Source organism: Heptranchias perlo, chromosome 13, assembly GCF_035084215.1.
Source record: "Heptranchias perlo isolate sHepPer1 chromosome 13, sHepPer1.hap1, whole genome shotgun sequence".
In the NCBI taxonomy this organism is placed as follows: Eukaryota; Metazoa; Chordata; class Chondrichthyes; order Hexanchiformes; family Hexanchidae; genus Heptranchias; species Heptranchias perlo.
Window position 1 is genome coordinate 22,684,993 of NC_090337.1, and position 72,089 is coordinate 22,757,081.

The 72,089-nt window shown below is 44.0% G+C and overlaps 1 protein-coding gene across 1 annotated transcript; it reads left to right on the plus strand.

The window, feature by feature from the left end:
• Positions 1-23,168: 23,168 nt before the first annotated feature.
• On the plus strand, positions 23,169-47,591 carry LOC137331378 (uncharacterized). The gene is made up of 5 exons (XM_067995141.1): positions 23,169-23,433; positions 33,339-33,689; positions 39,501-39,668; positions 42,856-42,896; positions 46,434-47,591. The coding sequence occupies exons 1-5, from the start codon at positions 23,364-23,366 to the stop codon at positions 46,614-46,616; spliced, it is 813 nt and encodes a 270-aa protein (XP_067851242.1). The 5' UTR covers positions 23,169-23,363; the 3' UTR covers positions 46,617-47,591.
• The last annotated feature ends 24,498 nt before the right edge of the window (positions 47,592-72,089 follow it).

The following is a 72,089-nucleotide window of genomic DNA, read 5'->3' on the forward strand; positions in this document are numbered from 1 at the left end:
TCCAATTAGTCCCATTTCCGTCCTCTTTCCCCTTAGCCCTGTAAACTTTTTTCCTTCAAGTATTTATGCAATTCCCTTTTGAAAGTTACTATTGAATCTACTTCCACCATCCTTTCAGGCAGTGCGTTCCAGGTCATTACAACTCGCTACGTAAAAAAATGTTTCCTCATGTCGCCTCTGGCTCTTTTGCCGATCTGTGTCCTCTAGTTACCTACTCTTCTGCCACTGTAAACAGTTTCACCTAATTTACTCTGTCAAAATCATTCATGATTTTGAACACCTCTATCAAATTTCTCCTTAACCTTCTCTGTTCTAAGGAGAACAACTCCAGCTTCTCCAGTCTCTCCACATAAGTGAAGTTCCTCATCCCTGGCACCATTCTAGTAAATCTCTTCTGCACCCTCTCTAAGGCTTTGACATCCTTCCTAAAAGGTCGTGCCCAGAATTGAACACCGAGCTGAGGCCTAACCAGGAAACATTATGCAGACTCTTCCACAATATTCTGCTTTGAAACAAAATGGGCAACGGTTTTCCTATTTGGTGAAGAAAGGAGAAGCTGTGGAAGCTAAACCTGCCAGACCTGTAATAGTTTATGATCTTTCTGTACAGGACTACAATCCTCCTCTCCTTACTCTTAATAAGCAAAGTCGCTTGTCTTAGTACTTCAATGCGATGCAGTGCAAGCTCAGTATATACAGTTTATTATTAAAGAGTTAGTTTCACTTATCAGCATTTAATAAAGCTTCAGCATAACTTCCTTGCTTTTGTACTCTATGCCTCAATTAATAAAGCCCAGTGTCTCATATGCTTTTTTAACAGCCTTCTCCTCTAATCCTGCCACCTTCAAAGATTTGTGTATTTGCACCCCAGGTCTCTCTGTTCCTGCACCCCATTTAAAATGGTACCATTTAGTTTATATTGCCTCTCCTCATTCTTCCTACCAAAATCTATCACTTCACACTTCTCTGCATTAAATTTCATCTGCCATGTATCTGCCCATTTCACCAGTATGTCTATGTCCTCCTGAAGTCTGTTACTATCCTCCACATTGTTTACTACATTTCCAAGTTTCGTGTCATCTATAAACTTGAAATTATACCCTCTATACCCAGGTCCAGGTCATTAATATATATCAAAAAGAGCAGTGGTCCTAATACTGACCCCTTTGGAACACCACTGTATACTTCTCGCTAGTCTGAAAAACAACCATTCACCACTACTCTCCGCCTTCTGTACCCTAGCCAATTTTGTATCCATGCTGCCTCTGTCTCTTTAACCCCATGGGCTTTAATTTTGCTAATAAGTCTATTATGTCGTACTTTATCAAATGCCTTTTGAAAGTCCATATACACAACATCCGCACTACCCTCATCAATCCTCCCTGTTACTTCATCAAAGAACTCAATCGTTAGCCAAACACGATTTTCCTTTAACAAATCTGTGCTGACTTTTATTTATGAGCCCATACTTTTCCAAGTGCCAATTAAATTTGTCCTGGATTATTGGGAGCTAAATTGGGCCGTGTAGCACCCATTGTTTCGGTGCTACACGGCCTCTCCATCATCCAAAATGGTGTCTTACATGTGCATGCAGGTTTCCACCATGACGTGTGCCAGACGCCATCTTGGTATAGGAGTTAGCACAGGCGCAGATAACAAATGCTGGAATCATGTAAAGTAGGGAGAAAATGGCTTCAATCAGTGTGCAAGGCTGACTTAAAGTGATAGACACCATTTTGGGACTTAACGCTCAGCTCAACACACAGTCTTAACCCCGACCATCTGAAGGGACCATGCAAGATTTGCAGGTTAGTGGCTGGATTATTGATTCCGGCTGCCGAGACATTTGTAACTGTTTTTGGAGGTCTCCTAGACTTGAATACTAGGACGCGGGGACATAGCCTAACATCTAGAGCCAGGACGTGCAGGAGTGAAGTTAGGAAATGCTTCTACATGCAAGGGTGGGAGACGTTTTGAACGCTGTTCTGCAGACAGCAGTTGATGCTAGCTCACTTGTGAATGTTAAATCTGAGATTGATGGATTTCTGTGAACCAAGGGTATTAAGGGATATAGGCCTTAGGCGGGTATATGGAGTTAGGTCACAGGTCCACCATGATCTCACTGAATGGTGGAACAGGCTCGAGGGGCTAAATGCCACTGCTACTTGCTGCCTCCTGATATGCGCCACCTTCTCCTGCAAGAAAGTGGGACGTGTGACTGGGTGATGTGCCTGTCATGGTTGAATAGCTGCCAGTGTGTGTGGCCTGTGAGTTGTGGGTGGGCGGCTTGCAACAGTGGCAATGTGTAAGGGTGAGAGGAAGCATCTGGTTGGAAGATTTGAGTACTGATGGAAAGAGTGAGTTTGGTGGTATTTGGGGGATGGGGGGATGTAGTGCATGGTGCAATAGGAGATGCCACTTGACAGTTGACCTCACTCACCTTGACCACTCGTGTCAAAGTACTGAATTCCTTCCTGCACTGCATTCATGTTCATGATGCTGTGCGCCTGGCATTGACTTCGTCCCCCACTGCCTCCCACTGCCTTTTGGATATATGTCTGGAGGGCCTCTTGTCTCCCCCCACCCCCGCGGATATAGGATGTCCCTCCTTCTGTCCATCTCTTGCACCAAGGACTCTAGTGCATCAGCAGAGAACCTTGGTGTACGCACTCTCGCAGGCCCGGTACTAATTCAGATCGGCAGATTGGTGAGGTCTGGATTGCAGATTATAGGATGTGGGATTTAGTAGTGCGCAACCTTTATTCAATGTTTTAACATAACTCATCAGTGTGTAAACATAGGGATGGGACCTGCATCTGTGTTTTACGTGTGCGATATCTGATCTCCGTTCAGACTCCATGCAGGCTGTTATTTTCAGCAAATAACAGGTACCAGCTACCTTTAAGAGATTTCTAAGAAGCATCCTCCCTTTAAGAGATCGAGCTCCCCCTGGTGGTGGAAAGTGCAAATTGCATTGATTCCACGTGCAAGGCCTGCAATGGAACGCCGATTGCAGGTGAGTCCTCGGGCCGGCCGAAACTTGTGTCCAGCCTGCGCAGGGGTCATTGAGCATGGAGTAATAGCACATCACGCTACCTACGCCCAAAAAGAGCCCCTATCCAATTTTTCCTCCAGTGTCTCTAAAATTTTCCACACCTCTGACGTTAGGCTGTAATTGCCGAGTTTATCCCTCTCCCCTTTTTTGAACAGGGGTGTAACATTTGCAATCCTCCAGTCCTCCAGCATCATCCCCATATCTAAAGAGGATTGGAAGATTGTGGCCAGAGCTGCTGCAATTTCCACCTTTACTTCCCTCAGTAACCTAGGATGCATCCCATCCAGACCGGGTGACTTTTCTACTTTGAGTACTGCCAATCTTTTAAGTACTTCCTCTTTATCTATTTTTCTCCTATCCAATATCGCTATTGCCTCCTCTTCCTTTACTGCTACAATGGTACTTTCCTCTACTCTAGTAAAGACGGATGCAAAGTATTCATTTAGTGCCTCAGCCATGCCCTCTGCCTCCACAAGAAGATCTTTTGTGTCCCTAATCAGTCCCATCCTTATCTGCCAATGCTACATGCTTCCTATAGTTATTCCACTGATTAATAAACTTCTCACTATATGAACAATCCACTTCATTTTAGACCCTTCTGTAGGCAAGTGAAGGGAATCTTTAGTCCCCAATTAGTTTTTATGCCAATGTAAACATAATTAGCATTTTTAGCAGCAGGAATGAGGATTTATGTAAATCAATCAGTACATATTTTTTCATAAAAAGAAAAATAGAAAATGCTGGAAATACACAGCATAATATCCAAATGGAGAAATGATGTGGAGATGCCGGTGATGGACTGGGATGGACAAATGTAAGGAGTCTTACAACACCAGGTTATAGTCCAACAGCTTTATTTGAAATCACAAGCTTTCGGAGCTTTCCTCCTTCGTCAGGTGACCTGACGAAGGAGGAAAGCTCCGAAAGCTTGTGATTTCAAATAAAGCTGTTGGACTATAACCTGGTGTTGTAAGACTCCTTATATATGGAGAAAAGATAGGCTGTTGATGTTTTGGTTTTGTAACCCTTCATCAGAACTGGAGACTGAACGATAAACAGCCATTTTAGTGAGTTTGGAAAAAATTGAGAGATAAAAGCAGAGGATGAGGGAAAAATAACTTTATTAGTTATTTTTGAACTGCTAGTGTTGGCAGTGACAACAGCACATTTGAGACAGGACATCAGCTTTAGGGGTTTAAGTATCTAAATAAATGCAAGTTATTATTAAAACTAGGTCTAAGATGATATTACGACAATGCAACAATCATAATTTATCTTCAGATATACCTGTTCAAGAAGAGATGATGGTCAAGAAACCTATTAAATGAATGTTTTTTTGAACCAAGATGTGCTGATTTCGAACCCTTTACTCGTATACCTACTGCCACATGTTCAACCATTTACCTCAGGTACTATAGGACAGGATAGCCATTTGGGGTGGTGTGGAGCAGAACATGCACCACATCATCTAAAGTGCACACTGTTTTTGCAGCATTTTGTGCTGTGAGACATGCCAAACAATTTCGAAAATATCAACTTCCTTCATGGTGCAAACTTTGTACTGCCCAACAACCAAACGTCCCCTTTTGAGTACGTGGCTTTCAAAAAAATTCTCCATGCAGCACCGAGCTTTCATAGCTATGTTTCAAAGTACTCTTCCTTTTTTATATATATTGAACCCAATTAAAAGCACGTTGAATTATTTCCATTCAGGTACCGTTACTCCAGGATCCTAAAAACTGCCACGGCTGAATCTGAATATGCATCAGTGCAAACAGACCACCAGGGATACTGCGAACTAAACCTGAATGTGATATAAGGGAACATAGGGGGGAAAATTGGATACAGCCTGTTTTTGGGCGGGGGCAGCACGATCCGCTATTACCCCGCGCGCAGTGGTCCCTGCGCAGTCAGGATGAGATTTTCGTCAGGCCTTAGGACTCACCTGCAATCTGCGTTGGAAATCAGCGTTGAACGAGCATTCCATGCAATTCGCACTTTCCACCAGCAGGGGGAGCTCCAATCTCTTAAAGGCAGGCTGTCTGTTAGAAATCTCTTAAAGGTAGCTGATACCTGTTATTTACTGAAAAAACAGCCTGCTGTCCGCACGGAGCCTGAACGAAGATCAGACATTGCACACGTAAAGCACAGATGCAGGTCCCATCCCTATGTTCACATACTGATGAGTTATGATAAAACATTGAATAAAGGTTGTGCACCACAAAATCCCACATCCATCAATCTGCATGCCAGACCTCACCAATCTGCCGATCTGAGAGTCCATACAGCAAGGTTCTCTGCTGATGCACCAGAGGCCTTGGTGCAAGAGGTGGACAGAAGGAGGGGCATCCTACATCCACGGGGGGTGGGGGGGGAGCAAGAGGTCCTCCAGACATATACCCAAAAGGCAGTGGGAGGCAGTAGGGGATGAAGTCAATGCCAGGCGCATAGCATCATGAACATGAATGCAGTACAGGAAGAAGTTCAATGCTTTGACACGAGTGGTCAAGGTGAGTGAGGTCAACTGTCAAGTGGCGTCTCCTACCAACTGCACCACAAGCCGCATCCACTCCTCCACGCACTAAACCCCCCCAACACCCACCTACCAACAAACTCTTTCCATCAGAACTCAACACTTCAAATCAGATGCTTCCTCTCACCCTCACACATTGCTACTGTTGCAAGCCACCGAACCACAACTCACAGGCCACACACACTGGCAGCTATTCATAAATGACAGGCACATTGCCCAGACCCACATCCCGCTTTCTTGCAGGAGAAGGTAGCACATATCAGTAGGAAGCAAGTGGCAGCGGCATTTAGCCCCTCGAGCATGTCCCGCCATTCAATGAGATCATGGTGGAGCTGTGACCTAATTCCATATTTCTGCCTTAACCCCATATCCCTTAATACCCTTGGTTCACAGAAATCTATCAATCTCAGATTTAGAATTCACAAGTGAGCTAGCATCAACTGCCATTTGCAGAAGAGCATTCCAAACTTCTCCCAACCTTTTCATGTAGAAGCATTTCCTAACTTCACTCCTGCACGTCCTGGCTCTAAATATTAGGCAATGTCCCTGCGTCCTCATATTCAAGTGTAGGAGACCTCCAAAAACAGTTGTAAATGTGTGGGCAGCCAGAAGTAATAATCCAGCCACTAACCTGTAAATCCTGCATCGTCCCTTTAAATAGCGGTGGTAGGGGGTCCGCCAGGCACTCTAAGACACGTTCAGATGGTCGGGGTTAAGACTGTGCGTTGAGTTGCGCATTAAGTCCCAAAATCGTGTGTATCACTTTAAGTCAGCGTTGTACACTGATTGAAGCCATTTTCTCCCTACTTTACACGATTCCAGAGTTCGTTATCTGCGCCTGCGTTAACTCCTATACCAAGATGGAAACGTGCGTGCGCATCCAAGATGCCATCTTGCATGTCAGAGAGGACGTGTAGCGCCGAAATAACGGGCGTTACACGGCCCAATTTAGCGCCCATTCTGTCAATGTGGTCATGTGATTATAGTACAGAAGAGACATTTTATTTGGATCTAACCTCTTTGTTGATGAAAGGGTTAAAGTAAAACTGCTTCACACCACACAACTTCCCACTGTTATATCAGTTTGTTTCACAGATAAGCTGACAGGTGAGTCAGGTAGTCCTGGACCTAAACAGTTGATGTGTATGAGTCAGAATCCCATCAGATTTTCCTCATGTGTGGGGATTCCCCACGCAAGTGAACTATTTCATTTTTACTGATTGTTTTTTCCTCTTCTTGCTATTGTGTACGGACATTTCCGATTTCTTCTATTAATAGGCTCTTCGATTTGCTGCTGCGTGTACAAGTACATTTGTGCATTTCTAGAAATGATGCTTCATCAAACAAAGTTTATGGGCACGATTTTAAAAGTGAAAAGCGGGTGGGTTGGGGCTGGGGGGGCATTCAAAATTACCACCATTTCAGACCCGCCCCCAAACCGCCTCCAACCCGCCCATTTCCGGTTTTCACCTGGACGGGACGAGGGGCGAACGACCAATCCGCTCCCAGGAGGCAGGTCGGGCCTTAAAACCTTTCAAGGAGGCTTCGGGCCTCCATTTTCCCACAGTTTCTGATTTCAACCCCGGGGGGCTGGGATTCCAGGGCCTTCTCTTTCACACTCCATGAAAGAAGGCAGTGATCAAGAAGGTAGGTGCAGTGATCAAGAAGGTAGGTGCCTTTCTGGCAAAGCTTGTAGGCCCGGAGGAGCAGCAGTGCTCCCCCCAGGCCCAACAAGCCTACCTGCAGTGACCCCCCCCACCAAGCACATCCCCGCTCCCGATCTCCGCCCCCCCTCCAACGATTGCAGACCCCCGACCCCGATCCCCCCACAATGATCGCAGACCCCTGCCCCCGACCCCCGATCCTCTCCCCATCAACGATCACGGACCCCCGCCCCCGATCTCTGCCACCCAACGATTGCGGACCCCATGACCCCGATCCCCATTCCCCCCCCCCCAATAATCGCGGATCCCCATGATGACCCCCGATCACTCTCCCCATGACTGACTCCCCCGTGACCCCCGTGCCAACCCATGCCCCATGCCCCCCATGCCCCTCCCATCCATACGAACAAAGACTTGCCGAAAACCTACCCGAACACGTCCTCTCCCTGGCTGGTCTCTCGTCCGACTGGGACCTGTCAATCAGGCTGGTCTCAGTCAGACGGCAAACCAACAACAAAAAAAATAAAAGACGTCCTTACGTCAAAATTGTACGGATATCTGGGAAACCCGTACTTCCAGGTTTCCTGTCCGCAATTTGACCCCCGCCCCCTTCCCAGCTCGGAGTCAAAATCATGCCCTTTAGTCTTTTTTTCTGTGTTTGTCAGGTAAGTCCTTGCCTGAAGTCAGAAGATTCAGAGTGAGACCTATTTTAAACCACTTAAATAATTTAAATGTTGCTTGTGCATGCCAGTAGTGCAGCCTTATTTTTTGCTCCCAAATGATGCGGAAAGTTAAAAACATAAAATTACAAAGGGATATTGATAGATTAGGTGAATGGGCAAAACTGTGGCAAATGGAATTCAATGTAGACAAATGTGAGGTCATCCACTTTGGATCAAAAAAGGATAGAACAGGGTACTTTCTAAACGGTAAAAAGTTAAAAACTGTGGATGTCCAAAGGGACTTAGGGGTTCAGGTACATAGATCATTGAAGTGTCATGAACAGGTGCAGAAAATAATCAAGAAGGCTAATGGAATGCTGGCCTTTATATCTGGAGAACTAGAGTAAAAGGGGACAGAAGTTATGCTGCAGCTATACAAAACCCTGGTTAGACCGCACCTGGAGTACTGTGAGCAGTTCTGGGCACCGCACCTTCGGAAGGACATATTGGCCTTGGAGGGAGTGCAGCGTAGGTTTACTAGAATGATACCCGGATTTCAAGGGTTAAGTTACGAGGAGAGATTACACAAATTGGGGTTGTATTCTCTGGAGTTTATAAGATATTAAGGGGAACAGATAGGGCGGATAGAGAGAAACTATTTAACTATTTCCGCTGGTTGGGGATTCTAAGAGTATCTAAAAATTAGAGCCAGACCTTTCAGGAGCGAGATTAGAAAACATTTCTACAAACAAAGGGTGGTAGAAGTTTGGAACTCTCTTCCGCAAACGGCAATTGATACTAGCACAATTGCTAAATTTAAATGTGAGATAGATAGCTTTTTGGCAACCAAAGATATGGGCCAAAGGCAGGTATATGGAGCTAGATCACAGATCAGCAATGATCTTATCAAATGGCGGAGCAGGCACGAGGGGCTGAATGGCCTACTCCTGTTCCTATGTTCCATGTTCCTAAAGTTGAGGCTGGCTGTTCCAACCTGTGCCACTTCCATTGAAAGAAAATTAGGGCTTACATTTACTGATATTGATGCTAGGAGTGACAGCGTAATATAATTTATATCACGTTGTTCAATCAATGAGATGAAACCCACCTTGAAAAAATTCAATTCCTATTTTCATTCCTAATATGGGCATCCCAGAAAACACTGGAAAAAAGGAACAAAACCAGATGCACCGGCCCTTGTAAGAATGGTGGTGAAAAGTTCCTGTAGTTACTTTTCTGTAAATGTCTATGACTGCACATGGTAGCAGTTGAAGACAGTTCATCTTCCTCAACATACAGAAAGAATAAGTTCAGCTTTATGCAGAGTTTATAAATTCTTTTAAAAAGAAACTAGATGGTTGCTTGAAAAAATGTAATATTAAGAAGTCTGGGGACTGAGAAGGATAAAACTAGATGGGTCATGGACCAAAACACCGGGGCAGACTTGATGGGTTGAATGACCTGTTTCTGTGCTGTCGCTTTCAAGAATTCTATAATTCACTAAGTCCACCTCTCTTTTACTTGCATTTATTTTTGCTTTATTTTACAAACTAACATCCATTATTATATTTATTCCTGTTATACCTATCTCCAAACAGACAACATGTCAAGAATCCATTAGCATAACATTTATCTAACAAACAGACCCGACATCATAATGCACTGAGATATACTTCACTTAGCCATATGGACTGCCAATGGTACAAGGGAGATCAGCACTAAAAGTTTTCTCTTCGTTTTGTCCTGCGCCAGTGTGAGTGTAAGTGCTGCCAGTGTGAAGGCCACATTTTACCATGCCTTTGCAAAAATCTTTTCTTAATGTGACAGCACATCAGGTCATCTCTTAGCTTTTGATAAACAAAGAAAAGAAAGGCCTGTCCGATCAGCTCTCCTCAATTAGAAGAAACCAAAACATCGATTTAACCGTGCCCGCCCAGCGGAAACCGAGCAGACGGGCGGTTAAAATCGCCCTTGGGACTTATCCACCAAGATCCTGCAGTCTTCCCATGGGTTCCGATTTTAACATGCTCTTCTGAGCAGGTGAGAGGGATACCTAGCAGAAGCGAATGGGGTTCTTCCTTAAATATGTAGATGGGGTTTCAATGATGTCATCGGGGCCAAGATGAGATTTTAACCAGAGGCCTGCGCAAAGAAGCCATTGTGGCTTCCTGGCCAGGCCAACCTAGCAGGAAGAGGAGCCAGAGGCAGAAGAGGCCCAAAAAGTAAGTAGTTTTCCTTTTTTCAAAAAAACTTTCCTTTGGGGCTAGGAGGAGCAGGAGTGGCACTGCGGTGATGGATGCAGTATCAAGTTGACATGAGAGAGAATGACTAATTGATTCAGAGCTAGACTGAATCTCTACAGATTCAGAATTCAACTGGAAAGTGTGGGCAAATTTGGAAAACTTGTACAGGAGCTTAAAAGCGAAAGTATCGCTCACTCTCTTTCTCATAGTCTATCTCACTCCCTTTTATTTCATAGATGTTCGGAATCTTTTTCTAATATTTATTAAAGTCAGCAAGGTAATCTGCACAGGTTCAGTCAGGCAGTAACAAGTGTGTACTTTAAGATCTAGTGACAGTTAGAAATATGTTAAAGTCCTTGAGCAGAGGATTGCTGGCCATGTGAGGAAGGCTTTCTGGTACCGGTCTAGTAACATGCGCTAAGGTTTGTTACATGTTTCAGAATTGTAATTAAAGGAGACTTAACTGGTGTGAGAATGAGGAGAAACCCGTAATCTCCAGTAAGTATAATGCTGAGAAAACTTATCTTAAAGTGGAAGATCTTTGACAAAAAAAAAATTAAAGCAGGATGCTAACTACTACAGAGAAATATACTGGGGAACAGAGCGACATTTTCTTTTACATCTTTTATCTGAATTTGAATCAGAGGTATGTGGATGGCCCGACCAGAGAGGGGGCAAAACTTGACCTCCTCTTGGGAAATAAGGAAGGGCAGGTGACAGAAGTGTTAGTGAGGGATCACTTTGGGACCAGTGATCATAATTCCATTAGTTTTAAGATAGCTATGGAGAATGATAGGTCAGGCCCAAAAGTTAAAATTCTAAATTGGGGAAAGGCCAATTTTGATGGTATTAGACAGGAACTTTCAGAAGTTGATTGGGAGAGTCCGTTGGCAGGCAAAGGGACGTCTGGTAATTGGGAGGCTTTCAAAAGTGTGTTAACCAGGGTTCAGGGTAAGCACATTCCTTATAAAGTGAAGGGCAAGGCTGGTAGAAGTAGGGAACCTTGGATGACTCGGGAGATTGAGGCCCGAGTCAAAAAGAAGAAGGAGGCATATGACATGCATAGACAGCTGGGATCAAGTGGATCCCTTGAAGAGTATAGAGATTGCCGGAGTAGAGTTAAGAGAGAAATCAGGAGGGCAAAAAGGGGACATGAGATTGCTTTGGCAGATAAGGCAAAGGAGAATCCAAAGAGCTTCTACAAATACATAAAGGGCAAAAGAGTAACTAGGGAGAGAGTAGGGCCTCTTAAGGATCAACAAGGTCATCTACGTGCGGAACCACAAGAGATGGGTGAGATCCTAAATGAATATTTCACATTGGTATTTACGGTTGAGAAAGGCATGGATGTTAGGGAACTTGGGGAAATAAATAGTGATGTCTTGAGGAGTGCACATATTACAGAGAGGGAGGTGCTGGAAGTCTTAACGCGCATCAAGGTAGATAAATCTCCGGGACCTGATGAAATGTATCCCAGGACGTTATGGGAGGTTAGGGAGGAAATTGCGGGTCCCCTAGCAGAGATATTTGAATCATCGACAGCTACAGGTGAGGTGCCTGAAGATTGGAGGGTAGCAAATGTTGTGCCTTTGTTTAAGAAGGGCGGCAGGGAAAAGCCTGGGAACTACAGACCGGTGAGCCTGACATCTGTAGTGGGTAAGTTGTTAGAGGGTATTCTGAGAGACAGGATCTACAGGCATTTGGAGAGGCAGGGACTGATTAGGAACAGTCAGCATGGTTTTGTGAGAGGAAAATCATGTCTCACGAATTTGATTGAGTTTTTTGAAGGGGTAACCAAGAAGATAGATGAGGGCTGTGCAGTAGACGTGGTCTACATGGACTTTAGCAAAGCCTTTGACAAGGTACCGCATGGTAGGTTGTTACATAAGGTTAAATCTCACGGGATCCAAGGTGAGGTAGCCAATTGGATACAAAATTGGATTGACGACAGAAGACAGAGGGTGGTTGTAGAGGGTTGTTTTTCAAACTGGAGGCCTGTGACCAGCGGTGTGCCTCAGGGATCGGTGCTGGGTCCGCTGTTATTTGTTATTTATATTAATGATTTGGATGAGAATTTAGGAGGCATGGTTAGTAAGTTTGCAGATGACACCAAGATTGGTGGCATTGTGGACAATGACGAAGGTTATCTAGGATTGAAACAGGATCTTGATAAATTGGGCCAGTGGGCCGATGAATGGCAGATGGAGTTTAATTTAGATAAATGTGAGGTGATGCATTTTGGTAGATCAAATCGGGCCAGGACCTACTCCGTTAATGGTAGGGCGTTGGGGAGAGTTATAGAACAAAGAGATCTAGGAGTACAGGTTCATAGCTCCTTGAAAGTGGAGTCACAGGTGGATAGGGTGGTGAATTCAGCATGCTTGGTTTCATTGGTCAGAACATTGAATACAGGAGTTGGGATGTCTTGTTGAAGTTGTACAAGACATTAGTAAGGCCACACTTGGAATACTGTGTACAGTTCTGGTCACCCTATTATAGAAAGGATATTATTAAACTAGAAAGAGTGCAGAAAAGATTTACTAGGATGCTACCGGGACTTGATGGTTTGACTTATAGGGAGAGGTTGGATAGACTGAGACTTTTTTCCCTGGAGAGGAGGAGGTTAAGGGGTGATCTTATAGAAGTCTATAAAATAATGAGGGGCATAGATAAGGTAGATAGTCAAAATTTGTTCCCAAAGGTAGGGGAGTCTATAACGAGGGGGCATAGATTTAAGGTGAGAGGGGAGAGATACAAAAGGGTCCAGAGGGGCAATTTTTTCACTCAAAGGGTGGTGAGTGTCTTGAACAAGCTGCCAGAGGCAGTAGTAGAGGCGGGTACAATTTTGTCTTTTAAAAAGCATTTGGACAGTTACATGGGTAAGATGGGTATAGAGGGATATGGGCCAAGTGCAGGCAATTGGGACTAGCTTAGTGGTATAAACTGGGTGACATGGACATGTTGGGCCGAAGGGCCTGTTTCCATGTTGTAAACTTCTATGATTCTATGAATCCTGCCCAGATAGGATGAAAGTTTCCTCTCTCTACTGGCTGTGAAGAATCTGAGCAAAATAAGTTCAAGGCAGACTGCGGTTGGTTCTTAGTGGATTTGAGTCCACAATATAAAGCTGTGCCTTATGTGGCCCAAATTGCAGACTGGTACTCTCACCCAGAGAGTTCACAAGAATGCCTGATGTGAGAAATGAAGTAAGTCACAATGGTACAGGAGGGGATGTTCTTCTCAAGGTACACATTGGTGAAGCAGAGGAGAGAGAGCTTTACTCTACGTACTCTGTTACATACCTGACCTAGGATTGCTTCAAGCAGAGGTTTGACATTTTAACTAAATCAGTATAAAATTCACAAAAAAAACACACCAAGAGAAAGTAATTAGATAGCATATTATTAACAAAACGCCTGTTACTTTCTATATAATAAAACTATATTAAACATCATTTGTACTGGAATTATAATTTTAAATGTTTTCCCCACTCCCTCCTATGATAGCCTACAATCCTACGCAACAATACTGTACAGAATAAGCAAGATGGTGAATAATTTTCCTACCTACCAGTTACTGTTATAACTGCTGTGAACAAACTTTGCTGTGGGCGTTAGACTGTGAACCCGTTCTTTCGATTTGCATTTATTTTCCCATAGGCCCATATTGTTTTGTTAAAATAATTGTGATAGCTTACCACAGAATTTTGGTGGTACAGTAATTTCAGTGTAACATTATATTCAACAGCACATAATTCCCATGCTAATCATCTAAAATGTTCATGCTTTATCTCACATGACAGTACGATAGTTAACATAGACTTGAATAAGCTTGTTCAGATGATACTTTCTGTGGGCAATAAGTATTTGTATGAATAAATATAGCTTGGAAATGTTTCCATCTCCGCTTCTGTCCTTAGTTTTCATTTCTGATTTGACCCCTTACACTTACCGAAAACCCGCTAAATGAGGTCTGCTTGCGTCCCTTAAACTAGTGATCAAAAGAAAAGAAAACCAAACGTCGCAAGTGTCTTTGGTGGTAAGCATCTGCTTCATGTTTTAGCTGTTCTGTACACAGGGAAACAATGTTGATTCACTCCACTAAAAAATGCATAAACCGAGTAAAGAAGTTACTTCAATCCTGTAGGCATTTTGCTTAAACCTACATCAAAATTTGTGTTGCTGATTTTTTTTTTACAGATTTAGACATTGTACTTTGCAATCCTATTCCTGTTATTAAAAGAATAATGTGAATTAAAGAAGTGTAGTACTTAGGATATATGGGATCAGAGAAGACCATTGCAGTATTCAAAAAGTTCTAGACTATATCACACCATCTCTTAAACCTCTCAATCATTTTGTTTGGCTACAATGTTCCACCTACCACTTGAATTTGCTGAGACTGAGGTAGATTTTCAACTTGCCACCAACGGTACAACTGGTGGTGAAGATTGGCCGTTTATTATAGAAACTGCCCGATTTTGATATGAATCAATGGAAATGAAAATCGGGCAATTTCTATAATGGGTGGACAATCTGCAAAGACGGTTTCACGCCTGGCTGGCAAGTTGAAAATCTATCCCAGTGTCTCCCTGTTCCACACATTCACCATCCTACTGTATGAAGTGTTTACAATTCTGAATGCGTGCCCCCTGGTTACAGAGTTTGTGATCAAGCAATTTGTTATCAACTATACCCCTTAGAATTTTTTAAACTTTAATGAAGTCTTGCCTGAACCTTCTTTTCTTCAGTGTAATTTCCTTCGTCTCTCCTCATTGCTTAGAGAGTAAATTTTGGAGGCTCCACACTAACGACCTGCACACAACCAGTGCATGTCAGAGAATCATAGACACGCTGCCCGTGATTTTCTGTCCATTGATTTCATGGGCTCGATATTAGGAGGGAGGCGGGTTGGCAGCGGGGGGTCGACTGGGCGTGTGGGTAACGCGCCCAGTGAATTCAGGGTGCTCCGCATGCGATCGCAGCCTGATTGAAGGCACTTACCTCGGCTTCCGGGTTTCGCGCTGGAAAGCTGCGCAGTGGGCGGACTGCGCACCCGCATCATAGGCTGTCAGCTGGAGGAGCCCTATTTAAAGGGGCAGTCCTCCACTGACTGACGCTGCAGAAAGGAGCCAAAATTACAGCAATGGAGCAGCCCAGGGGGAAGGCTGCTCCCAAGTTTAATGATGCCTCGCTCCAGGTCCTACTGGATGGGGTGAGGAGGAGGAGGCGGAGAGAGATCTTCTCCCCGGCGGACGGAGAAAGCAGCCTGCCTCTGCCACCATGAAGGCCTGGCTCGAAGTGGCAGACGGGGTCACCAGCACCACCAACATATCTTGCACTTGCCTACAGTGCAGGAGACGCTTCAATGACCTAAGTAGGTCAGCCGAAATGAGTACACTTACTCATTCCCCTACTCTCTGTCTGCTACATCACTGCCCCCACCCCACATCTCCTTCTGCACTGCCAACACTACTCTATCACATCACTCCTCACACCCACTCAAAGCTCATCCTCATCTTACCTGCACTTACTCACCTCGTCAGTACTCATCCCACCACTGCCACTCAACCCAATCCTCATACAATCTCATGGCTCTATCTCATACTCACCCTCTCATGCATCTCTTTCACGATCAGCCTCACCCAACCTGCCACTACCTGTGCTGCAGCCACAGGGCATGCATCACATATGTGCAGTAGGAAGCGTAAGGCAAACATGTCGTGAGCATGAAAGGGATGCATAAGGGTGTTTGAGGGTTTGTCATGGTTTTTACTTATATTTGATTTTTGATCAACTCACATTACATATTATATTGTCACCACTACTGCCACGTCTTTGCAAATCTTGTCTGGTTTGTGCAATAATGCCCTTTCCTGAGGATCACCATGAGGACCCACAACCGATGCCACCCATTGTGTCACTGCAGAGTGGGTGTGGGTGTATTTGCAGGGCTCTTTTGTGCAGATGACTGAGAGTCATCGGCGATGTCCCCGGTGGCAGAGAAGTTGTTGAGGGCAGTGGTGACTTTGACAGCGACAGGTAAGAAGATGGTGCTCGGGCCAGCCGGGAGCAACTCGGCATGAAGGAGGCTGCAGATGTCCACGACTACATGCCGAGTGACTCTGAACCTCTGTGTGCATTGCTGCTCAGAGACATCCAGGAAGCTGAGCCTCGGTCTGTAGACCCTGTGGCGAGGGTAGTGCCTTCCGTGACGCATCTCTCTCATGTTTTTTATTTATATTTGATTTTTGTTAATGGGACATTAAATATTATTATTGTCACCACTACTGCCACGTCTTGGCCATTCTTGACTGACTTGTGTAATAAGTCCCTTTCATGAGGTTCACCATGAACACCCACACTTCGGGTGTGCGCGTTCCTCAGGGACGCGCACACCCGAACGCGTCCCTGAGGAACCCGGAAGTCAGCGGGTTGGAGCCGGGCTCCAAACCCGCTCCGGGATTCTGCCATTTTAGGAGCCCCCTCGCCCTCAATGCACCCTCTAAGCCATCCGAAAATCGGCCCCGCAGTGACCAGAAGAATGCTTGGCCAAGATTGGTCTGGCATCATAAAGTCTGGAGATACCATGGGCTCGATTTTAGGGTCGGGTTACCTGCGGGTTTCCAGCGGGGGGGCCCAGAAAATCCCGATCTCCAGTCACGTGACCGGATCGCGACGAAATCCCGGCCACTTCCGGGTACCGCGCTGACGTGCGGGGCTGCGCGCGCAAGCCCCGCTGGTGGGAATCCCGCAGGCAATTAAAGCCAGCGGGGTTCCACTTGAGAGTACTTAACTTGCTCGTTGTGGTCAGTTAATGAGCTGAAGCAGCTGTCAAAAGAGGAAGTGTGGGATTTTAGGTTCAAGGCAGTGAGTTTCCCACACTGGGGGAAACAGTCTCCATCCAACCAGGCATGTTGCAGCCAGCAGCCTGTGGCAGGTGCCAAGGTGCGCTCCACGGGGGAGAGCCCTCACCCACGCAGGAGGCCACCGCGTCACATATGGCAACCCCTGCCCTCCACCACCCCCGCCAAGCCAGAGGACAGACCGACACGAGACCGCAGCCCCAGTCCGAGGAACCACACACCTACCCTGCACAACCCCTCAGACCAACACCTGCCAGTTGGGTGGTGTGTGGACACCCTCGGAGGACGAAGAGCATGACCAGCAGCCTCGCAGTCCACGCCGTCCGCCGCAGAGACGTGGATCCCCCCAACACGGCAGGAGGGAGGGCTACCGCAGAGAGAGACGCGTCGCAGAGGGCACTACCCTCGCCACAGGGTCCACAGACCGAGGCGCAGCTCCCCGGACCTCTCCGAGCAGCAGTGCACAGGGAGGCGCAGATTCGCTCGACATGTAGTCGTGGAGATCTGCAGCCTCTTTCATGCCGAGCTGCTCCTGGCTGGCCCCAGCACCAACTGCTTACCTGTCGCTGGCAAAGTCACCACTGCCCACCACACCTTCTCCTCCGCATCCTTCCAGGGTGCAGCCGGCTACACCGCCGATGTCTCTCAGTCGTCTGCGCGGACGAGCCCTGCAAATACACCTGCACCTACTCTGCAGTAACACGATGGGTGGCATCAGTGGTGGGTCCTCATAGTGATACCCAGGAGCGGGCATTATTGGACACAACGGACAGGATTCGCGGAGACATGGCAGTGGTGGTGTCAATATAATGTGTGCTGTTTGTTGCTCTGAAATTCAATATGGGTAACACCCATGACAAACCCTCAGACACCCTTGTGCACCCCCTTCATGCTGACGAGGCGTTTGCCTTACGCTGCCTACTGCACATATGTGATGCATGCCCTGTGGCTGCAGCACAGGTGGTGGCAGGTTGAGTGAGGCTGGCCGTGAGGGAGATGCACGAGAGGGTGAGTATGGGATGGAGCAATGAGATTGTATGAGGATTGGGTTGCGTGTTAGTGGCAGGATGAGTACTGGCGAGGTGAGTAGGTGGAGGTAAGATGAGGATGGGGTGTGAGTGGGTATGAAGGGTGATGTGACAGAATAGTGTTGGCGGTGCCGAAGGAGATTTGGGGTGGGGGCAGTGTTGTGGCAGACGGAGTGTAGGGGAAAGACTTCGTGTTCTCACTGCGGCGGACCTACTGCGGTCATTGCAGCGCCTCCTGCATTGTATGCGGGTGGGCGATATGTTGGTGGCGCAGGTGACCCCCTCTGCCACCTCGAGCCAGGCCTTCTTGGTGGCAGAGGCAGGCCGCTTCCTCCCGCCCGCCGGGGGGAAGATCTGTGTCCTCCCCCTCCTCCTCACCCCATCTGATGATACCTGGGGTGAGGCATCATTAAACTGGGAGCAGCCTTCCCCCTGGGCTGCTCCATGCTGCAATTTGTCCCATTGGTTGCAGCATCTGTCAGTGGAGGACTGCACCTTTAATTAGAGAACCTCCAGCTGACAGATCGTACTGCGCATGCGCAGCCCGCCCGACGCGCAGGCCAGCACCGTGGACCCCGGAGGAGCAGGTAATTGATTCCTATTAGTGGGTTGCCTGCTACGATCGCGTGGGCAACCCACTAATTTCGCCGTCCGCGTTTTCGACGCTCCCGGAGGACCACCCGCTGGGAACCCGCAGGCCTGCTAAATTCGAGCCCCATATATAGGAAAAAGCTGCTAAAATTGGGGAATCCAGGGGTGGGTCCGAAGCCCGGCTCCAACCCACCCACTTCCGGGTTCCCCAATGACGCGTTTAGATGCGTGCGCAGCCCCCACATGCAGGACTCCCACCGGCAATTAAAGCCGGCGGGATCCCACTTAAAGCGATTAATTAGATAGTTCAGGTCGTTTGCAGACCTGATTGGGAGGATATTTTAGGAGGGGTGGGATTTTCATGTCAACAGAGCGTGTTTCCCATGCTGGGGGAAACACTCCCAGTTGAAACAGACGTGTTGCAGCCACCAGCGAGTGGGAGCTGCAAAGGTCCATTTGACAGGTGGGGGAGGGAGACCCTCACTCATTGCAGGAGGCCACTCTGTCTCTTTGGACAAAGTTTGGCCTCCACCACCCTCCTCCTAACAACAAAATTCACCAACTTGGAACTTCAACCCCGGTGTGCAGACACATTTACCTACCTTGCAGACCCCCTCAAAGGTACATCTTCTGGATGGGGGTCACGTAGCTGCAGTCATAACCTTCTCGGAGGACGAACAGCATCACCAGCCTCGCCGGCCACCTCAGACACGTGGAGCTCCACAACACAGTGCTGTGACACATCCACCTGCACAGCAGGAGGGAGGGCAACAGCAGAGAGAGATGCGTCACAGAAGGCACTACCCTCGCCACAGGGTCTATCGACCAAGGCTCAGCATCCTGGACCTCTCTGAGGAGCAGTGCATACGGAGGCTCAGAGTAAGTCGCCAGGTAGTCGCGGACATCTGCAGCCTCCTTAATAACGAGCTGCTCCTGGATGGACCAAGCAGCATCTTCTTACCTGTTGCTGTCAAAGTTACCACTGCCCTCAACTTCTTCACCTCCGGATCCTTCCAGGGTGCCACCGGGGTCTCTCAGTCGCCTGTACACAAGTGCATACAGCAGGTCATCGATGGCTTGTTCTGCAGGGCCTCGCACGATATCATCTTTCCCATGGATGACCTCAGCCAGATGGAGAGGGCAGTGGGATTCCTCTCTGTGGCTGGCTTCCCACGGGTGCAGGGTGTAATCGATTGCACCCATATAGCAATACAAGCACCTCCACACGAGCCAGGACTGTTCATCAACAGGAAGGGCTATCACTCCATGAACACTGAGCTCATCTGTGACAACCACAAGAGATTCCTACATGTGTGCGCCAGATACCCTGGCAGCTGCCACGATTCCTTCATCCTCAGGGAGTCCAACGTTCCGCCCCTCTTCCACGCACTGAACACCCGCAAGGGCTGGCTCCTCGTGGACAAGGGATACCCCCTGCACACGTGGCTTATGACACCTCTGAGGAACCACACCACCAACCACCAAGCCACAGCGTCGATATAACGACAGCCACATCGCTACCAGGTCTACAATTGAGCATGCTATAGGACTGCTCAAGATGCGCTTCAGGTGCCTTAATCATTCTGGGGAGTGCTTCAATACGCGCCACATAGAGTGGGACGCATTATAGTCGTCTGTTTTGCCCTGCACAACATGGCACAACAGAGAGAGGTGCCGCTGGAGGAGACCCCATCTACATCTGCCACCCATATTGAGGAGGAGGAGGAGGCCGAGGAGGAGGAGGCCAAGGAGGAGGAGCAACTCATGGGCAGAACAGTGGCTCATCTGGCTGCTCGTGAGGCCAGGGAGTCACTGATATGTGAACGGTTCTCCTAACATCAGACAGTGTGAAGAGTCCAGTCCTCATCACCTGGACAGGGGAGCGGCCACACCAGCCCCCTCCCCCGGCCCCTGCACAAAACAGTGGTCCAACTACACCTATACCCACTGTGGGTGGCATCAAGTGTGCGTGTTCATGGTGAACCTCATGAAAGGGACTTATTGCACAAGCCAGTCAAGAATGGGCAAGACATGGCAGTAGTGGTGATAATAATAAGATTTATTGTGAATGTGAAAGAAAACAAATATAAATAAAAAACATGACAAATCGTCAAACACCCTTGTGCATCCCCTTTGTGCTCACAAAACCTTTGCCTTACGCTTCCTACTACTCCTATGTGGTGCTTCCCCTGTGGCTGGAGCAGAGGTAGTGGCAGCTTGCTCTTGTCCACGCCCTGACCGATGAGATGCTTTGCGCGGACGCCCTCTGGGTTTCAGTGCCCGTGAGGACCCCTCCAAAGACTGTTCCACCTGCACCTGTGCTGGGGCAGATTCGACCACTGGAGAGGAGGCAGCATTGCGGGTACTGGTTGAGAGGGGGGCAACGGGTGAAACGTGGAAGCACTTTGAGTGGCGTCCCCACTTCCATGTCCCCTTTCGCCATCATCCCTCCCCTGGGCCTTCTGGCATATCTTCTTCTATCAAGGCAAAACACAGAGAGACATGATAGAGTGATGGTTGCATAGTGACCCGCTGCATGCATTGGTGTGGGTGGGGGTGACCATGAGGGAGATGCATGGGAGGGTGCGTGTGAGACATAACCGTGAGATTGTATGAGGATTGGGTTGTGTGGTAGTGTTCGAATGGGAACTGGGGTGGTGAGTAAGTGCAGGCAAGGTGAGGATGATGGTTGAGTGGATGTGAGGAGGGATGCCAGAGCGTTGTGGTGGCATTGCAGAAGGAGTTGTGTGGTGGTGGAGATGATGTGGAAGACGGAGTGCGGGAGAATGCGTAAGTATACTCACTTTGGCTGACCTGGTTAGGTCAGTAAAGCGCTTCCTGCATTGGATCCAGGTTCAGGAGATGTTACTGCTGCTGCTGACCTCCTCTGCCATCTCGAGCCAGACCTTCTTGGTGGCAGAGGCAGGCCACTTCCTCCCATCCGCTGGGAAAAACGTTTCCCTCGTCCTCCTGACCCCATCGAGCAGCACCTAGAGTGAGGAGTCTGAGAACCTTGGAGCAGCCTTGCCTCTGGCCTACTCCATGCTGCCAATTTGGTTCTTTGCTGCAGGAGGAGCATTGGAGGACTGCCCCTTTAAATAGGGCTCTTCCTGCTGACAGCCTGTGATGCGGGTGCGCAGTGCGCCCGCTGCGCAGGTCTGCAACAGGAAACCCGGAAGCACACTTAAGTACCTTCAATTAGACTGCGATCGCGTGCAGAGCACATCGATTTCACTGGGCGCATTACCCACGTGCCCAGTCAACCCCCCCCCACCCCGCTGCTGGCAACCCGCCTCCCTCCTAATATCGGGCCTCAGGAGTCTGTATATACAGAGGGTAAATGATTTAACAATCAATTTTAAACCTAGTCCACAGTTACTGCTGTCATTATATATCATACCTTGTCTCAATAAGACAAACTCCAAGATGTGGTCCCAATTCATTTTGCTTCACATCAGCAGAATGCTGCTAGATTAAACCCACCATTTACTTGATTTAAAAAGTACATTCAGACAGCCATTCAATTGCTAACTAAAATTAGTTGCTTGTCCCATCATCTCTACTTGTTAAGTAGAAAACTCACCAGCAGTTGGATGCCTGTAAGCAGCACTCTTCTGTGTGTTTTTGAGCACGAAAACACCAAGCTGTGCCCACTCCACTCCACAGCTGTGCGAGTGGGCAGTGCAATTGCAGCACTCTACTTAAATACCGGCACTGACCAAGTACAGAGTAACAACAGCAAAAACAACCATTGCAATTGCAACTAGAGCCTGAAAGGGCAATATCTCGAACCTTGACTGGTTATGCTTCTTTCTTAAGGGGATGTTGATGTCTAGTAAAGTGGCTTAGGTATATGGAGGATTGTGAAATGAAGAGCATTCAGCCCATGATATAATTGATCCAGTGATCCTTCTACCACAATAAAATTTTAACACTAAATAAAAAATTGATACTAAAAAATTGGATGTACTGAAAAAAGTGAAGCAGTGGCTAACGCTTGAGGTGAGCTTTCCAACCAGCCTGTTTGTTGCTGGAATTGAGACTGCCCAAAAATTCCCGCTGGAGAGACAACTCTTCTTCAACCAACTAATTCAGTTCAGACTGAAAACAAACAGAAGCTGAATGCAGATCTTTCTGAATTGTCACAGCTGGTTAATCAGGACACCTTGATGGAAGTGAAATTGAACCATTTAAGCAACTGCTACTTTTATAAATACATTGGTTATCAATCAGTAATGAAAAAACTGCCACTAAAAGGGATGTCCCAATTAGCATGTATCATTTGTTTTGTTTGAGTGATGCTGTTTATTATGTAGGAAAGAGTGGGGAAAGTGCGCGGGTAGGGTGTGCGGTAATCGTGCTACCTGTTTCGGGAATCAATAGCAATGGGGACGCTGTAAGCAAATATCGTAATGGGTACCCCTCCTAATGGGAGGACCACGTCATATCAGAGGCCGCCCTCAGTCAATTGTGCCACATTAAAAGAGAATTCGAGTTCTGCAAACCAAGAAGGGGGAGCTCCCATTCAGCAAAGTACAGCAACAGCAGCAGCATTGGTTTTGGCTTGTTGTGGGGGTGGTGGTACACACCAGCAACCAAGGCGTAATTGTTACTCACTTGTGGAGAAAATTAGCATGCAGGCATCCTGAGTATTAAGAGCATGTGTAGTGTTCAGTCACCTTGACTAGTTAATGGCTGTTATCTCCTCGGAGCTGTGAAAGAGATGACCATGATATTGTTTGTTCAACAAATCTTCCTGGTGTTTTCTGTGTCTTTGTGGCAAAATACCCTGGGTGAGTACAAGTTTTTTTTTATTTTATGGACTTTTAGACTTGTTGAAGGAGGAGTTTAAAATTAAAAGGAAATAGATATTTTTCTAGCACTTTTATTCACTCAAGTTAATATAAAACTTTCAGTACAGAGAAATATGGTTTAAACGTCATCAGGTATAGTACATTCCCCTTATGAGTATAATCCACTGCACAATCCACTAATATATATTTTGTTATTTGCATTTCATTTCCACAATAGCTTGGAAATTACTGTTCGCAATGCCGTCGCAGGAACACATGATGCATTTTTATTAGATTCCTTTCTTCGCTATTTTAGTAGTGTTAATTCACTAAAAGGCTAACAATTTTCTTAAAATAGCAGAGAGAGGAATTTTATAATGGTGCATTGTGTTTGTACAATAACATCGCTCAGAATAATTTCCAGAACAAAGTTTCTTTCGTTATTTATATTGGGCACATTTACATTCCTTTGATGTAAGCCTAAAGGTTTGGTGGCTCTCAATTATCTGTCGCTTACTATTAACCAGCAGAAAGGACTCCTCCAATATGACAGATAATGGGTTTCCATTGAAATAGTCAATATGAAGCTGTCAAATAGGGTTGTTTAGTTGGACATTAATAGAATAGTAACGGTGAGAATATGAATCTACTAATGAAGGTACACTCTGTTCACAAGTCACAAAAGTGACGCACTTACAGATTATGTGACAGATAAAGAAAGAAAGAATTTGAGCAGGATTTTAAAAGCAAAAAACAGGTGGGTTGGGGGTAGGGGGGCATTCAAAATCGCAACCATTTCAGACTCGCTCCAAGCCTGCCCATTTCCGGTTTTTACCAGGGCGGGATGAGGGGTGGGCGACCAACTCGCTCCCAGGAGATGGGTCGGGTCTTAAAACCTTTCAAGGAGGCTGCGGGGCTCCATTTTTCCACAGTTTCCGATTTCAACCCCGGGGGGCCGGGATTCCCGGGCCTTCTTGTTCAAGCCACGTGAAAGGAGGCGAGAAGGCCCGAGACTAACAGGTACGTGCCTTTCTGGCACAGGTTGTGGGCCCAGAGGAGCAGCAGCGCTTCCCCCGGCCCAACAAGCCTATCTTCAAGCCCCCCCCCCCCCCCGGCAACGATCACGGACCCCCGACCCCGATCCCTGATTTCCCACCCCCCAACAATCGCGGAACCCTGCAATGACCCCTGAACCCTTCCCCAATGATCGCAGACCCCCGCAATAACCCCCAATCCCAACACCCCTCACCGTGACTGACACCCGATCCCTCCCCCCGTGCCAACCCATTCCTCATGCCAACCCAGACCCTGGTGCCCCCATGCCCCGGCCCCCATGCTCTCCTGTGCTCACCCGTATCCCCCCCATGCCCACCTGTGCACCCCCCCCCCCATCCATACAAACATAGATTTACCTGAATACATTCTCTTCCTGGCTGGTCTCCTATCCGACTAAGACCAGCCTGTCAATCAGGCCAGACAGTCGGACAGCAAACCGACAAAAAAAAATAAAAGACGCCCTTATGTCAAAATCGTAAGGACTCCGGGAAACCCGTACTTCTGGGTTTCCCAGAGTCCTTCCAGGCTCAGGGTGAAAATCATGCCCCTGGCATTTATATAGCGCCTTTTATGGCCTCAGGATGTCCCAAAGCGATTTACAGCCAATTAAGTACTTTTCAATTGCAGTCACCTTGTAATGTACGAAATAGGTAACACTGATACAGTCAACAGTACAGACTGAATGAGGATGAGCAGGAATCCGGGCTTTTAACACTTTCGGATGAGATGTTAAACCAAGGCCCTGTCTGCCCTCTTAGCTGGACATACAAGATCCCTTGGCACTATTTCAAAGAAGAGAAAGTGAGTTCTCCCCAGTGTCCTGGGCCTATATTTAAACAGATTAATCTGATCATTATCACATTTCTGTTTGTGGAACTTTGCTGAGTGCAAATTGGCTGCCGCGATTCCTACGATGACTACACTTCAAATGTATTTAATTGGCCGTAAAGCGCTTTGGGACGTCCTGTGGTCATGAAAGGTGCTATATAAATGCAAGTCTTTTTATTACATCAGGCATTCAATTCGGTTTAAATATATCTTTGTGTTTGGCAAATTAGAAAAGCATTTATACTGCCGACACTTCTGAAACAGCAAGTTGGCAAAAAACATAGCTGCCACTTCCCCTTGCAGCTTCTTTCCATGGTGTGGTTGGGTCACACCCCTGGGTAACAGTTTTTTTCCTTGACTTACTTTGGCTATTGTGCAAGAACTGATAAGCACAACATATGGCTTGAAATTTGAAAGAAATAAAACCAAAACTCATGTAGGAGCACTTTATGTTCATGTGCAAGAAAGCAGAATGCTACTGAAGTCATATTTTTAGTTAAAAGCTACTGAAATTCAAGTTTCTGGTTTCTTCGATTGGTCCTCATGCAGTGATCAAATGAGCCAAGGAAAAATCCTTGTGTGGGCTTGTGAACCAGTGACAGAAAAGGAGGAATCGGGGTGGAAGGGTGACAACTGTGGTCCCAAAATTCCTCTTTTAGTGAAAAATGGGAGAATGGCACCAACAAAATTGCTGCTTTGAAATATATTGTTTCTGAGAGTGTGAGCTCACTGGAAAATCATTCATTATATCAAGAAGCTGGCAATATCTGCATTTTCTTTAAAAGAGGAATTTCAACTCCTATGTTTTGTGGCTTGCTGCATTTTGGAGGGAATTCATCACATTTACCAGCTTGTATGCTTTAAACTCTGAGATCAGGGCGCATAAGGCAACTTAGGATGAATTCATACTTTAGCTACCAATGGAAGTGTTAAATGTTTTAATAACTTACTGCATCCACACTCTTAATACTTTTGAATCAGTGTTGGTTAAGTTCAAAAAGCACCCGATAACACTTTTTAAACTAAATTTGGCACCACATCCATTATAGAATCATAGAAAGTTACAGCGCAGAAGGAAGGCCATTTGGCCCATCGTGTCCGTGCCAGCCGAAAAAGAGCTATCCAGCTTATTCCCACTTTCCAGCACTTAGTCCGTAGCCCTGTAGGTTACAGCACTTCAAGTGCACATCCAAGTACTTTTTAAATGAGTTGAGAGTTTCTGCCTCTACCACCCTTTCAGGCAGTGAGTTCCAGACCCCCACCACCCTCTGGGTGAAAAAATGTTCTCCTCAGCTCCCCTCTAATCCTTCTACCAATTACTTTAAATCTGCCCCCTGGTCACTCTGCCAAGGGAAATAGGTCCTCCCTATCCACTCTATCTAGGCCCCTCATAATTTTCTACACCTCAATTAAATCTCCCCTCAGCCTCCTTTGTTCCAAAGAAAACAACCCCAGCCTATCCAATCTTTTATCATAGCTAAAATTCTTCAGCCCTGGCAACATCCTCGTAAATCTCCTCGGTACCCTCTCTAGTGCAATCACATCTTTCCTGTAATGTGGTGACCAGAACTTTATGCAGTACTCAAGTGTGGCCTAACCAATGTTTTATACAGTTCTAGCATAACCTCCTTGCTCTTATATTCTATGCCTCTGCTAATAAAGGAAAGTATCCCGTATGCCTTCTTGACCATCTTATCTACCTGTTCTGCTACCTTCAGGGATCTGTGGACATGCACTCCAAGGTCCCTCTGTTCCTCTACACCTCTCAGTATCACCCCATTTATTGTGCATTCTCTTGCCTTGTTTGCCCTTCCCAAATGTATTGACTCACATTTCTCTGGATTGAATTCCATTTGCCACTTTTCTGCCTACCTGACCAGTCCGTTGATATCTTCCTGCAGTCTACAGCTTTCCTCATCACTATCAACCACACGGTCAATTTTTGTATTTTTTTATTTGTTCATGGGATGTAGGCGTCGCTGGCAAGGCCAGCATCCCTAATTGCCCTTGAGAAGGTGCTGGTGAGCTGCATTCTTGAACCGCTGCAGTCCATGTGGTGAAGGTTCTCCCACAGTGCTGTTAGGTAGTGAGTTTTGTATCATCTGCAAACTGCTTGATCATGCCCCCTACATTCAAGTCCAAATCATTAATATTTGCCACAAAAAGCAAGGAACCTAATACTGAGCCTTGTGGAGCCCCACTGGAAACAGCCTTCCAGTCACAAAAACACCCGTCGACCGTTACCCTTTGCTTCCTGCCACTGAGCCAATTTTGGATCCAACTTGTCACTTTCCCTTGGATCCATTGCCTCTATAACATCTGTGGCTGTACTTCAGAAGTAATCCATTGGTTGTGAAGTGCTTTCACATCCTGAGGATATGATAAACTGCCATATAATTCTTTCTTTCTATGCAATATCAAATCCAAATGATATTAGACTACCTCCTCGGGGGAGAGCCCAGTCAGAACTTTATTCCAGAGTTACACTGCCGCTTTAGACTAAACTGTTTTACAGCAACAATATAGTTGCAGCATAAAAGCACCTTTATTTCTTTTGAAATTATATCTGATTCACCAAACTAGCATGCATGTCCTATCCTTTTGCAACATTAAATGTAAAATAAATATGTGTAGATGCAGGAGACATATATCGGTTTGACAGAATGGCTCTGGGAAACTGAGAAACAAATCTGTGTCCCTTTATTTCACTGTAATTGCTTATTCCTATCTTTTCTAAACACCTAATTTGGCCGTAATCTTTTCCTGAAAATTGTTCTTCACTTCTCTAACTGAGGTACATGTTGAGGTGGCTTGCTCAATACTAATGAATGGCAAAAAGGCAGTAAAAAAACATTGAACTACTCTTGTAAAAATATTTCTAGTTTGCAAGTAAATGTTATGAATGTTATTTCAAGAAGGTGTTTTTAAACCTCTCACTTCAGGACAGTGATTCCCTTCACAGGAAGAGGTTTTCATTCCACAAATACAGGTGGACTCTGAGAATATTGTGAATCGCACATTTGTGTGATTCTACTCAAATATACAGTGATCACTAACCCACAATTTACAGGAAATTGTGTTTCTACAACTTTTCTGTGGTACGTTGTGCAGATTCAACCTCTGCTCAGGTCTCAGCCTTTTGGTGGTTCACTGATCTGCAGGTGGAATCTGAGCCTGTTCCCTGACATCTAAAATATTCCCAGCAGTGGTGATTTTCCATGAAGGGAGTCCACAGGAATGGGATGTTGTAGCGTGTTGATTAATTTTAATGAATTTGTTCTTTTTAAAAAACAGGACAAATAAAATTTAGGAAACAGATTTCAATTTCGACCTCACGTCAACCAGAACTAGCAACAGAAAATATCGCACAACAGAAAATAATAATAAACAAAGATTAGGGTCCATAAATGTAAGACACGGAGAGTGACATTTTCCCCTAGAGCACAACAGCACAAATTTATTTTCACCAAGCTGATATACTTCTCCCTCAGGCTAGCCTGTCACTAGACCTGGACCTGGTTCACAACGAAATCTACACATTCTCGATTTTAAAATCCTTATCCTTGTTTTCAAATACCTCCATATCCTCACCCCTCCCTATCTCTGTAACCTCCTCCAACCCTCCAACCCTCCAAGGTCTCTGTGTTCCTCCAATTCTGGCCTCATGCACATCCTCGATTTTAATCTCTCTATTGTTGGCAGCCGTGCCTTCAGCTGCCTAGGCCCTATGCTCTGGATTTCCCTCCCTAAACCTCTCCGCCTCTACCTCTCTCTCCTCCTTTAAGACACTCCTTAAAACCTACCTCTTTGACCAAAATTTTGGTCACCTGTCCTAATATCTCCCTACATGGCTCAGTGACAAATTTTATTTGATAATGCATCTGTGAAGCGCCTTGGGACGTTTTACTATGTTAAAGGTGCTATATAAATGCAAATTGTTGTTGTTATCTAGAATAAGTATACAATATATTTAAAGCATAATATGTAAAATATAAATATGTGAAACTGTGAACCCCAATGTTAGTCCTGTCTGATTCCGATTATTTTCCTCATTTGCTGGAGTATTTTGTAAATAAGTAGAAGTGACTCTCAACCCCTAACACATAGGCATGGGTGAGTAAAATGCTCAGAAGTTTCAAAATTGATTTAGCAAATACATTTTGATGCCGACATTGCAAAACCTGATCACACCTAGCTATCACTGAAGTCTATACAGCTAGCTGTGTCTTTACTGCTTCATTCAGCAATCACACCTGCAAGTGAAAAAATGGCTTCTGTCTATTGCCTTTTGACCAAAATGTGGCACAGTTACAGAGGCAGCAGACTGGCCCGAGTGAGGACTTGTTCCACGTCCAGGGCAACGAGAGTGAGGGTGTGAGCCTAAGTCAGTAACAGTGCAGTTGGAATTTAGCAAACTAAAATTGACAGTATTAAAAGGCAAATCAGAACTCTGCTGCATTAATTTAAAGGGTCCATCCAACCACCCTCCCACCCCACAGTATGAGCCTTGGTTCCCAAGTTTAGGCAATTTCAACGCAGTGATCTACAGTGAAAACGTTCAACAATTTGGCAATAAATTGACAGCTTCAAAAGCCATCAGGAGGGCTAGTGTGCTATTGTTTGGCAGATTGGGAAGTATGTATCCCATTGGGACAATCAACACATGCCTCACCTTTTGGAAGGAGGACTTTGCAAATATTTTTGGAAAAGGGGGGCTCTTGCATGTGGTTCAATCTAAAATAATATTAATTTACAGTGTCAAAATGGCATTAAACAAAACAATTTATTTTGTGCTGTGCCCACCAATCATGGAAAGCTTGAGGAGAGCTGATTTGGGAAATGGAAATGCTTCATGGGTTACTTTACTGAGGTTGAGGTTAAAGTGCGACATTGGGGCTGTGTTAGAAGAACTACTCTCCACATCTAACAATACCATATCTGACCTAGGAGGGCTCAACCCTGACACTAAGTAGAAAAAGTATTCCATTCCCAGCAATGACAATCTTCAAAACTTATCACAAAAAAGACCAACAAAATTATAATTTTCTAAAATTATCTTATTCAATGAGTAGTGTACAAAAACAAACCTTAAATGTAACTATATAGCATCATACAATGTCATAAAACTTCCAAGATCTATATATATTTGGATGAGATGTTAAACTGAGGCCCCGCCTGCCCTCTTAGGTGGACGTTAAAGATCCAATGGCACTATTCGAAAAAGAGTAGGGGAGTTCTCCCCAGTGTCCTGGTCGACATTTATTCCTCAACCACCATCACTAAAAAAAATGATTATCTGGTCATTATCATATTACTGTTTGTGGGACCTTGTTGTGCTCAAAGTGGCTGCCGCGTTTCCTACATTACAACAGTGGTTACAGTTCAAAAGTACTTCATTGGCTGTATAGCGCTTTGGGACGTCCTGAGGCCGAGAAAGGGGCTATATAAATACAAGTCTTTCATTCTTTTCTTAACCTACAACACACAATTTGCAGCACACTCAGTGTCCTTCCCAGAGAACAGTATGCTCCACATAAATGTTGAAAAAAAACTAGTTAATATAAAGAATAGCAAATAGTTCGTTTAAGTTTAAGGCAGTCATTTATTCCTTCATTTCCACTGATACTCATTAACCACAAGAAAGAATCCTGAGTACATAATAGGTGTATGTTGTATTCTTCTCTGTCACATTCTATAAGACTGATAGAATTAATGACACTGGTAAAGCATAATGTGCTTTCACAGTGATTTCTTTCCCCTGTCTCTGCTTCCATCATACTCTTTTTTCAATATTCCACGCACCCTCCAAAATGGTAATGTCACATAAAAAAATTAACTGGTGAAATGGTAACCATTAAGTAAATCATAGATCCAAGTGAATAGTAATCCTGAAGGCTACAGTGATAAAGATGTGACTTTATTTTGAGCTGCTGCATCAGTCCAACGTACATTAATTACTGTACAAAGAAAAGCTAGAAACGGTGGTCAATGACAGTTCAATAAAATCTTGGTGACCAAACAGCATTGCAAGCCTTGCTCTTAGTACCTTTAATATTATTTTTGTTTTAAACAAAAATATAAGATAGTCACTAATAAATCCAGTAAGGAATTCAGGAGAAACCTCTTTACTCAGAGAGTGGTTAGAATGTGGAACTTGCTACCATAAGGAGCAGTTGAGGCAAATCGCATAGATGTATTTAAGGGGAAGCTAGACAAGCACGTGAGGGAGAAAGGAATAGAAGGATTATGCTGATAGGGTTAGATGAAAAGGAGTGGGAGAAGGCTCGTGTGGAGCATAAACACTGGCACAGACCAGATGGGCCGAATGGCATGTTTCTGTGCTGTAAATTCTATATAATTCTATGAAATTGCAGTAGTTGTGGCAAAGGCTGCTTTTATTGTAGTTTGGAGCACAGCCAATATTGAGTGTAACATTTAATTAGTAGCATGATTAAACAGTAAGGGACAGTTACCTGCACTATACCAAGGAATTGTGATACTAATCTACCTATCATTTCTATTCTATCATACCTTCTGCTATTTAAGTAAATTTCCCCCTTCCCCTTTGCTTGCTTCATTTTGTTGGTTCCATTGCTTCTGAAAAGATTGGTTGATAATGAAGAAATATTTGTACTCTTTAAGATTATAAATTTCATTTACGTGTAGAGCAAAAGCTGATTGGTGAGCTGAATTGGAACATTACACGGCATAGGATGAAAAAATCTATTTTACTCATCAACCCTCTTCCTTCCATGTTCTATGCCTTATCATTTACCTTTACCCAATTTATTTAATCTCCTGAGGGGTGCAAAGGTAATTATACTGAACCCTTTGTTACAGATGACATTACAGTGGACATTAGACTATAGGTACTCTCATAATCTTCAATGACATGCCTAACCAGATATTTGTCTATCTCTTTTCAAATAACACCTTAATACTTTACAGTTTGTATATACATATATTATAGATGTATATTGCATGACTTCCTGGAAAATTCTAAATACACTGAAATTCGTAGTAGGTGTGTGAATTTCATAATACTGAACATCTCTATTGCATCAATGCAATTATATAAATTATATCAGCAACTTTTTGAAAATAGAGACAAGCAATTGCTGTCTCTTTATTTTTGTCTGCTTATTATTTGTAATGCAATGGCAGCTATCCAACATTACACAGTAGACATACCTCATCACAGTAAATGTAATGTTGGCCTCTCCAGTAAGAACTAACATCAATCTTTCCACTTTGTGGAAATCTCAACAATTTCTTTACTGTGTGATAATATTTGCAGCTTGACAATATTTTCATGCAACAAATGTCAAAATAGCACAATGTAGCTTACATAAATCACCAACAAACTGCCAAAGTTTGATCGTTACTCAACAGAAAGGTACTGGAATGTATGTTGCTGAACATTACAGCATTCTTTCAAAGAAAACTTATTCAAATCATTTTCAAATATCTCAGGGCTTGTTGAAAGCTGGTCAGAATATTTTTGTAATACATATATTTAAAGATGTATTATACATCCAGTGACAATTTTACAATACAGATCTATTTTGAAAACGAACGGAAAGTTGGGATAATCGAATTGTGGCCTGTGCCAAACTACATAGTTGTAAAGCAAGGGTACATGTTCCTGTAAGGGACATATATTGTATACAAAGGACTGATTTGATTTACAGAAAGTGGGCAATGTAGTAGAGATCAATGGAAAATATGGCAAAATGGAAATTATGAATATGGATCCCTATCATATGTCATGGATTATTCAGTTGAGTCAGATTTCGGAGAATTGTCTCCTGGAATCATCTAAGTTACATTTGAGTCATTTTGACTACTCGTTTAGCCACCACCCCCCCCCCACCCCCCGCCAAGCTAGAGTGGCAGGGAATGAATTGAATTGGACTGTACGATGTATCAGACCTTACTAACTGACCACATTTATGAATCATGAAAACTCTGTGAGCTGCCCCATCCCAACATGTGAATGACTCTGATACTTCTATTTGCAGGTGAATCCCTAACTCTGTCACAGTATCCCCTGACCATTGAGAAGAAATATGGAGAATCAGCTACCATCCACTGTAAACTTTCCAATGGAAATGTTACTGAAGACTTGAGACTAGTATGGTACAGATACATATATTCTGGTGCAATAAAGATTGGAGAAATAAATCTGAAGACAAGTAACACAACAGCTGCTCACCACGTCCATTTACAATGGGACTTTGGCAACCACGCAGCATCAATGTCAATTATGCATCTGGTGAAAAACAACTCTGGAGCATACGGGTGTGAACTGCTCTCTGTCTCTGACACTTTCAAGATAAGCAAAGCCAACGCAACAAACGTCACTGTTATTGGTATGTCTCCAACTTATTCCAGCATCTAAGCAATGTCATAATAAATTCTCATGTATTAAATTGTTGAATTTTAACATGCATACAGTTTTACCTATTTTCAGTATTATGACAAAGGAACAATTTAAAAATTACTAGAATTATTTATTTTAAGGGTTAAATTCTTCAGTGTGGAGATTAACATGTCTGTGCTCCACAGGTTTCATTGCAGCCCTTATGACAAAATCTACAGGCAAATCCCAATAGATTGGTTACCTTCTTATTTCAACACTCATAGATAATTTATTGTATTGCATACAATAATGACCTTACAACTCTGTATTAATTGCACACATTTGTTTGCTATTTAAATCACAATTGTCTAAAATTATAAATTTGTTATGGTATAGATTTAGAGTACTTAAAATAATCATCAGTAATGGATATTGCAATGTTTAATATGAGAAAGACAATACATTTCAGGTATCCTCCATGTACTAAATGATATTTTTAATGTGTCCAGAATGCACTTGCTTTAAATTTTCACTGCGCAGTAAAAACCGTTTACGTGAGTCTGTTGTAAATCAATGTGAAGAGAGCCAGCTGAAATTGATCTTTCAGAAGTTCAAAAGTGCAAATTGAGGACTTGGGCATAATGCAATGATTTGTGAAGAAATTAATACATTATTAGAATTTATATTAAGCCCAAGCATAAGGATGTGATTCTATCCAGTGTTGCACGGTGACAAAAGGTTAGTGTTTCCAGTAACAGCAACTCACTTCATGTGGTGGCAGTCACCAGTGAGAGTGAGCTGTTCAAAAACAAGGTAATTCTGGAGTTCTTCCTCCTTATTATCATTGCACAGGTACTTTCAAGGGCTCTTAACTGAATGGGTTCATAAGTTTTCTTTTCTGATTTCTGGAACATTATAAAAATTGTTGGTGTAGAGCCATCCTATATTGTGGAGCTGGACAAACAGCCCGATGTACACATGTCGAGCGGGCACACACATACATGTATTAACAAGGCTTTAGATAAACTACAAGCAGGATATGTGAAGGTTGCTGCCTGGTGCATGGTTAAGGAAAGCAGTTTTGATGTGTCTGTTTTTCCCTCTCTAACTCTGTGTTGAACTTTGCTTCTCATTATTTCTTTTCTTTTTGTTTTGTAGTTTGTTACATTGCATCATTTCAGTTTTCATTTTCATCCTTTTATTGTATGTCTCAGAGATAGGTCAGTATTCTTTGAGATTGTCTGACCCTATCAAAAGCATTATATATTGCAGTTGATATGCTGTAGTCTGTTCTGGGTTCAGATCAAGAGGATCGTCTCAGCTTAATATTGGCAGGTGCCTCTTTGTTATTAGCTAAGGAATCTGATGTGAGTTTTTCTCCCATTTATGCCTGTTGGAGTATTTCTAATAATTCTTGAGTAAAATGTAATTGGAATGAGATCATGGAATGGCAATCCTAACTTGCATTGCGTGGAAGGGTTACTTTAACGTATTGAAATACTTGTACATGTTAGCATGATAGGTTTTACAATAGAAATTTAGTATTTGCACTGAAAAATTGAAAAAGTTCATGTTCCAAGTTTTACTCATTCATGAGAATGAATTACTCATTTTTTTAATGTATTTATAAAATTCCCCAGCTTCAATCCTACTTTTTTTTTATCCATGATACGTGCTTTATTTACTCGGGTTTGCCATTTTACATGTGTTAACTGCCGTGCAATAGGAACTACTGCAGATCATTTATTTTCTGGACAGAGGAACGCTAATGTTATTTCTATTGGCATAAAGAGGGCTTTTTTTTTGCTTTCCAGCTTTGGTGCTAAGTAGATCTAACTCTAGTACAAGCAGAAAGATGTGTCAGTTAAAGGAGACTGCTGAGATATTTCTTTCTGATGGAGAACATAAAATCTTCAGTACCTTACGTTGAATTTTTAAATAATAAATAAAAAGCACACAGGGACCTAAATTTCTTCTGGAGTGCTCCCACTGCAACTCAAACAGGAGTGGTGTCCATATTGGAGGTTCAGGCCTGGGTTATGCCTGTACCCCACAAAAGGAAGTAAACCTAAAATGCCATTGAGGGCATAGTTGCGTATTTTTAGTAAGGTGGAGTCCAATTCCCCCCTTCAGGGCCTAGCCAGAAATTCTATATCTTGTAGCCTCCTTGGGCAGGTGGATGTCGACTGGCCCCATGTAAATAAGGGGCCAGTCGACATCCAGGATTGCACCTGTTGGTGACTTCTACCAGTGACCCTGCATACGTGTGTAGGGTCACTGGTAGAAGTCACCAACAGGTGCAATCCTGGCATAACTGAGAATTTTTGAGGGCATGATGCACAGGAAATAGTTGGTAGGGTCTGGGAGTCTTCACCATACCAGCAAGAAGTGCAGAACAGAAGCTAAACTGATCCACACAGGACGGGAGAGAAGATAATCACTAAGGAGCTCTCCAGGACCTCCTAGCTGTATGCTCATGGGCAGTTTTACAAAGACCTAAGGGACTGTTTCCTCGGTTTGATATTTGTAGTGAAATCATAAATGCAAAGCACACGTTTACACTCTTATTACAAACACCAAACAGAGGAAATTTTACCAGGCAACCAGCAATTTATATATTAAGTTTCTGAATACTAAATTATACGTATTAATTGCCCTCCTGACTTTCTGGCACACTGTGGAGCCAGTACTCCCATACACAGTAGAAACAAAGCCTCCCCAAATTCAATTAGTGTGAATCTCCCACGTTTAAGTATCATTTGAATAATAGTTTCAAAATGCTTGATCGACTGGAAAATAATGATTTCATGCACTGATGCAAGTCAGGCGAATGGTTGTGTTGACAAAAGGGGCATGGGTGGGGAAACAATCTGGCCGACTAGATCTGTAACCTAGCAGTCAAAAATAACCCAAATATGTCACACTAGATATTACATAGTGATTATTAGTAATTAGGTGATTTTATGAATATGAAAACCTGGGCTGTGAGTCACAAGTATATCAGTATACTATGTCTTTCATAGGCTAGCAAACAACCCCCTGAACCAGGCAAACCCAATAAATATTCCATTCATAGTTTATATATGTGGGTTTACGTCCAAATATGGTCCATGAACTAATGTTGCTGTAAACCTTTTGAGGAAAGAGCAGTTTCCGTGGTTTTTCAAACCACACACTATTATATAGAAAAGCTTCTAAAGGTCTTTCCCAGTGTATTTCGTGAGTATTTTAACTAGACATAATGTTCAATTAAAAATTATTATGTTTATACATTATATAAATGTGTGTACTTAGTATTTATCAGTGTAAAAGCTATTAGTTATTTTAAAAAATCCCCAGATGATCAAAGAATTAGACAACAAAAGCTTAGAAAGATTTTTGCCTCAAGCTGATAATGGAACCCACTTTTTTTTAATCTATTACAGACACTACAATGTTCTTAGAAGGGAAGTAGTTTCCACAGTAGGGAAATTCAATATTGAAGCCTTCAGATCTCACATTTTGACTTAATATTTTGTTAAAATTTCCCTCTTTGATGAGTATCTCTAAACTGTAACAGGAAGTAGTACAACATGGCAGGATCACAGCAACAAGAGCACAAAGAGTACATGCCTGTAGATTGCAACCTTCACCTAAATACAAAGTGCCGTGCATTTCCTTCAAAGCCTGCAGTCATTACTTTACAGGAGGATTGTTACAGTCCTCAATTGTTTTCAGAATAAGGTCAGTGGGGGTGAAACTGGTCTTCGGCTATAGTACAAAATGGGCAATAGCGGATCAGCAGTCCGTTTTACACCCCGCCCAATTTTCTTTTCCATTGAAGTTTTGCGCTATCACTGAAGATCAATTTTACTCCCAAAAACTTTGAACTAAGCCACAGCACATGCTGAAAATAAAATTGCATTTTTCTTTACCAATGTTATTTTAAATTGCTATATGCTTTGCTTTTTAACCAGCACAGTATATACCAGTTTACCAAATTACAACCACCACACCCCCCCCACCCCGCCACCCACCTCACCCAACATTGTAACGCTCCACATTCCTGAGATTTTGTTGATTGGTTGTTGGTTTTGGAGCAAAACAGCCCTTGTCCTTTTGGTTGAAGGAAGAATTTCAGCCTATAGTCTCGGCACTGTGCCAATAGAGAGGTGTGATCCGGGCCTACATGTAAAGCGCAGATCTCGGTAGTTCCCTAACTGGAACCAAGTGAGGCCTGCTATTTCTATATGTTGAATCAACCTGGGCTGTTCTCTCAAAAAGCAGCACTGACATAGCCTTTAAGCAGCTTGCCAAACCTGTATTCTTGGCTTGGTACTGTTACATTGCAAAGTGGGAACCTGGAAGAAGGAGAAAAGAAATAGGTAAAAAAATCTAAATACAACAAATCAATTTTTTAAAAAACGCAAGCAAAACAATAAACTGCTAAATGCTGTGGATACCTAGTGTGGAGTGCTGTAGGTCTACCCTCAGACATGGTGTGAAGATGTATCTGACCTTATATGTACCGTGCATGACTCTCCTGAATATATAATATGTACATCTGAGTGCTGTGTGACCGAAGCAGATATACGGACTTTGCAAGTGACAATGAAATCCTTTAAAACATTATTTGCAATACGATTGATTTGTATGAAGTTTAGCTATAGATAAGTTTAAAAAGAAATAATTACTATTTACTAAATACTATAACATGAGTACAAGACTATTGTAGGCCTTTTAAAATAACATTTTTCTACCCTCATCTTTTTGTTGCACCGTTGTAACAGTTATGTAATAACTGGAAACAGTCATTGTTAAATCATTCCCTCCATTGAATTATTCGATTTGGTGCTGATATTATACTATAGTGCATAAAATCTTACCATATTTTCTGACGTAACAGACTGTTTAGGTAGCTATCAAGCTTCATGGCTTTTACAGTAATCCACTTTATTCTTAACGCCATCAGCAGGGTCTGTGTCACCGATACTAATTTGCACAGGTACATTAAATCCTTAAAAGATCAGTGAAAGTAGGCAGATCCTGATACATTTAATTCCCTCTGAGTGCTATTTTTAGTGCTCCTGTTAACATGTTTGCATAAATTCCTGTATGGGCTGTTTTGTTGCCGGCTGTAACCCATTTAAAATGAACAGGTTAAATAGCGTAGATAGGAATTTATATGAATATGTTAACAGGATGCACTAAAAATAGCAACAAGTGGGAATTAAACCTTGAGATATTGACCACATCCTCATGTAACTGCTGAAGAAAGCAAAGAATGCAGATGCTAGTTTGAAATCAGGATATTCTTTAAACATTTATCTGTCAAGGTGCAGTCAAGAAAAGTCATCATAGGCTGTTTGAAATCTGTAATTTCTTTACATTTATATCACTGTTTCTTTTAGTTATTTTATTCCCCTTCCCTCTCTCCCCCTACTAGATGTCCTCAATGTCTTGCACCATTCCTCAGCTAAGAGGATGGACATTCCAGCCCTCAGAAAATGTTGCTCCAAAACTGGCCACTAGATAATGCACGTGAATGGCTTGGAGTATGTCCACCACCGATTCTTTTCTTCCTGGTATAAAATTACAATTATCAATCAAACGTAGGTCACTGCTGGAGGCTGTGGTAAAATATGCGGTCTTAACATTGATTGTATATTCAATTTAGGCATTACAAATATTGCAGTTTAATCATGTTTGATTTCAATTACAGGCAAATAAATGCTTGTTGAAGTATTGGCACAGGCCAGTTATGTAAAATGTTACTGCAACAGAACATGAGAATTGAGATTTCCTATGGTGCACTAAATGAAATATTGTTCACTTTTTGAAGAAGAGCAGTTGACTGCCCCAGAAAAAAGAAACTGCACATATAACGTGACAGAAGAATTCCAGGATAAGGGAGCTAGAATTGAGATAATAATTGCAGCAGTAATAGCTTCCTTCATCATCATCTGTCTGCTAATTTACATCTTGTTCAGATGCCGACCAAAAAAACAAGGTAAGTTCCACGAGGTATTTTTTTCTGTTTAACCAATTCTACATTTTAAGTAGATAATCCACATATTGCTCTAAAAGTAACTGGTCAGACATTATACAACCACAAGGTTCTAAACTTCTATTTACCAAGTATACAGGCCTTATTTATCTTATATCATCTGCCCAAATCATTTTCAGAGACTATACAGCACTGAAGGTGAAGTAGAATTTGACATTGTGCCAAATCACAGATTACTTTTTCCCACTATTCTCACAGAAATTGAAACCTTGGTTATTTATAGTTTTCCAGGGTTCCTGTAGTCCTGACACAAATGGACACATTACTGTGTTTGTACAAAGATAAGGGAGCAAAGTTATGATCGCATGATTGCATCACCAGTTGCATCTGTTGGCAAAGGTCTTTTAGCATTGTTTTATTTTTAAAAAATTAAGAACAAGACAGTCATGTTGTGGCTGTAGTTTTTAGAGCAGCCTCCAAAAAATCACCAATCTGTGCTGCTGCCCTTTAAATACTGCAGTATCCAAATGATCTCCTGGTCAGGTTTCACCTTCATCACCTAACCTTTAGTTATGTTATAATTCATACCAAGTCATAGATATTACTGGGTTTGATTGTAAAGATTTCCTTTGAATGCTGTGCGTTATTGGGGCAAAGAACACAAATTAAACACATTTGGTGGTAACTCCAATAGCTGCAAGTGGGAAATGTAATAATCTAGCCCAACGTATTTTTCCACTGCAGGTGGGTGTACCATGCCAGTTTTAGTTTGATCTAGACAAGATATAAAACTGATGTGCCAGTGTTTTATACCATGGGCAATATGTTGTGAATTTGCATCGACAACTTCCCAATTTGATATTTTCTGATCCTGGGTCATACCTTTAGGGAAAAAAAACACAAAACATTGAAGTCAGATTCTTCCCTGTAGAGACAATGAAAATTGGGAGCCAAGTCTGCTTAAGCTGGTCTTCCAGAAGACGGTTACAGAGTGGGATTGGCAGAGGCCTTGGACCAAGTCATCCTTCCCATCCAGGAGAATGGCATTTGGAATGGTAGAAAGGGAAAGAGAAAATTTGTTTTTTAAAATCAACAATAATATTATTAAGATTACTAAAACTAGGCTTTAGAATAAGACTCAGGAGAATGTGAAGCTACAATCTCCTAAGGATCAAACTATTTACACCCACACAAACAAATGACAAATAATGGTTTCAATCCGAGAAAATGAACAGCCTATTTTTTTCTATATTCGTTCTCGGGATGTGGGCACCGCTGGCAAAGCCAGCATTTATTGCCCATCCCTAGTTGCCCTGAGTAGGTGGCGATACAAATGGGTGCCTTTCTAGGCCACTTCAGAGGGCAGTTAAGAGCCAACCACATTGGTTTGGGACTGGAGTCACACGTAGGCCAGGCCAGGTAAGGACGGCAAATTTCCTCCCCTAAAGGACATTAATGAACCAGTTGGGTTTTTACAACACTCCAATAGCTTAACGGTCACTTTCTTTTACTGATACAAACATTTTATTTCCAGGTGTTTCTTTTAACTGAATTCAAATTCTCAAACTGCCGTAATAGGATTTGAACTTCTCTGGATTATTAATCCAGATGTCTGGATTACTAGTCCACTTACTGATATAAATGAAACTATGGGCTAATAAAAACAAAAGTAATGACATGCTCCACAGTTTAAATTTACAAGAAGCATGGAATATTAATTGATTACTACAATTAATTACGGTTGGCCAATATTTCAGAGGCTGAGCTACAGTCATGCAAATTTTAATTCTTAATCCCATATGTTTTTACTTTTTCTGTGTTTTTATTGTGTCTTTAATTGGTGACTTCCCTACCTCTTAGATTGATGTTTCTTACATATGAAAGTGCACTTAAAATCAGGAGCAGCACTAAACTTCGAAGGTACACTTTAGATTCTATTAGAAGTCACTAGACCATGAAATAAACAGAATATCTGGTCAGTGAAGGTGAAACACAGTATTTGTCTTCCGTGAAAAGCACTAATAACATGTGGGTAAACATATGAGGTGAATCCTCTAACTTGCCACTCCCCAACAATTACCTCAGCATAAACACTCACACATGGACTAAATCCTAGAGGCCAAAGATTATTTCAGATTAGAATGGGATGTTCCACTCTGCCTTGCTGGACTACTTTGACCCTTTCTTGGAGCTTCTGCAAATCCATAAGCACAGTAAGATTTATTGGCTTTATATCTGCATGCACATTAGCACTTTTTTTTTAAATTATGCCTTTACTAAAATTACTTCTGTAATAGTCTCTTGCCCTGATGTGCCACTGTGGCAAGTCATCAGTTTTCAGTTGATTGAGACGCAGAGATTAATGCCTTCCATCTGTTTGCACCACTGCTGATCTTCCCAGTGCATTCATATACAGTGTAAAATAATATATATAAAAATCTGTGAACTTACATAGCCCTTCATTTTGGAATAATTCTGCCATCTGCCATCAACCATCTGGCATAAATTTGTGTTCTCTACTAATGATCTATTAGAATTATGATATTCTGAAAACTACCTTGAAAATTCAGATGGAATAATATTTATCACGTTGTTCATCATTTCTGAAATGAGATTTTAGCTTGCATTAGGTCTACACAGAACACGGCAGTGTAATTTAGCTGCTCATAACGCTCAATATTTACTTGTGCTTTGGTTCCACTTCATTCTGTTAGTACCCTGATTTAAAGGTGTTACAGTGCTCCATAATATTCATTCCATCAGGCCAAGAAAGCTGACCTCAGCACTGCCCCATCATCTCTTTGTTCGGTTTTTCTGAAAGCTATAGTAGAAACTGCAAATAACATTTTCAAAAGCGATTGGATCCATTTCCAGCTGATCAGCAATGTTATAACCAAACCAACCTGTGGCAAATGTGGTAATAGGGTATTTGTGCTTCAGGTGACTATTTACTGAACTTGTAGAAATTGCTTGAGAAGGAAGTCTCAGCTTTACATGTGCTAGGGGGCATCCATTTTTCACATTTCTAAGAGGTGATTTCTAGAAACTAGATTTTTGTCTGCTGTAGACAACTTTATCACACGGTACAAAGGTTTGAGTTTGAGCAGGTAGTGTTTTTTTCATCCAATCCACTTGCAGACTTATTGTACCCAGCTTGTGAATCAGTATTTTACATATCTCTTTCTTATAGATCCTGATGCCAGACCTTCTGCAGCAGATGCCAGTTGTCAGGTAATTGCACTCTAGGTTATTGACGCATAATATCATGATTTAAATGATTAACTGATTTCATTTCTATTAGCTCTGATCCTACTGTTGCCTTTTACTCAAATGCCACTGTATAGGCATTCAGCCTGGGTATTCTTCTGTACCAGCAAGTCACATGATCCTTACCAACCACAAAAAGTAAATGTGAGGAGCTGTTCTACTCGGGGATCCTCCCGTGTGCCACTGGGGATCTGGGGCGGAGCGTGTTGCACGGAGCAGTCGTGACCAACAGGCGTTTACACCATTTCACGGACTTCCAGGCCGCCTGCAATTTCTGCGGCCTGGATGAGTCCGTGCTTCATTTACTCACAGGGTGTGGGAGACTGCAGCCCCTGTTCCACTATTTAAGGGGGCTGCTCCTCAAGTTCTGGCTGCACTTCAGTCCCACGCTCCTGATCTTTGGCCGCCCGGTGAGTGGGGGGGGCGGGCAGGTCGGTGGACGTCCTCGTGGGCCTGCTCCTGGGCCTGTCCAAGGTGGCTATCCACAGGTCCAGGTTAGACGCAGCCCGTGGCATTCTCCGCGTCCGGGTGGCCCTAGAGAGGGAGCACACGGTGACTGCCGGTACACTTGAGGCTTTCCACGACCGGTGGGCACCGCAGGGGCTGGAGTGCATCCTGAATCCTCAAAATAAAATTATTATTTGACACTGTTATTTGGTTTGATTTGTATTAAATAAAACACACCCTAACCACCACCCCCCCATCCCTTCTTATAAAAGGGGGGGCCTAAAACACAATAAAAAGTGAGGAGCAGAGATGAATCTGCCATTTTGCCTTATCCTGAAGTATATTAAAGATGTGCAGATTATAAGAAATAGAAATATGTAATAATACGGGCCTCTGTTCAAGTTTGATCATAGCCAAAGAGGAGAAGAGGCCCATTGTTACTTATTGAAGACATGGGTGGGCAAGGAACATGGGTGGGCATGGGGGTCGCGAGTCATGGGGGTGGGATCGGGGGTCAATCACGGGGGGCCGGATCGGGGGTCATCGCGGGGGTCCGCGATTGTTAAGAGGGAGGGTCGGGGGGTCGGAGGATCAGGATCGGGGTCGGGTCAGCGATTCCGGGATCGGGGTCAGGTTCGGGGTCCGTGATCGGTGGGGGGGGTCCACGATCGGAGGGTGTCCGCGATCGGTGGGGGGGGTCCACGATCGGAGGGTGTCCGCGATCGGTGGCGGGGGTGGGGGGGGGGGGGGGTCGGTGCAGGTAGGCTTGTTGGGCTTGGGGAAACACTCCTGCTCTTCCAGGCCCACAAGCTGTGCCTTTCTAGGCTCTTACCCATTAGTCTCTGGCCTTCTTGCCTCCTTTCATGAGGTGTAAATCAGAAGGCCGGGAATCCCGGCCCCTGGGGTTGAAATTGGGAATTAGTGAAAAATGGAGGCCTGAAGCCTCCTGTAAAGTTTTAAGGCCCGACCCAACTCCTGGGAGCGGGTTGGCCGCCCGCCCCTCATCCCGTCCCTGTGAAAACCGGAAATGGGCGGGTTGGAGGCGGATTAGAGGTGGGTCTGAAATGGTAGCAATTTTCAATGCCCCCCCCTGCCCCCAACCCACCTGTTTTTACTTTTAAAATCGAGCCCATTGTCTGGTTATTATCACATTGTTGAATGTGGGACCTTGCTGTATGTAAATTGACTGCCATGTTTCCTACATTTCTTTCTATTGCCTCATAAAAACAATGGTACCATGCCTAAATACCCTTGAAGCAACTGATTAGATTGGAATTTTTTTGAAAAACTGAAGGTGGCTCCATAAATCCCATTTTAAGCAATTTCTTTCCAGCATTACAGATAAGCAATAGAATCAAAGAACTATTTACCTCTAGGTAATTGTTTGGATACTCTAAAAAATACTGACAGGATAAAGCATTGCCAGCTGATCGATTGTACACACTGATTTACGGTCTCTGTACAGATTGATGTGGTCAACTGTGGTCAACTGTGGTCAGCTGTGACACATTGCATTCAACACTCAGTATCTGAACTAGAAATAGTGGTAATTTCTACTAGTCATACAGATTTATGAATGCATTTGAAGGAATGCAACAAAAGGAAACCAAAAAGGTCAATATGCAAAAAAAGAAATATGGTCACCAATTCCCTGGACAGACGACTTTAAGAAGAGCAGGCAGTGCCTTTCCTGCCTATGCACCTACTGTTGACTTCTCCGTGCCTCCTTTTAACAGCTCAGCCCAATGATGGCATGCTCCCAGCCCCAACCATCTGATTTTAGGACAGATCAGGTTATTCTTCTTCACACAAAATGTGATTAATGTGTGGAATAAACTTCCAGATAAAGTAATACATGCAGTAACCCTAGAATAATTTAAGAAACAATTGGATGCTACAATTGGGGATGTTAAGATCTCTCTGGATGGAGGAATTATGATGGGCTGAATGGACTTCCTCATCTGTAATTAACCTGGTGTTGTCAGATTCCTTACATTTGTCAACCCCAGTCCATCACCGGCATCTCCACATCATGTAATTATCTTGTGATGGTAAGCAATTCAAGCACTTTAACAAAGTGTGAGAGGAAGACACAGTAAGTGGCAAACATGTTTAGTACTTTATATTCTTGGAAAGTGTGGCCAGGTCTTCTTACCTTGCCTGATCTGGTAAGTTAGTTATGTAGTTCCCAGTACTGAGTTGTCATACATATGGTGTTGGCAATAGCACTGACAGCCCTAGACATCTCCTTCCACTGTCCTTGAGCAACTCTCCTTTGGAAGCCTGCATCGCTTTGTTCCAATAGAGGCGCTCTCCTCTGCCTGACTTCATCCAGCAGCACCTCCAAGGCTGCATTGGTGAACCTGGAAGCTCTCTGCCTTCCTGCAGACCTGACAGACATTATTGTTACAAACCCTTTCTGCTCTTTTTCCAAATGGCTTTCTCTTTAAGTTGCTGTAAACCTTTTAATCCTGCAGCAGTATGCTGGTTCCTGTCCCCCTCCAATGGACAAGTTTCCAAACAGTAGTGTTCCTGACGTCTTGAGCTCACCCCGAATATTTCAATTACACAGACCCCGGTATCAGCCCACATTTCATTGGGCAGGCTCGCATTGTGCACTGCCCATATTCTACTCGGGATTTCATCTAAGCAGAAAATCTAGGCAGTAAGTGCCCAGGAGGTCCAATATGTGTTCATGCTGGAGTTATACTCCGTTTGGTGCCAGGTCCAAATGGTGTGACGGGATCTCTCACAGCTTAGCATTAGAGCATTCTGGAGTCAGACTGCAGATATGTTGCCAATTTGGATTGATGCATATCTGAAATCATTTTGCAATAACATGGAAGTGGCAGTATAACCGCAGCCTAAAAATGTTAATCGCAAGCTGGCCATTTGAGAAAGATGTGCAGATACAAAAACAACAAACTGTTTCAGCTTAACAGTATTTGCAAGGTATCAAAATGGAACTGCAGCATTCTACTTCTGAAAATGCAATATAACACACGAATCAAAGATAAATTTTATTCACATATATTTTCTATCAATTCATTTTAGAAAGCTGATGATCCCATTTCCACAGTGTTCTCCATTGACTATGCTGTACTGAAGGTCCCCGGGCAAAATAATCGGCAGAATCTAGCATCTTCAATCGCCTCTGATGACTCATACTATGCTACAATTGTATTTGCACCTCAACCACAAGCTACAGGTGTGCAGAAAATCACCATTGATAACTGAGGGAATTATTTGTTTGGTTTACTGGCATCTGACTACTTATCTTTGGCCATGAACTCTCAGACGTTATGCTGAATTATCACATGACCTTCTCTTACCATCTCTTCCACGAAAACACAAGTCACAATTTGACCACCATGAATGAAATTTTGAATCAACTTCCAACAGTGAAGAAGTAAAATCCTAGCAAAATCGATCTTACTTTGGTGGGAAAAATGGACCAATTCTAATTGACTAAGTATGGTACAAATCAAAATTGGTGTGCAAGGGTTTGAAAATGTCAGTGGTCCAAGTTTTGGGATCTTTATTTTTGGGGTTCAGATTTATTCAGATTACCTCAGTAGCAATCTCTAGTGGCACAGATCAGGTACACAACAGTGCGGCATTGACTGGACCTGAACATTCTGGGGTCGATTTTAACTCGGGGCAAGAATTGGGGGTGCAATCTGCCCAGCGCCCCAGAACGAGAGACCTGAGAGATTTCAATTCACGGGCCTCATTTACCTGTGCAAAGGCAGGTGCCCGCCCAAAGTCGATGGGAACAATATGGGCAGGAGTGGGAGATCGTGGGGGGCAGGCCGCTGCCGGGGATCCACGGAAAGAGTCCCGACAAGTTAAGTCGAGTGGTGCGGGGGAGTCGGGAACGATCGCAGTTGTGGAAGGGTGGAAGCCCTGGGCAGGGGACGCCCAAGCTTTTGACACATACAATTGAGGTCAGTAGGGAAAAAAAATTAAAACTCTCAGCTGGGCTTCCTCTGGCCATGATGCTGCCTGCCACCAGCTTTTGCTGGCGGGTCTGAGATTATGCAGCCCTTAGCCAGCCCACAGTTAAAATGGCATGCGTGTCCGAATGTTGTAATCGGACCACAACTTTGCCATTGAAAATAGGTTGTCATTTCTCTGGGGTGGGCGGCCCTCCCCTACCTAAGTTAAGTTAGGATGGTGGGGGAAGGAATGCAGCGTGACCCCACCGTCATCTTAACCCTCCGCCTGCACCTTTCCCACCAGCCGAGGCGGGTGTGGGGGGAGGGAGGCTGAGTTAAAATTGACCTATTTGTTTCAGGATCTGAACAGTTTGGCATTTTGCAGATTCTGAACCAGAACGGCCACAGAATGATTTTCAGTCCCTGTGTCTCATCTGTAGCACTTTGCAACGCTTATGATTCATTAGATCTGAGTTTCATCAGACCTCCGAAGATTGTACCAAATGTTCTGAGAAATATATGTAAATAAAAAGTAACCTATTTATTAAACATTCTATTGGAAAAATACTGTTGTGATAATGTAACTCTTTTTCCTCATTAAAGTTATTTGAGACGAGAATCATTGGTCTCCATGGTGTTTTCATATATCTCATTCAATAAAAATAGATTGTGATCATTGAGTAAATTTCACAGCAAATAATATAACAACTAAATGCTTAGCAATGAATTTCCTTGCTGTTTTTGGCGTATAAATTTTTTTAGTAAGGAAATTCTGGTATCCGCTGCTTGTGCACCTTTAAAATGAGTCTCCCAAATTTCCTTGTGCTTTTTGAGCCTTCTCATAATCTGCTCACCGAGTCCCTACTGACCTCAATTGTATATGTCAAAGTGAGAGCCAGTAGTATTGCAGTTCCAGATTTCCTGGCTTGTGAATGCACACTTCCTAGGTAGCATTAGGTAATCCTGGAAATTTGAAGAAGGCAAACTTGAAAGATGCCTCCCATCTTCTACCCCCTGCAGCACTGACTATTGATACCCTTTGAAGTTCATAGTCAGAAAGTGAACCTAATCCACTGTTCCTTCTACGTTTCTGACACCCACGGTTCCTTCTAAGTGCTTCCCTAGTGGAAAGAATAACGGGTGACTAGTTGCTGGGTTTCCATGGGAACCTCAGGACCCAGGTAACATTGAACGTTCTTGGGCATGAGATAGTCTTGCTACTGGTATTTATACTTCAGGGCTGCAGTGGCTGCCTAGTCTTCCACGCTTCCTGGCACATCTATTGTCATTTGAGAGTTCGGGGGTGGTGGGGGGGGTAATTGTGGAAAGAAAAATTGGGCAGGATGTACAACGGGCAGTCGATCCGCTACTGCCCGGTTTCCGCCCCTGAAAAATTTAACCCCCATTGTATTTTAAATGTCAACTTTCAGATTAAGTTGTTACTTTCAGCCTGAGAGTAGTTACGTTTTTGAGCACATATTTCACTTAGTACCTTCCTCAGATAAACATCTTAGGGAGCTGACACAGCCCTTCACACTTGTGGTTGACTTTCAGCATACTAAACAGCCTGTGTAAACTCATACCCTACTGCAAGTATGGATGTTCATTTCCAGCTTAAAAACAGTCACATTTTTTATAGTATAAACAGTAATATTCGACAAATTCTCTGATGCCGTATAAATAATAAAGATCCGCAAATTATATAGTGCACAATATTTTCAATCATGATTAACATAAGAGAAAAACTCATTTAAAGTAGTCACTGAAAAAGAACGTAAATTTTATTTTTTTTAAATGTTGTGGCAAAAATACTTTGTGCAGCTTTCACAGCATTACAAGTCGCTCCCCAAATGTTACACGTCTCTTCTGGTCACCCGCTGAGAGCTGGAACCACTCAGCAAGCGACCTTGGCTGACTAATAAGTACACTTCTCAGCACTGCGAAACAGCAGAGAGGCATGTTGCTGACTTAGCAAGATGCTTATGCAGCCACTAGCTTTTACCACATATGCACACTAACATGTATGCTGATTGTGTTCACAGTTGTTATCACTGCATACTAGAGTTATGTCACAATGCTGCACAACTAATTCATTATTGTATGCATGTGATGGATATATAAAGCAGGACTAATATTTTCCTTTCAGTAATTTATAACATTCACAAATGGCGTGAACAGCTGTTGATGCGGTTTCTACATGGTTTCCAATGATCTTTCACTGAGGTTATGGCAGGAAATCAGGAAAACCCCCACAGAAACTCCAGGTGCCGGTGATTTACAAAACCACTGTCTCCTGTTAATCCTATAATATTCCACATTTCTGGGTCAGTGTTATGCAGTGCTTTATAGTCCTACAAAGTCTGGTGGAGAGGGGATGGTAGGTGAGCGAGGAATAGAACAACTTTCTTTCCTCTACTTCATCTGCGACTGAAGTCTTCCTTTTATTGTGGTTTATACCATTGACTGGCCTCCTCCAGGTTCTAGCCTACATAACTGCACTTTCATTTTTTAGGGCCAGCTGATTCACTGCAGTTACATCATTCTTAAAGGCCAGGTCAGAGAGAGAGCCCTTGGCAGCACATCTCCTTTAAACCTCACAAACAGGCTTCGTCATTTTAACGAATGGAGCAATTACTTTGTGTAGGAAATTATCCTATTTTGGTAGATGTATGTGAATTCGAGCCATGACATCAGTGCAAACCAAAAGAGTGAAGTTGCAGGAATTAGGTGAAGACCTTTTTTGCATTTGTGCTTTATTTTCCGGTGAATGCACGTTATTTGTACATTTTACAGTTGACTGTCATTTAGCCTAACTACATGTCCTGCAAATCTTTTTGTGCCACATTTCAAGAATGACTACTATAGGAGTTACTTGCACAAGGCAGCAGGGCATGTCACAAAGGCAAAGATAAAGGTGACAAAATTTCACCTGCATGTCCTCCCCAAGCAAATTGAGATCAGGAGACACAGACTGCTGGGTATCCGTGACAAGATGCCTGCCAGAAATGTCATTCATGCCACCTGGAGGGAGGTGGCACTGGCACTGAGTGCCAACCCTCACACCATCCCCAGGACTGAAGACCAGTGATGCAAGAAGTTGAATGACTTGACAAAGGTAGGTATGGTAACACATCAACCATGCTCCCTATTATTAATTGGGCACCTAAGCACCAAGCACACACTTCACAGTATGGGTATTTGCAGCTGACGCACTGTTCATACAATGTTTCATTTGAGACTGAGTTTAAAAATTATTGGAATAGACTTTTAAAGATTCAGCATTCACCATTTCAAAACAGTTAAGTATTGTACCAGAGTTTCTGGCTGTATGTCTTATGCTTCTGTATAATTATTTCTATATAATAAATACTGCTATAAAGTCTTAGCCTAAACAAAACGGCCTGACAGTGTGAACAATATGGTGTGGCAGTGTAATAAAAGAAGAGTAAAGAGAAATAAATATTAGAATTCAGTAACAGTCAACTGAATGAGCCAAGTACTATTCTTTATTTACCTGCTAATCTCCCAAACTGCTGCTGCAGTCTTTAGCCAAGATTGGCTTTTTAAGGCTGCACTCTAATTTCCATGCATCGCAGTAGATTATACTAGTTTTACGTGGGATTTACACCGGTCAATACTCCACTCCAATTGATATGCAAATGACCTGACCCACAAAACTCTTGTGTAAATACCTCTCCATTGACGTAAAAATGGCACAACTCAATACATGGAAATTCTCCACCAACTTTTCTGTCCTTTCTAAAGTAATATCAATAAACAAATAAATTTCCTTTTTTTTACTTGTTCATGTGATGTGGGCATCATTGGCAAGGCCAGCATTTATTGCCCGTCCCTAATTGCCCTTGAGAAGGTGGTGGTGAGCCACCTTCTTGAACCTCTGCAGTCCATGTGGTGAAGGTTCTCCCACAGTGCTGTTAGGTAGGGAGTTCCAGGATTTTGACCCAGCGGTGATAAAGGAACGGCGATATGTTTCCAAGTCGGGATGGTGTGTGACTTGGAGGGGAACGTGCAGGTGCTGTTGTTCCCATGTGCCTGCTGCCCTTGTCCTTCTAGGTGGTAGAGGTTGTGGAAATGTAAGGAGTCTTACAACACCAGGTTATAGTCCAACAGCTTTATTTGAGATCACAAGCTTTCGGAGCTTTGCTCCTTTGTCAGGTGACGAAGGAGCAAAGCTCCGAAAGCTTGTGATCTCAAATAAAGCTGTTGGACTATAACCTGGTGTTGTAAGACTCCTTACATTTGTCCATCCCAGTCCATCACCGGCATCTCCACATCGTAGAGGTTGTGGGTTTGGGAGGTGCTGTTGAAGAAGCCTTGGCTGCAGTGCATCCTGTGGATGGTACACACTGCAGCCACAGTGCACCGGTGGTGGAGGGAATGAATGTTTAGGGTGGTGGATGGGGTGCAAATCAAGCGGGCTGCTTTGTCCTGGATGGTGTTGAGCTTCTTGAGTGTTGTTGGAACTGCACTCATCCAGGCCAGTGGAGAGTATTCCATCACACTCCTGACTTGTGCCTTGTAGATGGTGGAAAGGCTTTGGGGAGTCAGGAAGTGAGTCACTCGCCGCTGAATACCCAGCCTCTGACCTGCTCTTGTAGTCACAGTATTTATGTGGAAGGTCCAGTTAAGTTTCTGGTCAATGGTGACCCCCAGTATGTTGATGGTGGGGGATTCGGCGATGGTAATGCCGTTGAATGTCAAGGGGAGGTGGTTAGACTCTCTCTTGTTGAAGATGGTCATTGCCTGGCACTTGTCTGGCGCGAATGTTACTTGCCACTTATCAGCCCATGCCTGGATGTTGTCCAGGTCTTGCTGCATTCGAGCTTGGACTGCTTCATTATCTGAGGCGTTGCAAATGGAACTGAACACTGTGCAATCATCAACGAACATTCCCATTTCTGATGTTATGATGGAGGATATGCCTCAGCTGTGGTCTAGATGACTTTAGTCTTCCAGGCAGGATGAGGCTGTGGGGTTGCCAACAAGATTACTCATTTATCAGCAGTCTTTCCTGTTTTGATGAAGTTTTATGAATCAAAGATTTCAGTATGACATGTCATTGTGACCCTGTCTGGACTAGTAAATGCAGCCTGATCAAGTAATCATAGAAAGCATATTGTGGTTCTCACCAAGCAGCAAAGATAATTCTGGGTGACAGATATTTAAGTTATGAGGAACAATTAAAGAAATTGGGCCTTTTTTTTAGAAAAGAAGATATTTCAAAATGTTATTGAGGTTTTCAAAATTGTGAAGGAAATTAACTAAATGAAGCAAGGAAAATTGTTCATTGTGGTGAAGAGTTCAGACGGCAATACATCTGCCCTGCACCCAAGTGGGAGATAGAAAAGTTAGTTTTTAGCGTCAGATTTTAGCCAATAAAGGATGTTTTTTTCATAGTTGCCCCCATCCTGCAGCATAGATGATACAAGCAGGAAGGCAAAAGGAAACATGTTATCAGAGGGTTTTGAACGTAAAATAATGACTAAAGCAAAGTCTCCACAAATGCTAGTGCATTGAATGCCTCGGTAGAAGTATTTAAACCTTGCTTCAGTTATAACTAATAGTGCGCATGGAATTTGAGGTTATTTTATGTGGAAAATAACATCCTGGCTTTTTTTTAGTCAAATACACCCTTTAGCAACTGTCTTAATTGATGTTTTAGACAAGTGGTACGTCAAGATTGCTCATTTAATTATTATATGGAAAGCACAAGCTTGCAGTAATTACCATAACTGTTGGATTACTAGTATACTGCAGTCCACAGTGATTGTAGATGTGATGTGGCTTCAGTGCACTACTGAGGGAGTGCTGAACTGGTGGAGGGGTTGTCTTTCAGATGAGATGTTAAACCAAGGTCCTGCCTACCTGCTCAGGTGGACATAAAAGATTCCATGGCATTATTTGAAGAGCAGGGGAGTTCTCCCATGTCCTGGCCAACATTTATCCATCAATTAACATCACCAAAAACAGATTGATTGGTCATTTATTTCATTGCTGTTTGTTGTTCCTTGCTATGTGCAAATTGGCTGCCATGTTGCCTACATAAAACAGTGAACACACTTTAGAAAGTACTTCATTGACTGTGAAGCACTTTGAGGCGTCCTAGTGATGTGAAAATCGCTAAACAAAAGGAAGTTCTTTCTTTAAGTTCTTTCCAACACTACCTCACATGATAATTCATGGATATTTAAGCAAGGAAACTACAAAGATACAGTTATGTGTAGAAGACTGTATAAAACATCTCCAAAATGATCAGGTTTAGAACTTTTTTCTTCCAATTTCCTACCACGAAGGTACTGACTTTTGCATGGTACAGTTTAACAGGCACTGGCAGCTCTCCATTCTCACCTAACTGATCACTCTTCATGTATAAATGTAGACAGTGAGTGACAGCAGCTTAATTAGCCATGGGGAACCACATCACCACAAACTCCACATGTTCTCTCCTGTGTTTATCCAGCAGAGATCACCAGAGAGTAATCAAAAATGGGATCCTTGGTTGATTCTTCCTCTTCCTATTCAAGGGACACTAAGGACAGTTAAAAGCACCCGAATGCTATCACGGCTAAGGCCAGCTTTGACATTTATTTTCCAAATGTCCATCCCCTCTCACAGATGAAAATACAACTTTGTTGCCAAGCAGCAATCAAGAATATTACAGAAATTAGGCTAAAAGTTAAAGATATTTGAAGGCAAGAATGAGTTCTTTATTAGTTTTGTTGTGTTTATAAGTATGCATTTAAAATTTACTGACTTTTACATTTTGCTGAAGTGACCACAAGTGACTCATTGGAGGAACTGTGAATCTGATAAACAGCATGCAACATTTTGGCTGACAAAGCACTATTTAGCCACTGATTTTTACCACAGTAGCCAATGTGAACCAGAATATAAAGCACCAAAGGCTTTTACGTAACATTGATCATCATTAATGAGGCATGACTATCACAGCACAAAAGATGGGCAAGAGATTCAGTGTTGACCAAAATCTCTCAGTTCTGACCATGAGGGTCTGAATCTTGGTCTCATTCCTAATGTGTCCTTGCAAGGTGGTAGGAATATTTCAATAAACAGATTTTTTTCTTGAAGATTAGACAAATAAAAAGTACCCAAAACTGAAATGACTATATTGTCACGCTGTGTTACCTTTGGCTGCCTATTGTAGTATAGGGAATCTGCTATTGCTCACTTCCCCCAACGGCTCATCATCTGATTACAACAAATAATTATTGTCTTTAACAACGGGGAGAGAACTTATAAATAAATGCTTCTTTATAGAAAGTTCTCAAGGTAAAAATGAACAACTCTAACAAAGATAATGTCCCCTAGCTGGCAAGTAATCATATTTCCAATACCCTATGTTCCTTTTTGATCAATTTGTTCATGAATAATGTATTTTTGCCTCCTGCATGCATGCATGGTTGATTGAGATACAGTTAAAATGAAAGTTTTTTTTTAATGAATTTACTTAATGGTTTCTATATTCAAACTTGCACTTAAGACGTTTTGACATTTAGTTACTGCCAAACCACTAACACCTCTGTTTCTTGACTTAGTGCCAGTAGTAAGTTAGAGCATCCTGTGAGAAATTAGATGAAATAATTCAAATCTACCACCCTAACAAATGGAAATGAGCCATTTGACCTTAGCATATGCACATGGTTTACAGTATCGTGGGATTGAGACTGAATAATTTGTTTTAACAATGGAAAAGATGAAAGAAAACAATCCATTTCTTGGAATCAAAATTACAGTGTTACAAGATTCTGCTATGCCAGTTTCCCATTCTTGTTTCATCTAAGGATTGCAATCCTGCATCCTATTCTGTGCCATATGTTTCGGTCGAAGAAATTAGCCTGAGTTTGTCTTGCCCTTTTAATTCTTTTGTAGCTTTCAAAATTTGTGTATTTTTCCTACCAGCTAAAATCTGCAAACAGGCATTTCTAACACTTGGTGTACCAAAGTAGAATTACAGAAATGAACACTGACTGCAAACTGAAACATTGAACTTGTCATATTTTTACATTTGATGTGCCAATACTGTTGTAGCTCAGTAGCAAGTTGGCAAATTGATTTCAGATGGACAGACATAAGGTCCACAGAAATAAGTCTTCTGTGCCCTAGCTATCGTGAGATCTTACCATGCACGATGTGCCTGCTATATTTACCTAGCAACTACAGACACTGCATTTCCGAGTATTCAATTCTGTATGTAAAATGCTTTGAGATTTTTGAGGAACATGATAAGGTGCTGAATAATTGCAAGTCTATATTTATTTTCCAGTCAGGCAACAAAGCCTTTATTTAAATACTTTTAAAAAATTACTGCCAGTTACAATTAACAGTTTAATACCTAGTGGGGGGGGGCGGGGGATGGAAACAAGGCGATGAGTTGCATCTCTTTTAAACCAATGGAAGAAGATTTGCGCCTACCGGTGGTCAAGAGAGGTATTTACAGAAGACTTTCCTGGGTTAACTTGTTTGCATACCCATTGGAGTCGTGATTGGCATAAATCCTGTGTAAAGTAGGATTAAGCCGCTGGAGTGCATTTAAAATGACAATTCAGCTTGCACACTTCAGCTGCAGACTGGGGTGGTGGAGGAGGGGCAATCAGATAAGGAAGGAACAGTGCTTGGCTTACTCACTTGGCTCCCAGATAACTTCACTGCATATCTCATCAGTCTTTTTATAATATTTCTCAAGATTGTCTCCAGCAGAAACCTCTGCAGCAAGCAGCCAAACAAGGCCACAGGGCATGGCGCCCTGGCACAGAAGAACACCAAATGTTTCTGACTCAGACTTCCAAACCCCCCCTCGAAGAAATTGAATTTGGGTGTCCATGCCAGCAAGCTTAAAGGGACTGGTCGAGGCTGCTAATGAAAAGCAGTACTCACTAAGAGCTCTAACAGTATCAAGGGGTTTTAAGGTTCTGCATGGAAATAATTACTTTTAGGGGAAATCATAGAATCATAGAATCATAGAAGTTTACAACATGGAAACAGGCCCTTCGGCCCAACATGTCCATGTCGCCCAGTTTATACCACTCAGCTAGTCCCAATTGCCTGCACTTGGCCCATATCCCTCTAATCCCATCTTACCCATGTAACTGTCCAAATGCTTCTTAAAAGACAAAATTGTACCCGCCTCTACTACTGCCTCTGGCAGCTCGTTCCAGACACTCACCACCCTTTGAGTGAAAAAATTGCCCCTCTGGACCCTTTTGTATCTCTCCCCTCTCACCTTAAATCTATGCCCCCTCGTTATAGACTCCCCTACCTTTGGGAAAAGATTTTGACTATCTACCTTATCTATGCCCCTCATTATTTGATAGACTTCTATAAGATCATCCCTAAACCTCCTACTCTCCAGGGAAAAAAGTCTCAGTCTATCCAACCTCTCCCTATAAGTCAAACCATCAAGTCCCGGTAGCATCCTAGTAAATCTTTTCTGCACTCTTTCTAGTTTAATAATATCCTTTCTATAATAGGGTGACCAGAACTGTACACAGTATTCCAAGTGTGGCCTTACTAATATCTTGTACAACTTCAACAAGACATCCCAACTCCTGTCTTCAATGTTCTGACCAATGAAACCAAGCATGCTGAATTCACCACCCTATCCACCTGTGACTCCACTTTCAAGGAGCTATGAACCTGTACTCCTAGATCTCTTTGTTCTATAACTCTCCCCAACGCCCTACCATTAACTGAGTAGGTCCTGGCCCGATTCGATCTACCAAAATGCATCACCTCACATTTATCTAAATTAAACTCCATCTGCCATTCATCGGCCCACTGGCCCAATTTATCAAGATCCTGTTTCAATCCTAGATAACCTCCTTCACTGTCCACAATGCCACCAATCTTGGTGTCATCTGCAAACTTACTAACCATGCCTCCTAAATTCTCATCCAAATCATTAATATAAATAACAAATAACAGCGGACCCAGCACCGATCCCTGAGGCACACCGCTGGTCACAGGCCTCCAATTTGAAAAACAACCCTCTACAACCACCCTCTGTCTTCTGTCGTCAATCCAATTTTGTATCCAATTGGCTACCTCACCTTGGATCCCGTGAGATTTAACCTTATGTAACAACCTACCATGCGGTACCTTGTCAAAGGCTTTGCTAAAGTCCATGTAGACCACGTCTACTGCACAGCCCTCATCTATCTTCTTGGTTACCCCTTCAAAAAACTCAATCAAATTCGTGAGACATGATTTTCCTCTCACAAAACCATGCTGACTGTTCCTAATCAGTCCCTGCCTCTCCAAATGCCTGTCGATCCTGTCTCTCAGAATACCCTCTAACAACTTACCCACTACAGATGTCAGGCTCACCGGTCTGTAGTTCCCAGGCTTTTCCCTGCCGCCCTTCTTAAACAAAGGCACAACATTTGCTACCCTCCAATCTTCAGGCACCTCACCTGTAGCTGTCGATGATTCAAATATCTCTGCTAGGGGACCCACAATTTCCTCCCTAACCTCCCATAACGTCCTGGGATACATTTCATCAGGTCCCGGAGATTTATCTACCTTGATGCACGTTAAGACTTCCAGCACCTCCCTCTCTGTAACATGTACACTCCTCAAGACATCACTATTTATTTCCCCAAGTTCCCTAACATCCATGCCTTTCTCAACCGTAAATACCGATGTGAAATATTCATTTAGGATCTCACCCATCTCTTGTGGTTCCGCACATAGATGACCTTGTTGATCCTTAAGAGGCCCTACTCTCTCCCTAGTTACTCTTTTGCCCTTTATGTATTTGTAGAAGCTCTTTAGATTCTCCTTTGCCTTATCTGCCAAAGCAATCTCATGTCCCCTTTTTGCCCTCCTGATTTCTCTCTTAACTCTACTCCGGCAATCTCTATACTCTTCAAGGGATCCACTTGATCCCATCTGCCTATGCATGTCATATGCCTCCTTCTTCTTTTTGACCAGGGCCTCAATCTCCCGAGTCATCCAAGGTTCCCTACTTCTACCTTGCCCTTCACTTTATAAGGAATGTGCTTACCCTGAACCCTGGTTAACACACTTGGTGTCACATATGGTAAGATCCCGAATTAATGCCCCCTTAACTGGAGTGCAGTTGTGCAACTCTTAATTTTAGAGTTTGAAGAGTGTGCTGATGCTCAGGGAGCCCAAGAAAGAAACAGGAGAGTGGCTTTTGTGTTACCTTACCTGCCCTGGTCAGGTCATTAAATTTCTTGCGCCACTGCAGTTCTGGGGCTGAGAGAGGTTGCACTCAATGCCAGTGCCACCTCAGTCCATGTGGCACGAGATAATTTTCTCTCTCTTATACACACATTCTTTCTCTCTCTCTCTCTCTCTCTCTCCCCTTTGCTAAATGTCTTCGAGAAAATTTGACGGTCCATCTCATTGAAATTGCACCCTCTTCTTTTGTTTCTCTGTGCAATTCCTTTGTCCCGTTTTGGCTGCCCATACCAGTCAAAGACATTCTTGAAAAGTGGGACAAATCACACATGAGCCATCCAGTGTGTCAAGCACTTTCATTCTTACTTACTGCTTCTCCAGTCTGTTGCTGCAATCTTCAAGCAGACTTGGCTTTTTAAAGTCTGCATTCTAATTTCCAAGTATTCCAAGAGCAGTATTCCTTTTTAACACAAGATTTGCACTATGGAACATAGGAACATAGGAACAGGAATAGGCCATTTAGCCCCTCGAGCCTGTTCCACCATTCAATGAGATCATGGCTGATCTGTGATCTAACTCCATATACCCGCCTGAGCCCCATATCCCTTATTACCTTAGGTAAACAAAAATCTATCAATCTCAGATTTAAATTTAACAATTGAGCTAGCATCAACTGCCATTTGTGGAAGAGAGTTCCAAACTTCTACCACCCTTTGCGTGTAGAAGTGTTTCCTAACTTCACTCCTGAAAGTCCTGGCTCTAATTTTTAGGTTATGTCCCCAAGTCCTAGACTCCCCAACCAGCGGAAATAGTTTCTCTCCATCTACCCTATCAATTCCCCTTGAAAACCTCAATCAAATCATCCCTTAATCATCTAAATTACAGGGACTAAAACCCTAATTTGTGTAATCTCTCCTCGTAATTTAACCCTTGGAGGCGAGGTATCATTCTAGTAAATCTACGCTGCACTGGGCTCATAAGTGGCAAGTAACATTCACGCCAGACAAGTGCCAGGCAATGACCATCTCCAACAAGAGAGAGTCTAACCACCTCCCCTTGACATTCAACGCTATACCATCGCGAATCCCCCACCATCAACATCCTGGGGATCACCATTGACCATAAACTTAACTGGACCAGCCACATAAATACTGTGGCTACTAGAGCAGGTCAGAGGCTGGGTATTCTGCGGTGAGTGACTCACCTCCTGACTCCCCAAAGCCTTTCCACCATCTACAAGGCACAAGTCAGGAGTGTGATGGAATACTCTCCACTTGCCTGGATGAGTGCAGCTCCAACAACACTCAAGAAGCTCGACACCATCCAGGACAAAGCAGCCCGCTTGATTGGCACCCCATCCACCACTTTAAACATTCACTCCCTTCACCATCGGCCCACTGTGGCTGCATTGTGTACCATCCACAGGATGCACTGCAGCAACTCGCCAAGGCTTCTTCGACAGCACCTCCCAAACCCGCGACCTCCACCATCTAGAAGGACAAGAGCAGCAGGAACATGGGAACAACACCACCTGCATGTTCCCTTCCAAGTCACACACCATCCCGACTTGGAAATATATTGCCGTTCCTTCATCGTCGCTGGGTCAAAATCCTGGAACTCCCTTCCTAACAGCACTGTGGGAGAACCTTCACCACACGGACTGCAGCAGTTCAAGAAGGTGGCTCACCACCACCTTCTCAAGGGCAATTAGGGATGGGCAATAAATGCCAGCCTCGCCAGCGACACCAACATCCCATGAACGAATAAAAAAAAACTCCCTCCAGGGCCAATATATCCTTCCTAAGGTGCGGTTCCCAGGACTGAACACCGTACTCCGTATGTGGTCTAACCAGGTCTTTGTTTAGCTATAGCATAACTTCTACCCTCTTGTATTCTAGTCCTCTAGATATAAAGGCCAGCATTCCATTAGCCTTTTTGATTATTTTCTGTACCTGTCCATGACATTTTAATGATCTATGTACATGGACCTCTAAATCTCTTTGGACCTCCACTTTTATGAGCTTTTCACCATTTAGAAAGTACTCTGATCTATTCTTTTCAGGTTCAAAGTGGATGACCTCACACTTGCCTACAGTGAAATCTATTTGCCACAGTTTTGCCCATTCACTTAATCTAGTAATATATCTCTGTAATTTTATGCTTCCATCTACAATGCTTCCAATGCTGCCTATCTTTGTGTCATCGGCAAATTTGGATATGTGGCTCTCTATCCTGTCATCTAAGTCATTAATAAATACAGTGAATAGTTGAGGCCCCAGCACAGATCCCTGTGGGACACCACATGTCACATCCTGCCAATTTGAGTACCTGCCCATTATCCCTACTCTCTGTCTCCTGCTGTTCAGCCAATTTCCTAACTAGGTCAATAATATTCCCTCAATTCCATGAGCTTCAATTCTAGCTAACATCACTTATGAGGGATTTTATCAAATGCCTTCTGGAAGTCCATATTAACAGCATCCATAGACATTCCCCTGTCCACTACTTTAGTCACCTCTTCAAAAAATTCAATCAGGTTCGTCCAGCTTGACCTAACATTTACAAATCCATGATTGCTCGCTCTGATCAGCTGAAAATTTTCAAGGTGTTCAGGAATCCCTAATGGATATTTAAAGGAGCTGACCCTGCAAATTATGACGGATTCAGCTCTGCAGAGCACAACATACACAAGTGTCAAACCATTGGTGCAAATTCAGTGTAATTGGCTACCTTAAATTTCGAGACCCTTGTCTTTATACACTACAAATCCTAGGGTAGGATTTCCAAGGGGGATCTCCCACTGTCCGAGGATTGGCAGAAACCCCAGAGAAATGGCATGAACAGCTGTTGATTTGGTTTCTACAGGATTTCCAATGATCTTTCGCTGAGGTTGGGGCAGGAAATCAGGAGATACCCCACAGAAACACCGGGTGCCTGTGATTTACAAAACCACTGTCTCCTGTTAATCCTGGTAATATTCCACTTTTCTGGGTCAGTGTTATGCAGTGTTGAGACATGGATTAGGGGAAGAAACAGTATGAAGACTGATAGGGTAGAACAGCCACCCAACTAAAGACAAGTCAAGACATATGTAAGGAGTCTTACAACACCAGGTTATAGTCCAACAGCTTTATTTGAAATCACAAGCTTTTGGAGGCTTCCTCCTTCGTCAGGTGAGTCCATCACCGGCATCTCCACATCAAGTCAAGACATATCCTTGCTAGCAATTGATTTCCTATTGTACAGATGCAAATTGGGTATTACTCAAATATACATATAAAAAATATACATAAGATAATTAGCTTTGAATTGGTGAGCTACAAACGGAGACAGCCAGTCTAGGAAACAATGATCAGTCAAATACAGGGAAATCATACATCACTACGTAGTAATCTGTGTGAGATCAAGCTTTGATGGGAGAAAACTCACACCTAATTGAGGTGAACAAAGACACAAGGTATTTGTAAGGAAATGGCTGTTCCAAAGCCAGTTGGTTTTAAGTGGTGTTGGAATGGCAGACAGAGATGAATCAATCCATGTGTATTAAATAAGTTTTGCTTGGCATGTCCAGAGTATGAGGAAAAGGTAGCAAAAGGAACCACACTTTGGCTATGTAAAGAGGTACTGTCTGAAGAGTTTGTGCCTAGGCTTGACTGTAGCCTACTTATCACACTGTGACAATGAAATAAAGGCAAGACAAGAAACAAGGAACCTGCCTATCGTTTTACCCAACGGATTTAACTCCATTTAACTTCATTCTAAGTTAATGGAGGCAATGTGGCTTCTTTATGGGCCAGGGGAATAAGCCATTACAACAGCACATCATGCAATAGTCTAGAAACCAGAATTTCATGTGTAGTGAAGTTGTAAGATCTGACAAATGAAAGTCACCAATTATATAATGCAGAAATAAATGAACTAATGGAATAATCCTCTCTGCAGCAGGAACTTTCAATTCACGTTCCTGTAAATAGGAGCATGCTGACTCAGTGCTGTTTTTCCATTTACCCATATAATTACCAACAAACAACATCTTCAACTTGAATGTGATTATTTACCACTCTTCTGTGGTTAACAAGCTAGACTTTAATCTAGGACATGCTGAAGCTGCTTCTTCAGTTTCCTTTGTTTGTCATCTTACCCACAGAGTAAATGTCTTTCTCTTGTTTTCACTTCCTTCCTGTGTTTTCTTTTTGCGACATCATACAATGCCAATGGAGATGTGAGCAGCTTCACTAAACAGCAAAAAATTACGAGCAATGAGAAATCTAAGCCACACCAAACAAGTTACTGATAAAACTAAAATAGATGTGTAAATAGGTTCCAAGTCAAGTAACAGTAAGTGTACATATTTCCCTAATTCGTTTTCTGTTCCACCAAACTTCTGATGACATTTTGTTAATTTTTTTTTCAATAGAGTTCATATCCAAATCAATAAAAACATACCGAAAAAAAGGAAACAGAAGAAATGTTTTTTATGAAATAAAAATGTAGGATTTTTTCAAATTCATTCTTGGGACGTGGGTGTCATGGGCAAGGGCAGCATTTATTGACCATCCCTAGTTGCCCTTGAGAAGGTGGTGGTGGGTCCTCTTCTTGAACTGCTGAAGTCCATGTGTTGAAGATGCACCCACAGTACTGTCAGGTGGGGAGTTCCAGGATTTTGACCCAGTGTCGGTGAAGGAACAGTAATATATGTCGAAGTCAAGATGGTGTGTGACTTGGAGGGGAACTTGGAGGTGAGAACCATTGCCACCTGGCACTGTAGTGCACTAATGCACTGAAGTGCTGAGGCCAAGAGTTTGCGCTCATAGACAGTTGCCATTTCATATATTAAAAATAAACAATGTAGAGATCATGATGTGAGGTGGCCCCGTGCACAGCTTTTTCAATGTTTGGAGCATTCCTCCACTTGTATACTCTATAAGCATCTTTGTCCCTCATTCGTCTACTACATGCATGCAAACATTAGTGTAGCATGTGCCAGACGCCAATAGAAGATTATAGGGAGGGCACCTGCTAATCATAACGAGTGATATCTGGCTTCTTCCTGAAACTGGAAAAATACCATGCAATCTGGTGCTGTTTTTGAAGACCCACTCAACACAAACTACCCCCTCAGCATAGCAACCCACCCACTATCCATGAGGGCCACAGCCATGGTCAATATATCCACCAGTACGCTGGATGACCCCCCACCCCAACACCATGACCCGCAACTACTGTCCCCCACACTAACTATCCTCAGAATCTAGCGATGAAAAAGCTGTCTCATGGTCCAAGCAGCTTCATGTGCTGATACACTCCTGGTACATATGGTAAGTGTAGCATGCTCAAGAGGAACTGGTGGCTTTGGACCTATGGTTCCCAAAGCTTTCCATCACTGGGGGTTTTTCTCACTTCACGTCTGGGTCTGTTGTAGACTAACTAATAGAGAATAATTGCCACGATTAGTCAACGACTCCATTATCATTGTATTATGCGACTACCAGGATGGCAGAAGGTGAACTAGATCGACCTTAGTCTTTTGTCGTCAGGTGCCACATGTACACTGACGACACCCAGCTCTAACTCACCTCCACCGTTCTCGACTCCCCCATTGCCTCTGATTTGTCATGCTGTTTGTCCGACATCCAGTACTGGATGAGCAGAAATTTCCTCCAACTAAATATTGGGAAGACCGAAGACATTGGGCTCGATTTTCGCACCCCCGAGCAGGTGCGTTCGCGGCGGGAGGGCTGCGAAAATCGGGATTCCCAGGGCGGGTCTGGAGCCCGGCTCCAACCCCCCCACTTCTGGGTTCCCCAGTGACGCGCTGACATGCGCACGCAGCCCTCGCATGTGGGACTCCTGCCGGCAATTAAAGCTGGCGGGGTGCCACTTAACGTACTCATTAAGGTATTTCAGGGCATTTACAGACCTGATTAACATAACATTTTAGGAGGGGTGGGGTTTTGCAATGAACTGAGACTGTTTCCCGTACTGGGGGAAACACTCCCAGTTCAAATGGACGTGTTGCATCCATCAGCCTGTGGCAGCTGCAAAGGTCCATTTGACAGGTGGGGAGGGGGAGACCCTCACTCATTGCAGGAGGCCACTCTGTCACTTGGGACAAAGTTTGGCCTCCACCACCCTCCTCCTAACAATAAATTCACCAACTTGCACACTTACCCCAGTGTCCAGACACATGTACGTACCTTGCGGACCCCCTCAAATGTACATCTTCCGGATGGGGGCCGCCATAGCTGCAGTCATGACCTCCTCGGAGGACGAACAGCATCACCAGCCTCGCCTGCCACGTCGTCCACCTCTGACACGTGGAACCCCACAACACAGTGCTGTGACACATCCACCTGCACAGCAGGAGGGAGGGCAACTGCAGAGAGAGATGCGTCGCAGAAGGCACTGCCCTCGCCACAGGGCCTACAGACCAAGGCTCAGCTTCCTGGACCTCTCTGAGCAGCAGTGCACACGGAGGCTCAGAGTCACTCAACATGTAGTCGTGGACATCTGCAGCCTCCTTCATGCCGAGCTGCTCCCGGCTGGCCTGAGCACCATCTTCTTACCTGTCGCTGTCAAAGTCACCACTGCCCTCAACAACTTCTCCTCCGCATTCTTCCAGGTTGCCTCCAGGGACATCACCGATGTCTCTCAGTTGTCTGCACAAAAGAGCCCTGCAAATACACCTACACCCACTCGCAGTGACACAATGGGTGGCATCGGTTGTGGGTCTTCATGGTGATCCTCAGGAAAGGGCATTATTGCACAAACCAGATAAGATTCGCAAAGACGTGGCAGTAGTGATCAGAAATTAAATATAGGTAAACACCATGACAAACCCTCAAACACCCTTGTGCATCCCCTTCATGCTCACGACACATTTGCCTTACGCTTCCTACTGCACATATGTGATGCATGCCCTGTGGCTGCAGCACAGGTAGTGGCAGGTTGAGTGAGGCTGACCGTGAAAGAGATGCATGAGAGAGTGAGTATGAGATAGAGTCATGAGATTGTATGAGGATTGGGTTGAGTGGTAGTGGCGGGATGAGTACTGGCGAGGTGAGTAAGTGCAGGTAAGATGAGGATGATAGAGTAGTGTTAGCAGTGCAGAAGGAGATGTGGGGTGAGGGCGGTGATGTGTCAGACGGAGTGTAGGGGAATGAGTAAGTGTACTCACTTCGGCTGACCTACTTCGGTGATTGAAGCGCCTCCTGCACTGTATGCAGGTGCGTGATATGTTGGTGGTGCTGGTGACCTCCTCTGCCACCTCGAGCCAGGCCTTCTTGGTTGCAGAGGCAGGCCGCTTCCTCCCACCCGCCGGGGGGAAGATCTCTGTCCTCCCCCTCCTTCTCATCCCATCCAATAAGACCTGGAGTGAGGCATCATTAAACCTGGGAGCAGCCTTCCACCTGGGCTGCTCCATGCTGTAATTTTTCCTATTTCCTGCAGCATCAGTCAGTGGAGGACTGCCCCTTTAAATAGGGCTCCTCCAGCTGACAGTCTATGCTGCACATGCGCAGCCCGCCCGCTGCGCAGCTTTCCAGTGCGAAACCCGGAAGCACAGGTAAGCGGATCCAATTAGCCTGCGATTCCATGCGGAGCACCCCGATTTCACTGGGCGCGTTACCCACGCGCCCAGTCGACCCCCCCACCCTCCTAATATCGGGCCCATTATCTTTGGTCCACGCTACAAACTCCGTTACCTAGACATCGGCTCCATCCCTCTCTCTGGCCATTGTCTGAGGCTGAACCAGACCATTCGCAACCTTGGCATTCTATTTGACCCTAAGATGTGCTTCCGACCACATATCCACTCCATCACCAAGACCGCCTACTTCCAACTCTGTAACACCTCCCATCTCCGCCCCTGCCTCAGCTCATCTGCTGCTGAAACCCTCATCCATGTCTTTGTTACCTCTAGACTTGACTATTCCAATGCTCTCCTGGCTGGCCTCCCATCTTCCACCCTCCATAAACTTGAGCTCATCCAAAACTCTGCTTTCCGTATCCTAACTTGCACCAAGTCCTGTTCACCCTCACCCCTGTGCTCATTGGCTTCCGGTCCAGCAACGCCTCGATTTAAAAATTCTCATCCTTGTGTTCAAATCCCTCCATGGCCTCGCCCCTCCCTATCTCTGTAACCTCCTCCAGCCCTACAACGCTCTGAGATCTCTGCACTCCTGCAATTCTGGCCTCTTGTGCAGCCACGATTTTAATCGCTCCAGCTGCCTAGGCCCTAAGCTCTGGAATTCCCTCCCTAATCCTCTTTCTCCTCCTTTAAGACGCTCCTTAAAACCTACCCCTTCAATCAAGCTTTTGGTCACCTGTCCTAATATCTCCTTACGTGGCTCGGTGTCAAATTTTGCTTGATAACGCTCCTGTGAAGCACTCTTGGGATGTTTCACTATGTTAAGGGTGCTATATAAATGCATGTTGTTGATTGTTGTTGTCTGGATATTCCTATGTTCCTATTCCTCCCACAGGCGCAGTGCAGTCAGGATATGCAGTGACTTCATAAAATATGTATGGGAATGTACACTCTGATAAAGTGTGTGTGATTGTACACCTAAATATGTAATGACATCATGAAATTTTTATATGAATGTACCCTTAATTCCACATTGGCTTCATAAAATATATGTGAACACAAAGTTTTTTGTATGATAGCTTAAAAAATATAAGGATCAATGTACACCCACATATATAATAGCTTCACAAAATATATGTACGAATATACTTATATCTGTATGGTAGCTTTATAAAAGTATGCATGAATGTACACCAATATTTCTTTTTTATTCGTTCATGGGATGTGGGCATCGCTGACGAGGCCAGCATTTATTGCCCATCCCTAATTGCCCTTGAGAAGGTGGTGGTGAGCCGCCTTCTTGAACCGCTGCAGTCCGTGTGGTGACGGTTCTCCCACAGTGCTGTTAGGAAGGGAGTTCCAGGATTTTGACCCAGCGACAATGAAGGAACGGCGATATATTTCCAAGTCGGGATGGTGTGTGACTTGGAGGGGAACGTGCAGGTGGTGTTGTTCCCATGTGCCTGCTGCTCTTGTCCTTCTAGGTGGTAGAGGTCGTGGGTTTGGGATGTGCTGTCGAAGAAGCCTTGGCAAGTTGCTGCAGTGCATCCTGTGGATGGTACACACTGCAGCCACAGTGCACCGGTGGTGAAGGGAGTGAATGTTTAGGGTGGTGGATGGGGTGCCAATCAAGCGGGCTGCTTTATTTTGGATGGTGTCGAGCTTCTTGAGTGTTGTTGGAGCTGCACTCATCCAAGCAAGTGGAGAGTATTCCATCACACTCCTGACTTGTGCCTTGTAGATGGTGGAAAGGCTTTGGGGAGTCAGGAGGTGAGTCACTCGCCGCAGAATACCCAGCCTCTGACCTGCTCTTGTAGCCACAGAATTTATATGGCTGGTCCAGTTAAGTTTCTGGTCAATGGTGACCCCCAGGATGTTGATGGTGGGGGATTCGGTGATGGTAATGCCGTTGAATGTCAAGGGGAGGTGGTTAGACACTCTCTTGTTGGAGATGGTCATTGCCTGGCACTTATCTGGCGCGAATGTTACTTGCCACTTATGAGCCCAAGCCTGGATGTTGTCCAGGTCTTGCTGCATGCGGGCTCGGACTGCTTCATTATTTGAGGGGTTGCGAATGGAACTGAACACTGTGCAGTCATCAGCGAACATCCCCATTTCTGACCTTATGATGGAGGGAAGGTCATTGATGAAGCAGCTGAAGATGGTTGGGCCTAGGACACTGTAAAATAGCTTCATAAAAATAAATGTATGACTTTGCGAACCCAACAACAACTTGCATTTATATAGCAGCTCTAACATAGAAAAACATCCCAAGGTGTTTCAAAGAGGTGTAATAAAAAGAATGGACACTGGGCCAAAGAAGGAGCTATTGGCCAAAAGCTTGATCAAACAGATGGGTTTTACGGAGGGTCTTAAAGGAGCAGAGGGATCTGGAAAGGCAGTGAGGTACAGGGAGGGAAATCTAAAGCGGAGGCTCTAGGCAGCTGAAGGCATGGCAGCCAATGGTGGGGCAAAGGAAGGAACGATGCACAAGAAGACAAAATCAGAGGAACGGAGATTTCGAGGTGGGGGTTGTAGGGCTGGAGGAAATTACAGAAATAGGGAGGGGTAAGGACATGAAGAGATTAAACACATGGATGAGAATTTAAAATTTGAGATGCTGGGGGAATGGCAGCCAATGTAGGTCAGCGAGGATCGGGGTGATGGCCAATTGGGACTTGGTGCAAGCAAGAGTTGTGGATCAGTTGAAGATTATGGAGGGTGGAGGATGGGAGGCAAGCCAGGAGAGCATTAAGATAGTTGAGTCTGGAGGTGACAAAGGCACGGATGAGAGTTTTAACGTCAGATGGGCTAGGGTAGGGGTCGAGGCAGGCAGTGATACGGAAGTGGAAGTTGCCCATCCCTGTGATGGAGACGATATGGGATTGGAGTTCAGCTTGGGGTCTCATATACCAAGGTTGCGAACAATCTGATTCAGCCTAACACAGAGGCCGAGATGGGAGATGGAGGTGGAGGTGGAATCGCTGGTGAGGGTACAGAGTTTGTGACAGGATGTGAAGACGATGTCATTGGTATTTCCTGTGTTTAACTGGAGGAAATTGCGGCTCATCCAAGACTGAATGTCAGACAAGCAGTCTAACAACACAGGCAGTGGAGAGGTCAAGAGAGGTGGTGGAGACATAGAGCTAGATGTTATCAACATACACATGGACGTTGACCCCATGTCTGCGGATGACATAGTCAAGGGGCAGAATGTAGATGAAGAAGAGGAAGGGGCCAGGGATAGATTCCATGGGGACTCGGGAGGCAACAGTGCAGTGGTGGGAAGAGAAGCCTTTGCTGGAGATGCACTGACTATGATCAAATAGGTAAGAATGGAACCAATCAAGGGCAGTCCCACTGAGTTGGTCAATGGAGGAAAGGCAATGGAGGAGGATAGTGTGGTCAACTTTGTCAAAGGCTGCAGAGAGGTCAAGGAAGTTATGATGAGGGATAATGCACCACAATCACAGTCACAGAGAATGTCATTTGTGACTTTGGTAAGGACAATTTGAATGGAGACCATCAAACAAGGAATGTAGGAAGGATGTGCATGGAGTTGAGAGGTGACAACACATTCAAGGATTTTGGAAGGAAAAGTGAGGTTGTAGATGAGGCGGTAGTATGCAAGGACAGAGGGGGCGAGGGTATGTTTTTTGAGGGGGGTTGATAATGTTAGCTTTGAGAGGGAGGTGGAGAGTATCTGAGGAGAGGGAACCACTTACATTGTCAGCTAGCATAGGGCCAAGAAGGGAAGTTGGGAGCATAGCAGTTTAATGGAAAAGGAGCCAAGAGAGCAGGAGCTGTGTCTTATGGATGAGATGAGCTCAGAGAGGACATGAGGGGAGATAGGAGACAAACTAGAGAAAGACACGGGTTCAGAGTTTGGTCAGGGAGGAGCCTTGTAGAGGTTTTTCTTGGTGGTCAAGGGAAAGGGCGGGAAGCAGCGGCAACAGCTGAATAGATGGTTTCAATTTTAGTGACAAAGAGGTCCACGAGCTGCTTACATTTTTTGTTGGAGGTGAAAGTGGAAGAGACAGGAGCCAGGTTTAAGGAAACGGTTGGTAATGGAGAAAAGAAACCAGAGGTTATATAAGCTATCCAGGATGATCCTGGTATAGTGAGCAAATCGGGAAGAGGAGTGTGAGGCCCAATAGCACTTGATGTGGTCCAGTCAGATTTGTTGATAGATGGCTAAGCCAATTGTGCACCAGGTACACTCAAGCCTGCACACTTGTACTTGAGGAAGAAAAGATGGGGGTCATAGCAGGGAGAACAACTGTGATAGGAGTGATTAACGGTTTGACTGAGGACAAGGGCATCAAATGTGGTGAGGGAGTGGTTGAACACATCAACAACTGAAGAGGTATCATGGTTAATGGAAGGCTAAAGGCAAAATCAGGCAGGATCAGCATGATAACACCGCACCATCTCAATAATATCTGATCGGAAAATTTATACCAATTTACACTAATGACCTTTCTAATCCACTCATGTCTACCATCAGCCGCTTAAGAACATAGGCCTAGAAATTGGTCCCTGCTCGTCCTCCTCCCTCATATACGTGCTGCCCCTCGACGATATCATCCGCAAACATGAGGTCAGCTTCCACATGAATGTTGATGACATCCAGCTCTATGTCTCCCAGGGAACGTTCCCTACATCAGAACAGATAGACTCGAGGCTCACCCAATATTGGGCCTCAGGCCTCATTTACATGAAACCAGCGAGCTCCAGATGTTTGCTGGTTGTCTCCAGGCAGCTCACCGGCAAAGAGGATTTCAATTTTGGGCCAGTGTGTCACCAACAATAACCCTCAGGTAGGTCCTGAGAGAGGAGGGGGGTGCAATTGGGAGAGAGGATGGCGATTGGGTGAGGGGGTAGACGATCAGGAGGATGCCAAGCGGGGGCCGGCAATGGCCTTCGGCACTGAAGTGAACCCAGAACTCCTGCACCTCCCGGCTCCACATTCAGGTAAGTATTTGTTTTAAAACACCTTTCTCCTGGCGGCCTCCAGTGGTCCCTTTAAGGACCGCTGGTTAGGCTGCAGGTAGATCACTTTTCCCTGAACGCAGCCGGCCCAGCTTTCAGGGCAGTCCAATTTTGCAAAGGGGCCCCCAAAAAGGTATTTCCTCAGACTTTCTGCCGCTGCACTGCCGTAACTTTGCCGGAAGTGCGGCGAATGCCCCGTTTGTGTGTGGATGTTTAGGGCCATATAGTTATCTAATCTTATTAATGTAAGGAGTCTTACAACACCAGGTTATAGTCCAACAGCTTTATTTGAAATCACAAGCTTTCAGAGCTTTCCTCCTTCCTCACCTCACCACCCCGGTCCATCACCGGCATCTCCACATCATAATCTTATTAAGGTAAAGAGTGCTGACCTCGAATATACCAATAAAATACAGGAAGATTTAATCAGGCTTTTTTGAATGTAATATTGCAAGCAATTTGTCCTGTGTAATTCTAATTTCCTGGCTTTAATGCTGCTGTTCTCTGTGAACTGACAGAAAGATATGCTGATAGGGTTGGATGAAGAACGGAGAGGGGAGGCTCGGGTGGAGCATAAACACCAAAATGGACCTGTTGAGCCGAATGGCCTGTTTCTGTGCTGTACATTCTATGTAATTCTATATAAAACCTTGATAACATGCAAAGTGCAACTTTTAAAGACAAAAATACGACCACCCTCTGCTGGCAGCACAACAACATCACATGAAAAGATCCATTTAATACGAAACCTATCAATCGAAAAACATTGCACTTTTCCTGTCATCTCACATTTACTGCGTCACCCTTCCTGTGACACAGTTTTTTATTTATCTATTTAAAATGGGCAAGCTGCCTGTGGAGGCATGACAGGCACGGGCAATATTAATGAGGCCAGAGGTCCAGTTTTGGGCTGACCTCGGGGCTCCCATTTGGGGCGTGCGCTCCATGCGTGGTGCCCATTACAGGCTTGAAAATGGGCCTAAAGCAATTTCACCTCCAGTGATTCAG

What these genes read in the sequence shown, in the direction of transcription:
- LOC137331378 (XM_067995141.1), top strand. Translation starts at nt 23,364, where the DNA reads ATGACCATGATATTGTTTGTTCAACAAATCTTCCTGGTGTTTTCTGTG. An exon ending in AACAAACGTCACTGTTATTG is followed by an intron (nt 33,690 to 39,500) that starts GTATGTCTCCAA and finishes CACTTTTTGAAG; the next exon opens with AAGAGCAGTTGACTGCCCCA. An exon ending in CAGCAGATGCCAGTTGTCAG is followed by an intron (nt 42,897 to 46,433) that starts GTAATTGCACTC and finishes AATTCATTTTAG; the next exon opens with AAAGCTGATGATCCCATTTC.